Genomic DNA, 72,089 nt, shown 5'->3' with positions numbered 1-72,089 from the left:
AGTTTCACAAGTGATAGGCCCTGTGTGAGCGGGGTACCTGTATTTCGGGGGTGCGCAGTGAGTTACACATGCGATAGGCCCTCTGCGAGCGGGGTACGTGTATTTGAGGGGTACGCAGGGAGTTTCACATGTGATTTGGCATTGTGGGATCTCCCGGGTGTGCGGTTTCCCCCCTCCCCATGCCCTGCAGGCAGCCCACACCACAGGGGACTACCCTACAACCCTCGCCATGCCCTGCAGACAGCCCACATGGCACCATGCACTTGTGAGCACACTTGTGAGCCCCGACTCATGGCCCCCACCCATCCACCCATCCCAGTGACGGGCACCTGCCAGCAGGCCCCAAATCATGTCCCCCACCCATTCACCGACCCAGCAGTGACGGGCACCTGCCAGTAGGCCCGACTCATGTCCCAACAAACAACATGTCCTAACAAAACAGAGCCATGTCCCTAAAGCTAACCCTAATCCCCGTTGCCCCCCAGTCCAAGCATGCAACCATCCACGGAACCCACTCCCAAATTACCCATGCCATGATAGACTAAATGAACCACCTGCCATGATAGTCTAAATGAACCACCGTGCCCATGCAGGAATGCACAACGGAGCCACACAGTGGCAACACATGACTGAGGAAATGTTCAATGAGGCATGCACAAAACCAATGACAGAACACAACACCAATTTAGAAGTTAGAAAAAATGTATTGAAAACATAATGAACTGACTTGGAGGAATAGTAAAATGATAATCAATGTACAATGCCAGATTTAGAAACAAAATATTGTAAATCCAATGAAGTAAAATAAAGAAAAATCATGTACAATAAAAAAGTGGTCCACTGCCAATGTCCATAATAAAATAATAATCAAAATTAAAAAAAAAACATTGATCCATGGGAATATAGAAAAAGACAACATGTACAAGTCTGCAACTATATACAATGGAAGTCCAAATGGTCCATGATCCACAAACAAAAGGAAACCTACAAAAAAGTCCTATGAAGAAAAAACGATATACACAAAGTGGAGCAATGTCCATTAACTCCAAAATAAAAGAAAAACAAAGGAAACTTAAGACTAATGAACTATATACAATGGCGGCGGGCAAGTCCTACGGCTCACTCAGTGATGTTCCCGGCCAGGGCATCATCGAACTCCATGTCGATGTCCCGGAGGCAGGCCTCTTCCCTGTCCTCGAGGTCTTGCAGGGATGCAGTCATGGCCTGTTCCAACTCCCTGCGAGTTGCCTCAAGGCACTCAGCCCGCCTCAATGCCCTGCGCATGGAGTTCTCCGCCCTGACCATAGTGAGCCGTGCCTCCTCCGCCTGCCGCCGCTCCAAATCTATCCGCTGGCCCAACCCCTGCCACACGGAAGACACTCCCATTCCGGGGTCTTCCTGCCCTCCGGCCGATGCCTGCCCCTGTGATGTTGATGGCCCCGAGCCATGATGCCTCCCACGCTGAGCCTGCCGCTGCCTCTGACGCAACTGCCTCTGCCAGCACGATGGCATCTGGGCTGATGGAATCCACCGGCGCCGTCATGCACGTGCCCTGCCCGATGATGCCGGCACATCCTTCATCTGCTGGGGTCCAGTTGCTGGGGTGTACACCCCTGCTGGACCTCCGACTCCTGACTTTGGCAGGGATGAGATCTCCACTGAGCTGGCTGCGTTGGCCAGGGCAGGTCCACAGGGGGCCCTGGTGGCATCTGGGCCGGAAGACGGCATGGAGAACGACTGGCGCATAGTCTGCACAGAGGAGGAGAGGGCCGCCAGAGTGCCCGACACATGTAGGAAACCCCCAACCATGGCCCCTCCCAACTGGGCCACGTTGGCACGCAGCTCTTCGTGATGACGTGTGTGGTCCCCCCAGGAAGCACGCACGTCATCACGAATGTCACGCGTGAGCAACGCGACACCAATCAGGACGGACTCCATACGGTTACGGGTCTCCTCGTCTGCAGGTAGAGGAGTGTCAGATGACGTGGACCTCCCCCCTACCTGCAGACAGGCCTGGGATGGGGCTTCCCTGCTGGTGCATGGTGGTGCAGTCACAGTGTCAGGCGACCTGTGCTGCCTCCTTCCCCTGGATTGCACCACTTGCACCAGTGGTAACACCCCCACCAGGACCCATGTGCGGCTCAGTAGCAGTCTCCTCCTCCTCTGTGCACACCACCAACCTGGATGGCTCAACACCGTCTTCCGCCATCGCAAGCCTCTGTGGGGGCTCACCCGCCCCTTCCGCTGCAGCCGTAGTGGCAGATGTGGCACCAGTCCCCTCACTCCCGGATGATGGTAATTCCTGGGAGGGTGACTGGGCCTTGCGTCGCCGACCAGTGGAGGCATCCCCGCCGCTTTGCTCCACAGCGCCGGCTCCACCCTATTCTTCAATCGCCGCTGTGTAGAGGGAGACATTGAACACCGCATCAGGGTACTGTACAATAGTCCCCTAGACAGGAAGCAATAGCATATGAGTGGCACTGTCAAACATCACTTCCATCATGTCTCCCAACAACATATGGGTCAGTGCAGGCAACACCCATGCAGGAACCGGCATGGCACATGCAACAAAAACTTGCATCCATGTCCACGGCACCGTACATACATCCAGTGGTGGGCTGAAACTCACATGCATCATGGGACATACTGATCACATGCACATGCATCACTGGAGGATCACGCATCACTGGAGGATCATGCATCTGGCCCTGTATGCCCACAGACACAGTGGATACAAGAATGAGTAGGCTGTATCAGTGATTCAACACATCGTCACGGACATGTGTCATGCATCCATGGCACACACTCTGGCACACGGACATGTACATCATGCATGTCCATGACAGCAGCACACATCTATCACACCACAAACATGTCAAGGTAGAGACACAGACATGCATACATGTGTGCATTCCGCATGCTGCTCAGCATGATGCATTGTAACACATACACCATCCATGTGGGTCACGCCTGACTAGACTCACATGCAGCACCGTCATTTCCCTGCACACAAACATCCATACATGACCCATGTCACACATGCAGCGGAGTAGCTAACTACCACCACGCTTCAACATGCACTGTTTCAAACGTGAATGCATGGCCACTTATTGCTCGAATCCAGACGGGCCTGCATCCTGAGGATCTGGTGGTGAAGCACTGGGCGAATGCGCTCCAGGAGCCTCATCTGCTGGGTGGTAAAATGGGCCTGGTGCCCCACTGCATCCGCTGCCTCCAAGAGACACCGGGCCTTCTTGAGGGTCCTGGATTTGTAGTCCTCCCAGCACTTCCGGACGTGTTTGATGTCGTGGGGTGCACCCCCTCTGCGTTGATGGCACCCACTATGTCCTCCCAGATCCTCTCCCGTCCTTCCTTGTCGGCGCGCAATGGTGTGAAGAGGGCATTATAATGCCCCCGAACTTGCTCCACCAGGATACCAACTTCCTTGTCACTGAAGCTGGTAGCCTTCTGCCTCTCTGGCTGGGGGTCGCCAGTGGTCTCTGATGGTGTTTGCCCCGACATAGCGACCCCCGAGGCAGATGTGGGTGGGCAACTGGGTCCTGGGGCTGGGCTGTGGAGTGATGGAACACCAGTCGGGAGTCTTCTGTTCCAGCAGGGGTGGTCACAGCATCTGGATCCCAGCAGATGGCAAATGTGTAGGCACCAAATGGCAGGGCATGGTGGCAGCAGGCAGGCAGGCAGCAGCAGTGGCTCGTGGGAGGCTGCTCGGGGCCCTGGGGAGCAGTAAATCATTTTTCTGGGCAGGAGCGTGGTCTTCCATGTGTTGTTGCGTGGCCAGCTTGATACAGAGTGATTTGGCACGTGAAAAAACTGCACGTCAGCGTGTAATTCGAGGAAAGGCCCTTAGCGCGTATGTGACATAACACGCGTAGGCGTTTCTCTGCAATGGGTTGAGGGTCCCACGTGGGTTTCCATCGCTCTGTACGTGCTTTTCGTGGAAAGCAGTGCGTGTGTTTTCCAGGCGTTGGGGTTCACACGCGATTACTTCACAGCGGGTGGGTGTTCTTCTTCTACACGCAAGGCAGATGGTGAGTCGCACACACTATTTTTCGAACTGCGTGTGTCCCTGTTTGTAGCATACACCTTTTTTCTGCCCATACTAGCCTGCGTGTTGAGTATGTTGATGTAACGCTCACCTGATTCCCACGGAGGCGCTGGTCTAGGCAGGAAGGAGTCTGTGGCTCGAAAAGTGATGTGCAGGACTCGATTGGCTTCTGGGGCTGAGCCTCTTCGCACTGTGTGTCGAACTCGAAGGGTGAGATTTCTGCAGATGAAAGAATATATGGGGTTAAAGATCTGGGCAATTGAGTGTCCTTCTCTCTCTCTCTCTCTCTCTCTCTCTCTCTCTCTCTCTCTCTCGTCTAAGCTTCTCCGTAGAACCCCCAGGTCAACGTGCTCACCTTAGATAGGTGAATGCTGGGCTCTCCATCTGCGTCTGGTGCAGGGTGCCGTTGCCAGTTCCTTCACTGGGTGAAACGTAGGCCTCTTAACATCAGAGGATCGCAACCGCCGTTAACAGCACGAGCGGTGAGTTTCCGGACACCTTTTAGTCCATATAGTCTTTTGGTGCGTGGACACGTAAGTATTGAACAGGGCTCGGAATAATGCTTTCTTCTATTTGTTCTGCGGGGCTCTAGCGTTAGAAGATGGAATGAAGAGAGCCAAAGCTGGAGCCAGAGCCTTGGAAAGAAGCGCTTGGAAATGCGTGAGTAAATGCAAGCGCTTTAACTGTCTCTTTCCTTCACAGCTGTGAGTTCGTGCTAAAGAGGTGCTGGAAAACGCCGGAGTAGTTGCAGGCGCTCTATTGTGGAGAGCGCGAAGGGCGTAAGTAAATACCTGTCTAATGTCTCTTCTTTCGTCTTTCAGATGCTGGGTTGCAGTGTTGAAAACATCCGGAATTTGCGGATTGCCGGTAAGTAATAACTATGCTTTTGTCTCCCCAGGCGGAGGTGCAGCGTGAAGAAATGGTCGCTGCCGATGGACCAGGTAAGGAATGCGTTGCATGTGAAGTCGTCGTGCTAACCTGTTGTTTCTTGTCTTTTACAGGCGCTGCTGAAGACTGGATACTGGAATGGTAAGTATTGTTCTTGCAGGTACAGGATCGGAAGAAGAAAAGCTGGAACAGACTCGGTGAGCATTCTGCTGCAGATGCAGAATAACGCGAAGCACGCTTCATCAATCGGGTGTGGTTTAAATAGCCTAGGAGTGATGAGGCGTCTTCCTCCACGGCCCCGCCTAGGTAAGAAAAGAGTTCCTGTTCCAGAAGAGTTCCAGTGTTGTATCCAGGGCGTGGAGCTTGCCCCACCCAGGTAAGAAAATAGTTCCGGCTTACAGAGGATTCCTATGTAGCTGGTAAGTAAGCAGCATGGTCTGCTGCAGGTAAGTCCACCCAAGCATCTTCACACATATTATGAGCCCGGCGCTTCCAGTGCCGGGACCGATGGCTTTGATGAGCCTGGTGCCACCGGCGCCAGGACAAGGTCCAAAAGGTCCCAGTAGGGACCGGCTGGTGCCTAGGCTTAGGATTAGGGGCCTGCTTCCAAGGACGTTGGGCTGGTCCTGGCTCCTTGGAAGCAGTGATCATGACAGCACCCCCCCTCAAGGCCCCTCCTAAGCGTGTCTTCTCCGGGGTTTTTGGCTTGTCGGGGTGATTCAGATGGAATTTCTTGACCAGACGAGGTGCGTGGACATATTCTGAGGGTTCCCAAGATCTTTCCTGGGGGCCGTATCCTTTCCAATCAATCAGGTAATATAATTTAGATTTGGCGATTTTGGAGTCTAGGATGTTCTTTACTTCGAATTCAAGTTCTCCTTCTACCAAAACAGGTTCTGGGAGTTTAGTCAATCGGGTTTCTGGTTGTACTGGTTTTAATAAGGAGACATGAAAGACTGGATGTATTTTCATATGCGCAGGTAATTCCAATTTGACAGCCACCGGATTAACTATGGCAGAGATGAGATAGGGTCCGAGGTATCTTGGGATGAAGGTGCGGGGTCCTTTTAGAGGCAGGTGCTTAGTGGATAACTAGACCTGGTCTCCTACTGCATAGTGAGGGGCCTCTTTACGGTGTCGATCTGCTCCTTTTTTGAATTGAGCTTTAGCTCTTTGCAGATGGGCAGTGGCTTCCTTAAATGCACGAGTGATCTCTGAGTGCAAGTAATCCACAGCAGGTGTTTCGAATTCTTGGGGAGGATCCAGGTTAGAGGTTCTAGGATGGTGTCCATATAATAGGAAGAAGGGAGTCTTCCCGGTTCCAGAATGAGTCGAATTGTTGTAAGCGTATTCCGCGATCCAAAGAATATCCTTCCAAGGGTTTTCAGTTTGTTGGAGCATGCAACATAGATATTTCTCTAAAGTCTGATTTGTCCTCTCGGTTTGTCCGTCAGTTTGGGGATGGTGACTGGTTGAAAGTCTTACATCAATCTGGGCTAGACGACAGCAACTTCGCCAAAAATGGGAGATGAATTGACTTCCCCTATCGGAGACCAAAACCGAGGAAAAACCGTGTAACCGAACGATGTTTTCTAAGAATTCTCGGGCCAATACTGAAGCTGAAGGTAGGCCCTTCAGGGGAATGAAGTGAGCCATCTTGGAGAATAGATCCACGACTACTAAAATGGTATTATACCCTGAGCATGGAGGTAAGTCCGTGATGAAATCCATGGACAGGGTATGCCATGGACAGGGAGGGATGTCTAATGGGTGTAATAGGCCGGTTGGTTTCTCCTTCTGACTTTTATTCTGGGCACACACACCGCAGGAGATTACAAAGTCTCTAATATCCTTCTTCCATGATGGCCACCAGAAATGTCTTTTGATCTTTTCCATGGTTTTGGTAATGCCAGGGTGACCCTCCATTAGAGAGTTGTGATAACAGGAGATTACTTGTTTTTGTATTTTCTCACAGGGCAAGTACAATCGTCCTCGGAAATATGGTAGGTCTTGATCCACTGAGAATTCTTTTCCCTTTAATTGCCAGTCCTGCAAATCGGCCGGATTTAGGAGTGATTTGACTGTAGTCTTGATGTCTTCAAAGGATTGAGCGCTGACCAAACCCAAAATCCTTTGTTCTGGGATTATGGGTATTGGTTCTGGATTGGTCAAATGTTCTTCTACTCCCATCCGGGAGAGAGCATCTGCCTTTCCGTTTTTACTGCCTGGTCGATAAGTAATTATAAAGTCAAACTCAGCCAGAAACAGAGCCCAGCGAAGCTGTCTGGAAGACTGAGCTTTGGCTGTCTTCAGATATTGTAAATTGCGGTGATCAGTCATTACGGTGACTGTGTGTCTGGCTCCCAAAAGATAATGCCGCCAGGCTTTAAAGGCCGATCTGATGGCTAAAAGTTCCTTGTCTGTAATTGAATAGTTGATCTCGGGAGCCGAGAATTTGCGGGACCAAAAGGCTACAGGATGTAATTGGTGTGTGACCGGATCTCTTTGTGATAAAACTGCCCCCACAGCAAGACTAGAAGCATCCGTTTCCACGATGTAGGGGAGTTCTGGGCGAGGATGTTTTAGAACAGGTGCAGAAATGAATTTAGCTTTTAAGTCCTGAAAAGCTTGTTCTGCTTCAGTAGACCACTCAAAACGTTTGTTCTTCTTTAACAGAGCGGTGATGGGCTGGACTGTCCGAGAGAATTCAGGAATGAATCTGCGGTAAAAGTTAGCGAAGCCTAACATGCTTTGAACTCCTTTTACAGAGGTTGGTGATGGCCACTTAATGATTGCATCGACTTTCTTTGAATCCATATGGACTCCGTCAGGTGACGATATGAATCCCAGGAACTCAACTTCAGTTACGTTGAAAACGCATTTTTCAAGCTTAGCAAAAAGGTTATGTTGACGCAATCTCTCGAGAACCTCTTTGACGTGTCTCTGGTGTTCCTCTTCAGATGATGAATAGACGAGGATGTCATCAATGTAGAGAACAACAAACATATCTATGAGTTCTCTAAGGACATCGTTCATAAAATACTGGAAAGCGGCAGGAGCGTTACAAAGTCCAAAGGGCATCACTTGATATTCGAACAGCCCATACTTGGTGCGGAATGCCGTCTTCCATTCATCGCCCTCTTTTATTCGTACCAAGTGGTAGGCTCCTCTGAGATCCAACTTTGTATAAATACATGCGTCTTTGACTTGGTCCAGGAGTTCAGGGATCAAAGGTAACGGGTATCTGTTTTTAACAGTGATTTGATTCAGGGCGCGGTAATCTATGCAAGTCCTAAGGTCTCCTTCCTTTTTCGGGACGAAGAACAAAGCCGAGGAAGCTGGAGATTTTGAAGGACGGATAAACCCGTTAGATAGGTATTGGTCCAGATATTGTCTGAGGTGAAGATTCTCTGGCTCGATGAGGGCATAAATCCTACTGCAAGGAAGAGTTGTTCCGGGTATCAGGTCTATTTGACAGTCGTAGGACCTATGAGGAGGCAGGGTGTTAGCTTGGTCCTTCCGAAAGACGTCTTGGAATTCCTGGTATTCGGGAGGTAATTTGGGAACCTCGGAAGAGATCGCTGCCAGTGAAACATCAGGCCGAGGATAACAAGTGGTAAAACATTCTGGAAACTGAACCGTCTTTGCTCGCCAATCGATCTGAGGATTGTGCTTCTCTAACCAAGGAATTCCCAGAATGGAACTGAGGGGCCTTGATCACATCGAATACGATTTTCTCCCGGTGTCCATCTTGGCTCACTAACGTCACTTCTTGGGTGGCATGCGTTACTGGTCCGGAGGCTATCTCCGTGCCATCCACTGTAGTAATGACGTCTTTTACTGCCTTAGGGACAAGAGGTAGATTCATCCTTGATACCATTTCACGGTCCACATAATTACCGATTGCTCCGCTGTCGATGTAAGCTTCAATTGCATGCAAACGAACCGGACTTTCTGGGCTAATGAGGACCATAGGCACCACGAAATGCGAGGTCACGGGACAGATTTTAACGCTCGGCAAGAGGACCTCTACACTTGTCGGGCTAGGTCGTTTCCCTGCTCAGAATTTTGGGTACAGGTATCTGCGGCTCCTACAGCTTTCTTAGCTGGTTTCACTGGGCAGTCTCGAAGAAAGTGCCCCGAGTTTCCGCAATAGAGGCATAATTGCAGCTGTCTTCTTCTTTCCCGCTCCTTTTGAGTTAAAGGTCCTTTCATGCCCCCTAGTTGCATGGGTTCCACGGTGTCGGCTCCCCTAGTAGAGGTCTGTGGTTTAGAAAATACTCGGGTATCAAATTTGGAACGATCAGCCTTCCTGTTCTGTAATCGGTGGTCTAATTGGACCACTAAGTCAATATAGTCTGAGCATTCTTGTGGAGGATTCACAATTTGAGCTAACACATCCTAGAGCTCACCACGCAGGCCTCTGTAGAAAAGCGTTATTCTTTTATCCTCCGGCCATTGAGTTTCCACTATAAGTCTATTGAATGAGGCAATATAAGTCAAGAGGTCTTGATTACCCTGTCATAACGAAAGGAGTTCATTGTCCAAGGCCTGCCCCTGGGCATGTCTTGCGAACAGTTTCTCCATGCTGGACTGGAAGGCCTGAAAATCGTGAAGGACCGGATCATCCTGAGTGACCAAAGGGATCGACCAATCTGCGGCACTGCCACTGAGATAAGAAAGCACGAAAGCCACCTTGGTCTGGTCTGTTGGAAAGGCAGCTGGGCGACATAAGAAGTGTAGGCGGCACTGGTTGATAAACACTGCAAATTTCTTTGGGTCACCAGAAAAGCGTTCGGGTGGAGCCAAAGGCACATTACTGGGTAGATTGATTTGCACTGGATTTGAGGATGCTGAAGGGTAACTTACTCCTGGAGCGGGCAAAGGAGTCTGTCCTGCCTGCGTTTGTAGTAATTGCCTAGCGAGGTCCTCCGTTCGCTCCTTGGATATTATCAGCTCTCTTCTCAAAGAGTTTGTTTCCTGACGAGCTGCATGTACCTCTGCTCTTAGTTCCCCAAGCAATCGGGCCAGTTGGTCTGTGTCCGAGGTTTCCATTGCGCCTGGGTAGGAGTTTTGTGGTGGGCTTCGCGTTCTGTAACGCTCACCTGATTCCCACGGAGGCGCTGGTCTAGGCAGGAAGGAGTCTGTGGCTCGAAAAGTGATGTGCAGGACTCGATTGGCTTCTGGGGCTGAGCCTCTTCGCACTGTGTGTCGAACTCGAAGGGTGAGATTTCTGCAGATGAAAGAATATATGGGGTTAAAGATCTGGGCAATTGAGTGTCCTTCTCTCTCTCTCTCTCTCTCTCTCTCTCTCTCGTCTAAGCTTCTCCATAGAGCCCCCAGGTCAACGTGCTCACCTTAGATAGGTGAATGCTGGGCTCTCCATCTGCGTCTGGTGCAGGGTGCCGTTGCCAGTTCCTTCACTGGGTGAAACGTAGGCCTCTTAACATCAGAGGATCGCAACCGCCGTTAACAGCACGAGCGGTGAGTTTCCGGACACCTTTTAGTCCATATAGTCTTTAGGTGCGTGGACACGTAAGTATTGAACAGGGCTCGGAATAATGCTTTCTTCTATTTGTTCTGCAGGGCTCTAGCGTTGGAAGATGGAATGAAGAGAGCCAAAGCTGGAGCCAGAGCCTTGGAAAGAAGCGCTTGGAAATGCGTGAGTAAATGCAAGCGCTTTAACTGTCTCTTTCCTTCACAGCTGTGAGTTCGTGCTGAAGAGGTGCTGGAAAACGCTGGAGTAGTTGCAGGCGCTCTATTGTGGAGAGCGCGAAGGGCGTAAGTAAATACCTGTCTAATGTCTCTTCTTTCGTCTTTCAGATGCTGGGTTGCAGTGTTGAAAACATCCGGAATTCGCGGATTGCCGGTAAGTAATAACTATGCTTTTGTCTCCCCAGGCGGAGGTGCAGTGTGAAGAAATGGTCGCTGCCGATGGACCAGGTAAGGAATGCGTTGCATGTGAAGTCGTCGTGCTAACCTGTTGTTTCTTGTCTTTTACAGGCGCTGCTGAAGACTGGATACTGGACTGGTAAGTATTGTTCTTGCAGGTACAGGATCGGAAGAAGAAAAGCTGGAACAGACTCGGTGAGCGTTCTGCTGCAGATGCAGAATAACGCGAAGCACGCTTCATCAATCGGGTGTGGTTTAAATAGCCTAGGAGTGATGAGGCGTCTTCCTCCACGGCCCCGCCTAGGTAAGAAAAGAGTTCCTGTTCCAGAAGAGTTCCAGTGTTGTATCCAGGGCGTGGAGCTTGCCCCACTCAGGTAAGAAAATAGTTCCGGCTTACAGAGGATTCCTATGTAGCTGGTAAGTAAGCAGCATGGTCTGCTGCAGGTAAGTCCACCCAAGCATCTTCACACATATTATGAGCCCGGCGCTTCCAGTGCCGGGACCGATGGCTTTGATGAGCCTGGTGCCACCGGCGCCAGGACAAGGTCCAAAAGGTCCCAGTAGGGACCGGCTGGTGCCTAGGCTTAGGATTAGGGGCCTGCTTCCAAGGACGTTGGGCTGGTCCTGGCTCCTTGGAAGCAGTGATCATGACAGTTGATCACATATGTATTTTTGGGGTTCCTGGCTGCCACGGTGTACTGTGTGTGTTTTTTAACATGCACGTAGGCTACAGGGGTCGCTTATCTTTTCTTTGCTTTTATGGGATGCCTGTGCGTTGCGTGACAAGTCATTTCTCCTAGGGGGCCACAGAATGGGACATTCATCGTAGCTGTATATACGTTTTTGTTGTTTGCGCACACTTTTGTTATGTGCAGGGACGCTATCGCCTGCCTTCGTGTGGCGGACGTGTTTAGGCCTGTGTGAGTATTTTTTGGCGCATGGATTTCCCCTGTTCGATTCCATGAATACGTGTTGTTAGCGCACCTGTGGGCGTTGCAAGCATTTACCTCCCGTACTTCCCCCGTAACGGCCCCATTTTCACGCGTTGTTCCCCATTCCATGTGTCACGCCCCGTGTTCCGCCTACTTTTCTTGTGTGCGCTACACGTTGTGCACTTTCCCTGTGCGCTGCGCACAGCGTTTGGTGACGTGTGCACCTACATGCGCCAACCTCGGATTTGGCACACATCCCAGAGTTTACACGCGCAGCGCATTCCATGAATCGACGAACGGCTGCGTGCACGGATTTAGCACGCGTGCACTGTGTTTTTCACACTTGCACTCCCCTTTTTGGTGCACATTTATTCCATGAATTATTACACGGTACCAAACAATGTTGCACAATGAACAGAAACACGAAGAAGAACTCAAGACACAACCAAATGTGGACACTCCTGACAGTAGTCAACCTTCTGTAACAGGAAGCCAAGAACCACTTGGACAGCCACTAATAGCAAATGAGGCAGAATTAGCCATGACAGAAGTAGAAAACACCATGTGTCAGTATGAGCAATCTACAGAAGACTTTTCTGTACTGAAATCACAACTAAACACTGATCAGAACTTCTTCAATTAACACCAGTGAAAGCAGAACCTATTTTTAAAACTTTAGGGCACTAACTGTGCCGTAAAACTCTTGGCAGCATAGGAAATGTCAACCTTTGGCAACATTTCCAATGCAGAGAATTAACTGAAAATATGCATCAGTCTGCAGACCTCTCATTTACGCCAACATTTGAAAAAGTATTAGATTTTGTGTACTATCTCAAGAAGCACAATCTATATTAAAAACCAGGCACATCCATGCACGCTATGGCCATATCTCATGTGCTACTGATGTCATGGAACAATTAGCACACAAAAATGTCAATTGTATGTCCTTGATGCCAACTCTTGCAAGCTGTTCAAATTTAATGAAACCATGTTAAAAAATGAAATGCGACCAATAGTTCAAATTGCCTCCACAGACAAACTGGACGTACATGGTATGACACTACCCATGCGTCAACAAGCCACAACAAGGCTAACACCTTGGAAAACTCTATCTCTAACACAGCTGGTTTGGAGAAAATATTAAAATGATCTTTAAACTGTAGAGTAATGCTTAAACGAAACCTTGATTTTGTCGTAAATCTCCCCCCGTCTCACCTGTGACCGGGATCTCCCTTGTTCGGCTGCAGGACTCTTCCTTTGGATCGTTCGGGTCTTGAATAGGCTTGCCCGAGCCTCGTCAGGTTGCAGGACGCGTTCAGAGTTCCGGGAAGTTCGAGGTTCCAGGGTATCCAGGATTAGCGATGAACGAGTAAGTAGGGGGGAAATCCAGTAACAGGATAAAAGGCAAGGAAGGAAGTAAGAGGATCAAAGGAAACCAATGTAGAGAGTAAGCTCACGTCGGGTCACTACCGATGATAGCGTTGAGACGCGTGGACCCGCAGGGGCGTGACCAATTTATAGTATGTGCCACGACGTGAAAGCTAGTGCGTAGCACGGAGCTTGGTACGGCCATGTTGGGAGGAACAAGGAGTACAAGCCCTTCGTGACAATGACCATGAGGTCCAGAAGGGGCAATTTCGCCGGGTCATGACTGCATGCCCCCTCCGAAGACTGGTTCCTCCAGGCTTGCCTGGTTGAATAAGATGGAATCTTCTGAGCAAACGAGGGGTCTTTAAATTAGAAACTGGTTCCCATGTTCTCTCGCTAGGGGGGTAGCCTTTCCACTCGACCAGATATTGTAGTCGACCCCTCCTATACCTGGAATCACATATCCTGGACACCTCATATTCCAACTGGTCGTCCACAACAACAGGTGTGAGTTTGAAGGGTTTTTGAGTAGAACTAACGTAGGGTTTCAACAGGGAAGTATGGAAGACTGGATGTATCTTCTTCCAGGAATCCGGGAGCTTAAGTCGAAAGGAGACAGGATTGATTATCTCCTTTATAGAAAATGGACCATAATAGCGAGGAGCTAATTTGTTTGGTCGTAGATGTCGAGGTAACATTTTTGAGGCTAACCAGACTTGATCGCCAACTGAATAGGAAGGTGATGGTCTTCTCCTAGAGTCTGCATATCTTTTGGTTTGAGTCTGGGCCTGTTCTAACTGATCCTTTGCCTCTCTTTGTAAGTCGATCAGCGTCTGAATCCAAGAGTCAAGGGTAGGTACCGGAGTAGATTCTGGAAGAACTGATGGTAAAACAGACAGGTGATAACCTTGACTGCAATAGAAAGGGCTGATCTTGAGAGCTGAATGATCTGAGTTATTGTAGGAGAATTCGGCTAAAGGTATAAGGAGAGACCAATCGTCTTGAACCTTGGTGGCAAAACAACGAAGATATTGTTCGAGGGTTTGATTTACTCGTTCCGTTGCCCCATTGGTTTGTGGATGATAGCCTGAAGAAAGGGCACGTTGGATTCCTAGAACACGACAGAGATGTTTCCAGAATTGTGAAATATACTGAGGTCCCCGATCCGAAATAATCTTGGAAGGAAGGCCATGAAGATGAAAAAAATATGTTCCAGGAAAATTCCAGCAAGTTCTGAGGAAGATGGTAGTTTATACAATGGTGTAAAATGAGCTAGATGAGTGAACAAGTCAATGGTTACCATGATGGTTGTATATCCTCGGGAAGGTGGTAATTCAACAATGAAGTCAGTGGCAATAACTTCCCAGGGTCTGGTTGGCAACGTAGGTTGTAGAAGCAGACCCGCCGGCCTCTGATTATTGTATTTGTTTTGACTACAAATAGCACAGGTCTTGATGTATTGAACTACACTGGACTTCAACCCTGGCCACCAGAACTGTCTTTGTATAAGACGGAAGGTGTTGGTTACTCCTCGATGGCCGGAGTGAAGAGTATCATGGCATAGATTCATTACCTTCTGTTGAAGTTCTTTTGTCGGAATGACCAGTGAATTGTTCTTGAATAAATATCCTTCCTTGATTGTCAGACACCAGGGATTTTTCTTCGATATGTCCTTCCAGAGTTCAGATAATTGAGTCTGTGCTCTGATTTCTTCCAGGAGATTGATCGCTTGAGCTACAAAGATTGTGGGTGGAAACATTTTAGGATAGATCTTATCCTCCAAGGGAACGTAGTCAGGACGCCGAGAAAGGGCATCGGCAATCAAGTTTTGCGATCCAGGAACATGTGAAATTTGAAATTGTTATTGAGCAAAGAAGTAGGCCCATCGAGCTTGTCTACTGTTCCTGCACTCCATGGATTGTAGGACCTGAAGATTTCGATGATCAGTACGGACTTGAACTGGATATTTAGCACCCAGGAGTAAATGTCTCCATTCAGTGAAGGCATGACGAATAGCCAATAACTCCTTCTCCAGAACTGAGTAGTGAGTCTCGCTGGTGGTCAGGGTCTGTGAGAGATAAGCAATGGGATGTTCCAACTTATCATTGGATTCTTGTTTTAAAACTGCTCCAATGGCGTAATTGGAGGCATCAGTTTCCACTGGAAAGGACGATTTATGTCAGGTTGGGCCAGGATGGGGGCCTGAGTGAATTCTTCTTTCAAGCGTTGGAATGCCTTGTCTTGTGGTATAGACCAGTTAAATGGAACGCATTTCTTCAGGAGATTAACAATGGGTTGAACAATCTCGGAAAAGGTGGGAATGAATTTCCGGTAGAAATCGGCAAGCCCCAGGAAGGATTGTATTTGCTTAACAGATGTTGGGGCGGGCCAAGCCAGTATGGCCTTCACCTTTGAAGGGTCCATACTAATTCCTTCTGAACCAAGGACAAATCCCAGATAGTGAACTGATGTAACATGAAACAAACATTTTTCTGGTTTGGCTAAGAGTTGATTTTCACGGAGACGTTGAAGTACTGCTTTTACATGTTCTTCATGTTTCAAGGAGTCCTTGGAGAAGATCAATATGTCATCCAAGTAGACGATAACATTGAGAAATAACATGTCAGAGAACACCCTATCCATAAAACTGTTACGCTCACCTGGTTCCCACGGGGGCGTCGACCGGAACTGGGCCGCTGGTATTTCCACCAGCGTGACGTGTAGCGCCGAGATGACTGACTGGACTGGCCCGCTCAGCCTAGTTTGTCTGGCTCGCAAGAATATTCTTCTGCAAAGGAGAAGAGGAATTAACCACCCGTGGAATTGAGTGTCAACCCACCTTCCCCACTCCCGTTGTCTTCCCACTGATCACTCTTGATGTCCCCTCTTTAGTCTCACCTGATGGTTTGGAAGGATGAGCTCTCCGTCCTGCGTCGACCGCAGGGGCGTGTTGATGACCAGTTACTTCACTGGCATAGAGGAATTGGTGAGTTCCAGTATTGACTCTAAAGTCCAATTGTTCATAAGAGTTCAAATGTCTGCTCTTCACTCTGTCCGATTCTTTGCAGGTTGCCGATTAATCCACTCGAAGATTTCCAAATGGCACTCTGTAAGATTCAGGTAAGTCTATTGTGGTTTTCCCCTTAGGGGCCAGGGTACGGCGATGAAGCAGAGTGGACTGTGCCGACCCGAGATGAGGTGAGACCCCCGCGGTAAATCAGGTAAGTTTTGTGGGGGGGGTAACTGGTATTGTCCTTGCTTTCTCCCCTTAGGGGCCGGGGTACGGCGATGAAGCAGAGTTGACTGCGCCGACCCGAAATGAGGTGAGTACCTCCCGTGGTAAATCAGGTAAGTCCTTGGGGGTAGCTTGTATGGCCTTAGAGAGTCCCCTTGCTCACCTTGCTGTCTTTGTCTCCTTAGGTGTCGGAGGGCGGCCGCGAGATGGAGAGAGCGTGATGGAATGCTGAAGTACCACCAAGCAGGTGAGTTCAGCGCGGCGCTGTAGGAATGCGAAGCGATGCTTCAAAGACTTCTGTCTTTCAGTTCTGTGGCGAAATGGATCAGGAATCAGGTAAGGATTAAAGTTAAAACTCCTGTTCTAACCTTTATCCTTTTTGTCTTCTTGTTTCAGGAGTCCCAGGACTGAAGCGGGCATGGCTGAAGACTGGAGCTGCTGAAAACACGGTGTGCGTTACGCTGCAGTAAGCAGAATAACGCGAAGCATGTGTTGCTGTCCGGGCGTGGTTTAAATAGCCTTGGAAGAAGATCCAGGTAAGTATTCTTCCACAGCCCCACCCAAGTAACAAAATAGTCCCTTCAGTAAAATAGTCCCTGCTAAGCCTCATTTGGCTTGAGTCTTCATGCAGCATGGTCTGCCTCAGGTGAGTATGCAGCATGGTCTGCTTCAGGTAAGTTATCAATAATGAGCCTGGTGCCCATGGCGCCAGGACTGACTTTATCTTTATGAGCCTGGCGCCTTAGGCGCCAGGACTGTACCCAAACAGCCCCTAACTGGGGCTTTTGGGCATGCTCCAAGTGGCATGATGCCTGCTTCCGGGGCAGCTGGGCCTGGTCTGGTCTTCCGGGGGCAGGCATCATGACAAAAACGCTGGAAGACTGCGGGAGCATTAGTCAGACCAAAGGGCATGACTAGGTATTCAAAGTAACCAAAGGGTGTTCTAAAGGCTGTTTTCCATTTGTCTCCTTCCCAGATACGGATCAAATGGGAAGCACCTTGGAGATCCAGTTTCGTAAATATCACTGCACCTCTCACAGCTTCAAGGATATCCGAGATCAGGGGTAGTGGGTATCTGTCTTTCAGGGTGTATTGATTTAGGTCCCTATAGTCCAGGCAAGGTCTGAGCTCTTTGGTATCCTTTTTTGGAACGAAGAACAATGAAGCACCAGCTGGTGATTTGAAGGTCTTATGGTGCCGTTCTCAAGATTAGTGTCTAGGTATTCCCGGAGGGCTCTCTTTTCGGGTTCTGAAAGGATAAACATCCTGCCAAAGGGAATCACTGCTGAGGGTTCAGTATCTATGGCACAGTCTTCGGGTCTATGTGGAGGTAAGGCTTGAACGATGGCAGTAGAGAATACATCAGCATACCCTTGATAGATCTCTGGAACTTGTACAATATTGGAAACCATGAGTGGTGTCTCTGGACACCTTGGTAGACTTATAGGAGCTGTGACTGAGGTATCCAGGTTTAAACAATGGTTCATACAGAACTCCGAGCCCAGGAATAAGGATCCGGCCGTCCAGTTAATATATGGATTATGCCTTTGTAACCAGGGCATGCCCAGAACCAAGGGATAATGGGCTGATTTTATAATGTGAAACACAATCCTTTCTTGATGATGATTTATGGAAAGATGGATCTCCCTTGTTTGCAGACTTATGGGTCCTGAGGAAAGAGGTCTCCCGTCAATTGCTTCCACTGGCTGTGAAAAACTTCTTGCTTCATATGGAATGTTATGACTTCTGACCCAATCTTGATCAATGAAGACTCCCATTGCTCCGCAATCCAACAAGGCCAGTATGGGGTAGACCTTGTCCTTGGATGGCGATAAAAAGGCCTGTAATATCACTAATTTGTTTTGTCCAGGAGAGTTCAAGGATGGAATTGATGTGGAGCAAACATCGCTCTCCCAAAACCTTGCTCCATTTAGGATCGGGAGCTGGCGTTTCCCGAGCGTCGGGGAGGAGGCAGAGGACAATCTTTAACTAGATGTTTATCTGAGGCACAATACATGCATAAGCCTGTGTGTATCCTTCTTACCCTTTCCTGCAGGGAAATTGGTCCACAAAAGGCTCCAAGTTGCATGGGTTCAGAATCAGTGCCCGGATTCTTGGCAGATTCTGTCCTTGTAGTATTCTCTGGGGAGTTTCTTTGAATTGAGACTTTATTCTTTTTCTTTTCAGCCTTTCTTTCTTGGATTCTGAAGTCTATTTGCATAGACAAGTCCAGGAGGGCCTGGAATGAACTAGGACGTGCCACTCTGGCTAATTCGTCCTTAATCTCTTCATTTAGACCTCTGCGAAACAAGGTAAAACTGGCTTCCAGGGGCCAGTCCGCCTCTTTGGCTAGCTGTTTGAATCTGGTAACATAGGTCAACATGTCTTGGGATCCTTGTTGGAAGTCAAGTAACTTCTCTTGAGCACCGTGGACCAGCTCTGGACGTTCGAACATGGTCTTGAGTTCCGCGATGAACCCTTCATAATCATCCAGGAGAGCATCCCCTGAATTGTGTAAAGGAGTGGCCCATGTAAGGGCATTACCGGAAAGATGCGATATTATGAAGCCCACCTTAGCCCTAGGAGTTGAGAAATAGTAGGGCTTGAAGGTAAAATGTACCAAACAAGAATCCAGGAATCCACGTAAGGTCTTTGTTGAACCGTCGTATTTATCAACCACTTCTCCCAATAATACGCTGTCCTTGTTTGCGGAGTCACGTGACAAGACAAGCTGTCTTAGCGCCGCATTCTCGGCTTTTAAATTCTGCATCTCTGTGGAAAGTTCTTCCATTCCGCGCATCAGGCCCTGAGTAGCATTCTCCATGGTAGAATTTGTATTGATCGTTTAGCGTCTCAAACTGTCGTAAATCTCCCCCGTCTCACCTGTGATCGGGATCTCCCTTGTTCGGCTGCAGGACTCGTCCTGTGGATCGTTCAGGTCTTGAATAGGCTCACCCGAGCCTCGTCAGGGTGCAGGACGCGTTCAGAGTTCCGGGAAGTTCGAGGTTCCAGGGTATCCAGGATTAGCGATGAACGAGTAAGTAGGGGGGGAAATCCAGGAACAGGATAAAAGGCAAGGAAGGAAGTAAGAGGATCAAAGGAAACCAATGTAGAGAGTAAGCTCACATCGGGTCACTACCGATGATAGCGTTGAGACGCGCGGACCCGCAGGGGCGTGACCAATTTATAGTACATGCCACGACGTGAAAGCTAGTGCGTAGCACGGAGCTTGGTAAGGCCATGTTGGGAGGAACAAGGAGTACAAGCCCTTTGTGACAATGACCATGAGGTCCAGAAGGAGCAATTTCACCGGGTCATGACAGATGTGGAACAAGGACTAGTTAATGGAGTACTTGCTACAGTTGTTGGCTTTCAAACATACTGACGTGACAACAACATTCAGTTTGTCAATATTCTCTTTGACAAACTATGTGAAGTTAAAAGGATGGGACGCTCAACAGCCTGCTTCCTTCTTTTAAAGACATGTATGTACGCAGAGAACAATTTTCTCTAACTCTAGTATGCGCAGCCACCGTTCACAAATCACAAGGTCTTACCCTAGATAAAGCATTGATAGATATTGGTAGCACACTCTTTAAAGAAGGCATGAGCTATGTAGCACTTTCACGCTTACGTACACTTGACAGACTATTTCTAATCAACTTTGATGCAAGTAAAGTAAATGCTGATATTTCTTGCATTCTAGAATACAATAGACTGCGTTCCCTCTACACCCCATCTAAAAACCTATTCTGTTCCTCAAAAAGCAAAACGTTGCAAATGAAAACTACTTCAGACTCAATCTATGCAGCATTTCACAGCAATTCCTCCAAAGAAAGTAAAAGAAGCTAATACTTCTTCAAGGACCACAACCAAAGAAGAATCTACTGCTCAAAGTAACTCAACTACCTCTTCAAAGAAGCAACGCACACTCCCAACAAATGATTTGGACACAGAACTGTCAGGTCCATTCAAATTTTCAAATATGACTGGTGTAAATTGCTACGCAAATGTAACAAAAATATTCTATTCCAATTGCCACCAATTATTGACAACATTTACTTAAACGGTACAGACCAATTGTGTTTGCAAATGTTAGTCCTTCATAGAAATGCAACCAACAATCCTGACAAGAGTTACAGTGTTTCTGGAATAAGGCAGGAATTGGACTACTGTGCTGGAATGGTCAAATTCACTATAAACTCACAAGAAGATCCCCAAGAATTTCTGATGTACTTGCTACAAGTACTAGCAAACAAAAACATACCTATAAATGAAATCTTCCAGATTTCATACATGTGGAAACATACATGCACTCTTTGCAGGCATGTAGTACAAGAAGAAGTTCCTAATGAACGCTTCATGTATGTATCCATACCTAACTGTGAATCCATTCCATTTCAGCAACGTGTACAAATTGTAAACCATGGCAGATCATGTACTACCTGCAATTCCGATAATAGTTCCACCTTACAAATACAGACACATAGTAAATACGTAATAGTAACGCTTTTACATTATAATTGCAGATGGTACCAAAAACAACTTGAAGCTGACTGGATTCACACATGGTCAAGTATCACTTGTTAAGAAAACCTTCAGAACAATAGGTATAATCTACCACGCAGGAGCCACAACCAATGCAGGCTACTACACTGCATATGTAAAAAAGAATTGTGGATGGTTCGAATGTAATGATACTACCATTAATCTAAAACAGAGATTAGCAGTAAATCTTGTAAATGCTTACTTAATATTCTTAAAACCAAAATGTAATAACTAATCTGTGTATGAACATAAACAAAACTTGTACTTCAAAACTATGACCAGTTAGAATACGCCAACAGCTAACTTCCCCAAAAATCTGCAACAAGCAACCAAATGGAAGAATACCACTAAAATGGAAAATGAAATAAACAAATAGAATACACCAACTGTTATCTAATTGCAACAGCACGACCGCCACTTCCAAATCAAAAACCATACACCTATTCAATTCCTCCTATTGAAATCAATGAAAGAAATATATTGTACCCCAAGGTAGAACGTTTATTTTTTATCCACATGGATTTTTGTCCCACAGACCCCCAATGATTTAATGAACAAACACAGGAACTGAGCAAATTGCACAGTACACTGGTTTGAACTATAGTACTTCTAAAGTACTAACTATGAGGGTCGATAAAATACAGAAATGTCTACTATGCAATGCAATACTTATTATAAACTACCTACACTAACATGTGATTTTTTTTTCTTTTATCACAGTGATTGAAAAAGAATGTCTGCTCCAACTACCCATGTCATGAAAAAATTGCATACAACCACAAAAAGTCAACCAGTAAGTATATAACGATTGGACTCACAAACACCATAGTATAACACACCCATTCAAGCAAACACCTAACCATAAACCACATTCCAAAATATTTGCTTCCATGGGTATCTTATCTTGCACCGCTTGTTGCCAAACCCTACAATCTTGACTGCATGGCCTGCATGACCAAAACTCTTCATACAGCCTCAACAAAGGAAACAGTAAGTATACATAATAAATCTCACAAACACTGCAACATAATACATCCACCTCAAAACTGAACACCTCACCAATAAATACAACCCAAAATGCCTAGAGTCTTCAATACCAACAATCTGAACACAATCCAACAAACAAACACACATCATCTCACTATCCTATAAGCACTTTTACACTACTACCAATCAGTACTCATATTTTTGTAAACATATCCCCTAAGCAGCCCACATACCACAATCAAAATGTTTGTTTCTATCAGTGTGACATGCTGCGGTGGTTGTGGCCAGGGCCTAGAGTGTTGGGTGCATGGCCTACGGCCTACGGCCTTCGGCCATGCTCCCAAGACTATAGGCCCTGGCCACAACCACCGCAGCATGACACACCCATAGAAACAAACACCTACCAAATGACCACAACCCAAAAACATAATACATTAACCTCAAAACTATGCACTTCAATTAACATACTAAACAATTATTACAACCAACGTACAAACTCTTCAATACATACCCTCTTCACCCAATGCTCTTCTAACGACCCAAAACCAACATCATACTAAACTAAAATAGCCAGTAGTGCGCCCAGTCCTTTCCATGTCCGCGGACAACCGCAGTGACCGTGGACTCTGCAAACACATCATGGCCTTCTCCCACCTAAACAAATACAGTATTTGACCCATCTCTTACTCCCCCACCCAGTCCAAGCACTCATACACACCAACACACTCCCCAAAATTGGATTTGTGCTCACTTCCAGCGCATGTCCACGCATCCAATATGGCGGGGGCATCGAAACAATTTGACGCACCTGAGGCCTCATCCCAGCAAATCAGACAACACGTTGGGTGTCCGCGGACATGATGCAAGCCGATTATCCAATCAGTGTCCTGTCCGCGGAGCGAACAGGGAAGTGTGTCCGTGAAGCGGACATAGATACCACTAATTTTGTTGCCTTACGTTTTGTTCATTTAAAAAAGAACTACTGGACGGATTTACACCAAATTAACAAAAGCACACTTTCACGACCAAGCCGCCGCTCCTGCCGCAAATCTGGTGAACATCTGTCCAGCGGTTTGGGCTTTAGGCGCGACAGACCTTTTTTCCTATTACGTCTATGGGAAAAAAAGAAATTTTGGGACCCCCCTATAACTTTGCCCCCCATGACCAAACCTCACCAAACTTTGCAAAAGAATTCGGAGTGGGCCATATACTTCTTTTGCAAAGTTTGGTGAAGATTCGTCCAGGTGGAGCAAAGTTATAACCGGCCCAAAAAGTTCTCTTCACATGGGTTTAGCAACTTTAGCATAACTACACGGCCACTACCGTGGGCCGTATAACATATACTAGCCATACAAATGCACACACTCGTCTGTTAAATATATATTCAGGAGTAGGTCACATAGGCAGTGATCTCGCAGCTCTTCAGTCAGATCTGTCACAGGGTGCTTGTGTACAGTGCATTGCAGTGCCACTACAATCTGCACTGTTTGGGAGAGTTCAGGTCACACTGTGGATGAATCTGGTCCCTGACCCAGTGGTGTGCTTGATTTCCGCTTTCTTCCAGTTCCGAATGCAACGCTTTGTCATGGGTTGGCTAAGGAGCGTGTTGTGCCTGCGTATATGAAGCCAGACAGCGAGGCCATGCAAGGTAAATTGTCCCAATTCAGTGCGCAGGTGTGACACCTTGTCCACCACACACCACTGTCAGAGACAGTCTGCATACTTTTCATCACTTGATGACTCGTGCTTGCTGCCTGAGCATGGAGGTACTGTATGACTCTCCAGAGTTAGGCCCAGCGGGGGCAAGTAAGTTGAAACGTAATGTTTAAAGTCACAATTCACTCAAAGTTACAAAGAAAACACAATCGCACAAAAGCACAACAATACATTTAACCATGATGAGAGATTAGAAAGCTTGCAGCTGGCTCATTGTATTCATGTATTATCTATCCATACCCACCAAAAAAGAGGCCCCAGTTCAGATACTTTTAAAAAAAATAATTGTATATTGTTTATATAACACCACAAAGAACAGGAAACCAAATAACAACTCTCCAACATATTATAACACATTCACTCTGTTTTTTCTTGTCCTCCCTCCCCGATCCCCTCAACTCGAGCCTACTCTACCACTTCCACTGCTGTGGTGTCTTCCAGAGATTCCTTGTCTTCTGTATCGCTAGGGGAATTCTGTTCCTCTGGCCCATCATGGGTGGACCCTTGCAGCGTAGCTATCAGGAGTCTCCATGTCATTAGAGTTTCTGCTTTTTTAATTTTTTATTATTAATTTGTTACAGTTGGTGAACCAACTTTTCAAATGTAAAAAACTTCTAAGCACCATACAAAATTATAATACATTGCATACAATCACACAATCAATACAAATCATCACCAAATTATAAGCCGAAATCCATCATAGTATCCCTAATAATATTGAATAAAAAAGAAACAGACCCCTTCGAGTATCGTTTTTCGTCCTAACTCAGAGAACATTACTTCTACCTAGTCCTTTCAAATTTCAGGTAGTACTATATCTAAAAATTGCACAATTTCACTATGGACAGTTAATCTCAAATTTGAGAACAGCATGTTACATATTTGATCATTTTTTACATGATTCTCTACAATAAGCTTCTTCCCAAAACATTTCACTTTAGTATTGTCCAATGCAGTGCACTCAATTAAAAGATGCTGTAAAGTTTCTCTCTGTTACCTATTCAGGCAGAAGCGACCACTTTTTTTTTGTTCTCTTGATATTAACCGCCTTCTGCACAAAATATCTTTTGTTTCATATTGATTCAGTCTGAATTTTAGTAATTTTCGCCGGTGTGCATGAGATGGGAATTTTAATAAGTAGGCAGCAGTCACACCTTACCTTTTAAGGCCAAGTGCATCTGAGTTAAAGTCCTTAAGTTTAGAGCACAGAGCTATGCTACTAACCCAATCATATTCGTAGATTTTTCTTTTCGCACGATCTGGGTTAGTTAACCAGAGCTCAGTTGTGACTGCAGCATCAGCTAATGCATTTAATGTGTATCGCCGCCACTTTCTTGATAAACCATCATTGGAAGAGAACAAATTTTGAGCTAACATTAAAAAAAAGATGGCTTCTCCAACCCATCCAATAATTTTTGCATAAGGGCACATTGTTTCCATAAAGCTTGAGAATACAACGATGTTAAACCCAATTCAAATCTCAGTAATGCCAAGGGAGTTCCGGGCGATAATACTAGAACTGCTTTCCAATATTTTCCTTCCCAACCGTACCAAAACCGACGATCTTGCGGAGCCGAGGCCTCAACCCCATACAATAAAATCGGGACTACCTTTGACTTATAGAAGGATATTAAATGCTTTAATGAAAATTTCCCAAATTTTCTTAGTAATATTTTTTTGACTGTGATATTAAGGGTCCTAACTTAGATTTGATTTCACACAACTGAGTTTGTAGGGCTTTTTGGTGTTCGATGTTGACTCCTAGATATTTATATCTTGAAACTACTGAAAGTTTGCATTGTTGAAGAAACCACCTTAATCTCTGTTTTTTGGATTTCTTGTTGCAAATTAACATTTTTCATTTGGTAGTAATTAGATTATTTGCTGTTACATAAATCTCTAATTGTTTCAGCATATTTTGCAATCCAATAGGTGTTTGGGAAAGTAAGACCAAATCATCTGCATGTAATAAGTATGCTATTTTTTGATGGCCAATGGGATGTGCATCAGTAATGCAGTTCATCAATGTAGGGCCTAAGTCCAAGATAAAAAAGTTAATAAGAAATGACACAAGAGCATAGACCTGCTTTACTCCTCTGTAAGTTAAGATCGAAGGCGACAACTTGCCTTCCAGGTTTAATTTCACTCTCATTGAGGTGTTCGAATGTAATAGTATTACCAGATTCATTAGAGAAGGAGGGCAATGATGTTTCTTAAGTTTCTCTACAAGGAATCAAATGCTGATTTGAAATCAATAAAACCCAAATATAATGGACCACCACTGTCAGCTTACTTTGATTGTATTATTGAAAGTGGCATGATGTTGGGGATTGTACCCATTCCTTTAACAAATCCAGCTTGAAATGGATCTTTTAAGTGACCATCAGACACCCATTTGTTAAGCTCCTTCAGAATGATTCTGCAAAATATTTTGCTAGGGGCATCTAACAGTGAAATTGGACGATAGCTCACCAGAGATTGACAATCACCTTTTTTATAAATCGGTATTGTAATTGCCTCAGTCCAGGATTTCGGCAGCTTTTGGTATTGATTAATAGCTGAACATATTTCGAAGAGAATTGATCCCCAATTTCTAAATGTTTTTTCATTATATAATTAGAAATTCCATCGGGGCCCACGGCTCGAGAGTTACTAGATGTCGTAATTAATTGTTTTATTTCAACCAAATCTAGTTGTAGCCAAAACTTCTATTTCCCAGGGGAGTGGTTAAAGGCTGAGAGTTGGAGGGTAAGGCATATAACTGCTCAAAGTGGTTCACCCACTGATGTACATCTACTAATGAAGTTTGCATGTCCATTTGGTGGTAATTTGTAGCCTGATTTAATAATGCCCACATTTTAGATATATTTTTCTGTGGTAACACAGTTAACATGTGCGTGCCATCACTTTGGTATAGAGTTGCTCGTTGCTCCTTGTGCCAATTGTTGTATGTTGAGCTAGCTCTTTTGGTAAGAATCACTCGAACAGACGGAGGAAGCTTTGATAGTCTTCTTAGTTCTGCACGATGTGCAGTCTTCCTAATTTGAAGGGACCTGTCAAACATGTGTAAGTGGACCTTCCTTTTCAAATTGCAAGATTTAGATTGACTAAAGGCCTGCATTACATTTCTATAAAGGAGGTCCATATTAGTTGTTTGCGAGATATTATTTTTATTGGAATCAAGAAGAATTTGATTGAAGTGAATCAAGGCATTCTCCGTCCATCATAGGCGGTTCCCACTACAATTAACCACCAAACAACCATTTATCAAAGCCTTCGGCTTATCGACCTCAGACCTTCGCTTGAGTTGCCAGCTGGCGCACAGCAAACCATGGTCACTCACCGTGGATAGAGACACCCGAAACTCTTGCATCATAGACCGTAGTTCAAAATTCACATATACATAATCAATGGTAGATGAGGAGCTACTTCTATGCCAGGTTGGTTCTGAGGTTACATCTGGATGAATGGCCCCATTCAGCATGTATAAATTTCTAAGTCTGTCTAAAGCATTCCATCGCACTAACCTCTCACATTGTCGCTTATCTATTGCAAAGCAATTCAAATTCAAATGTCTAGCCAAAATGAGATGGGTAATACTTTTATCTTCATCCACCATATCAAACCACACATAAAAGTCCCTAAAAAACAGATCTGTGGAAATGGCTGCAGGATTCCAATAAATACTGAAAATTGCATAAACACCACCACTAATAACCGCCCTGACAAGTAGCATATAAGGGTTTGGCGCTGCCCAAAATTTAGAAGATTCAACCGGGCCCTCTTTCAACCCTACTGCTAGGCCTGCAGACGGCCTGCCTACTACGGACTTTAAAGCAGGAATGTAATGGACCTGATGTTCTGCCCAAATTAGGGGTGACGTTAACCAAGTTTCTTGAAGAAGGGTTATATCGAACTTGCTTAACCCACTCTCATCATTATTCAGGCGGTGCTTATGCCCTCGAGTGTTCCAGCTGACTAATGACAAGGAATGCTGACTTGTAGTATTGCTTAGTTAATGCTGATTTAAATTACAGTTGCAAGTACCAGGAACCCCACTTTGCGACAGTTGTTTAAGGTTTGTATTCAATGGGGGGGAAATTTTAGATTTCGTTACGTTGCCTTTATCACTTGTTGCTAGTGTGTGCGCCGTACTGTCTGTTTCTACACTAAAAACAAAACCCAAATCAAACAGAAGGCTCTTTGCTTGCCAAATCAAATTTTGAATCACTCTAGATTGTATCCAGATCCGAACAGCATTTAAGTTCTGTTAGGACACAAATTCCACCAGAGTTAAATCAGCTGATGTAATATCTTCTAATGGTTGGACATCAGAAAAGATTGCTAAAATGGCTCTTCGTTTTAAGTCGTACTGGGTACACGGAGCCGGCCTGCATTTGAGGACCAAGGAACATAAAGCTGGTCGAGTTATACTTTTTGGGGCTTTCTTAATTTCTTGTTCCCCCTTTGATGAATCCGGGGGAGTCAAATTCTTGCCTTTCATGTTTATGCCCAAGTCACCTAGTGCTTTCTTAATCAGTGATATCAATGTGTTTGATAAATCACTTGGAGTATTCACATGACAAGGCACAATTGGCTTTATACTGCTCATGGGATTACCTAACAATGGGTGCATGTTGTCACTACTAACCAAGGTTGTACTCCAAGTGGGCGCATTCAAATCAAACACTTTGTCACTACATGCATTATTAGTGATTGTGGATTGCTTCATTGTGCTCGTAGGTTTATTAGACTCTTTATTAAACAAACACTGTGAGGTGTCAGAAGCTCCCAATATCAAAGGCGGAAATTGGTGACACTGCATATAATCGTCTACTGCCTGCCTTATTTGCGCTCTATGTCGCATTGCCTCCTGTGTGCTGGATGAAGTGCTGACCTTACTTACACTGATATGCCTGCTTCCAGTAGTAAGTACTGGTTTAGTTGGCTCAACCTGTGACTTTAGTTGTGCAATCTAATTTAACAGGGCATCTAAAGGGGATGCTCTTCTCTCATTCTACCATTAGATGCTTTGGTAATCCCTTTTGATTAAGCCTGATTTAACAGCATATATTTATTTTTGATTCCATTAGAGGCATTCACACTTAGAGTTTTATTTATCACAGATGGAGCCGAAATTGCTTTCACAAAGCGTTTGGCAGTACCTCTACCTATACTTTTAGGTGTTGGTTGATTTTTTGATAGTTTCATCTTGGCCTTCCTTTCATCTTTGTTACTGTGTGCCTGGTTTTTCGGTACGTCAGCCACCTTTCTCAATTTAGTCACTTTATTATTAACACAATTAAAAATAGAATACACGTTTTGAGTGGATGTTGGATTCAATGGTTGACCACACTCGGGTAAAAATTAACATGCCCCCTGTGCATTCGATTGTCTAGGCTCAGATGCGGCCACCACCTCACATATGACCAAGTCAATGTAAGGTAGAATGCTCGTACATATTCCTGATTTCGAAGGCTGCTTACAGGTGAGCATGACAATATTGGCAGGCAACTTCTAGAATTGTTTGTGAGGCCACGGAGCGCCTGTGTAATCGCCCCCCCCATTCCAATTATTCTCCAAATTCTTAATCGCATTTTCCTGAGTCTTGACTTTCCGGTCTAAAATGCATACTAAATCTCTTAATGAGAGAACAGCCACATTTAACGCTTGTAACATAGTGTTAGACTGAAGGCTGGGCTGCACATTTAGGTCCGTATAAGTGTTAGTACTATGCGAGCGCATCACAGGGCAAGGAGAAGTATTTGTGCCCAAGGTGGCCACACATGGACCAGCACTTGCCCATTCAATCGAGGCAGTTGAAACTTCATCGAAGCTTTGGGAGGAATCTGTGAACATTATGGGTGTACTAGACAAATTCTCTGACATACATTTGTCTGAAAATGCGATTCACTCATATCTAGATCAATGACTGCAGCATCCCCCACCACTTTTGCCAGACTCATTGTAGTAATGGGGGGTATCGCATCTGAGATTAATGTGCCTAACAGTGCCGTGTCAGAGATGGATAAATCAATGAGATGGGAATTGTGGCATGTAAGAGTAGACAATTGACCCAACACTGTGACCGGTATGGGGTGGGCAGTGCCTGGAGTAGGGCTTGTCCTTGTGAAGTCCACACTACCAGCGCCACCAGTCATTTGTGACTGATTCATGCTCATTGACCTCTTTGCTCTATGAGCTGACAATGAGCCACTAAAGAACATTCGGATGACCCCATTCACCATCGACCCTTTTTTAGCCATACACCTGACCGGAGTTAAACTTGCTTGCTGCGCTGTCAAATCCGTGCCATTGTGTTTGGCTATGTACGGCGGAGATGGAATTTTGGGAGGCCCGCCTGTTTTCAAGGATCTAGTTAACATGGCGCCTCGTTCAGTTCGTTGTTCTTTGAACACGGAGGACAAACAGAGTTTATCCACTTCCTCCTCTCCTCTGCACACTTTATCGCGTTGTGAGCGCGCCAACATTTATGAATGTATCCTTGAATCCGTATAGCATTACCTTGATTAATCACTGTCGCACTTCATATCTGCGAACGTGGGGCGACGGGATCAAAGGGCCTGGCCCCACAGTCTCCCGCCGCTCACAGCTGATGAGTCACGCAAGATACAAACCACACAAAGGGTGTCTCAGACTGGCACTGCCTAAAGGGCACGCCAGTACGGGGCCGGGATCAAAGGGTCTATCCCCGCAGTTTCCTGGCCCTCGCTGTTGTCATACACACAAGCAAGGCTGGATGGTACATTAACTGATTTTCAAATACCGTCTTCACTGTTGACTCGGATGTATCTGGTAAAACAAAAAGCCTCAGCTCACGAAGATCACCATAGATCACTGCTCACTTCTCCTCACTTTTAGAGTTTCTGCTTCCTCCTCCCCCCTCTATTGGTTGCTTCATGCCATACGACTGTTTCCGCCTCTGCCCATTTCAATAGGTCCCGCCAAGACACACTTCTAATCAAGGTCTTTGGCTCGCCTTCCATCGCATGGCGATTCTACGCTTGGCCAGTATGTAGGCCAGGTCCTTAAGTTTGCTTACATGCTTCAGGTTGCAAGGTCTCGTAAAGCCCCCCATCCTACATGCCCACACTGATTCCACGTCCAGCCGGATTCCTTTCTCAGCTAATCTTAGGTTAATTTCACCCCAGAATTTCCCAATCCCCGGGCGTGCCCAGAACATGTGCACTACCCCAGCATTCTCTTCCCCACATTTAGGGCAAGCTTGTGTTCCTGAGTTTTGAAATCTTGCTACTCTTTGGGGTGTCATGTATGCTCTGTGGGTTACATATAATTGGATCTGCTGCAACCTCGCATTCCTGAACACTTTTTTGTGATATGTTTGGGCTCTCTCCCACATCCCATCCTGCATGGGTATCCCTACTTCCTCCTCCAAGTCCCTCTTCAATTGGGTACGAATGCATTTCATCGCGGGATGTTTTTTCGCAGTGTTTTTTACCGCAGATTTTTTTTCCCAAAAACTCATCGATTTTTTTGGGGGGGAGGGGTTAAAAAAAATTATATAAATTGGGTGTGGGTGTACAGGAATATAAAAAAAATTAAACGTGATGGAGGATTTGGGGGGTAGCATCCTGCGATGAAATGACATGGAACCTTCAATTGTACTACCTCCTTCCCCACCCTGGACATCAGGAGTTTGTAGATTCGGGAGACCTCATGTCCTCCCTCCGATATATCGTATACTGTTTCAACAGACACATCAGGTTGCTCTTCCAGCACCAATGCAGGCCACGTTTCCCGCACCAGACGAACCACCCTGGCATAAGTAATGTATTGACCAGGGTGTACTCTGGTTCTCTCTTTTAGTTAATTAAATTCTATGACCCTATCCTCTTGCAATAGGTCTCCCACTGTAGCCATGCCCACCGTTCCCAGTGATTCCTCATCGTCTTATGCAATCGTTCGTCTACTCCCTTCAGTGCCATTAACGGCACCTGGGGGAGCACGTTGTCAGGTTTTCCAGTGCCCGGTAGGCCCTGCGCCACATGCTCCATCCCAACCCCAGCAGCCATGCTTGCACATTTCAATTCTATGTTGGGCAACCAAATCATTTCTTTCAGGAAGAACGGGGTGCATTCAGACCGAAACAAGTTGGACTCAGCTGTGGGGTCTTCCCTTAGCCATCTGGCCACGTTCTGTAATTGGCTAGCCAGGTAGTACATCTCAAAATTGGGTAGTTTGATCCCACCCTTGTCGTATGGGTTTTGCAACTTCCATAGGGCTATCCGGTTTCTGGTATTGTGCCATATGAAGCCCCGACATACGCTTTGTAGTTTGCCAAAAAATCGCTATCATGTAGGGGATATTAACAAAGAAGTGTAATAGCCTGGGGAGCGCCACCATTTTCAACAATGCTACCCTCCCAATCATAGCCAGGGGTAGCCTTGCCCAGAATTTCATACTCTTCTCCAAGTTTTCTACTGCCCTTACCATGTTATGTTCATGCTCGTCCTCCACCCTGTGGTATATGTCCACACCCAGATATCTGGAGGTGCTGGTCTCCCAGGGTATCTGTAATACTGGTATGTCTTCACTCGGGGTCCCTATATATTTGCATAGGGGAAACAGTCTGAATTTCAGGGGGTTAACCACTATCCCAGAGAGCGGCGCAAACCTCTGCATCACTTCCAGGACATATTGCAGGTTTTCCTCTGGGTATCTTAAATATAGTAAAATATCATCTGTATACAACGATACGAGGTGCGGTCCCCCCCTTGTGTGTATTCCCACAGGTTCATATTGCTGTCTCAAATATATTGCCAAGGCTTCTAGTGCGAGGATATATAGCATCAGGGACCAAGGGCAGCCCTGGCTGGTGCCCCTACTGAGCTGCCCCTATTATCACCCCGTCTTGACTCTGGCCAGTGGGGAGCTGTACAGCAATTTCGCCCATCGTAGGTACCCTGGCCCTATGCCGTATTCTTTCAAGGCTGCCAGCAGCCAAGGCCATCTGACCGAGTCAAAGGCCTTCACTGCATCCAGTGAGGCTATATCCATTTCCCGAGTGTCCCCTTCCATTCGTTCTATAACGTGGTGTAGCCTCCTCAAGTTATCAGCTATGCGTCTGTGTGGTAGGTAACTGGTTTGATCTGGGTGTATGAGCTTGCCTATGACTTGTTACAATCTAGTTGCCAGTACAGCCATAAGAATCTTACTATCTTGATTCAACATAGAGAGCGGTCGATATGACCCGCAGTCTTCGCTAGGTTTGTCCAGTTTAAGGAGTGGGATGATAATTGCCTCTCTAAGGGATTCTGGCAATCTCCCCTCGTCCAGCCTCTTCGTTCAACATGTCTAGCATCGGGGGAAGTACCTCCGACACTTTACATTTTATAAAATTCACTCGGCAGTCCATCTATCCCCGGAGTCTTACTGGTGGGCAGCTGCTTAACCACTGCTTCTAGCTCCTCTAGCGTTATCGGGGCATCCAAGCTCTCTCTTTCTTCCGTACTTATTTTTGGTAGGCTTATATCCTGCAGTATTTCTGTGATCTCGCTCTCCTCCCCTTTTCCCCTGTCTTGGTACAGTTGTTGGTAAAATTTGTCGAACCCCTCGTTCACTCCCTCTTGGGTTTCTAGCGTCTGGCCATTTTCCCCTTTTATTGCTCTGATAGCTGCTCTGGGCGTTTCCTTCTTGTACAGCCATGCCAACAACCTTCCCGGCTTATCTCCCCCAGCGTGCTGTCTCTCTATATATTTCTTGTAATTTAGGTTACATAGGCCCTCATTCCGAGTTTGGAGGTAATCATGGCGCTATTTGCGCCATGACTACCTCCAATACCGGTACCGAGTCCGTCCTGGTTCAATGGGGAATTACCGGTCTATTCCGGCCTTTGCGGGACCGTTAAATCCCCATTGAAAAAGCCACTCCCCATTCCCATTTCAGGCCCCATAGGGCTCAATGGGAAGGCGCTAATAACGGTACCGCAAATTGCGGTACCGTTATTAGCTCTGAAGTCCCTTAACGGGCCCCGTCCACAGGCGTTAAGGAAGGGACCCGCTAAGGGACCTCGGAATAGGGCGCAAAGGGATTACCGGCACCAATGTTCTTAACGGTGCCCGCTATCCCTTTGCGCCCAACTTGGAATGAGGGCCATAGTCTCTCCCAGAGTCCCTCGCATTCTTGCTGCAGTTTACTTATAGTGTTCGCGTCCCCTAGGGGGCCTTCCCCCTTTCTCATAACTGTTTCAAGTTTCTCCTCAGTCTTGCGTAGGTTCCGAATTATATCCCCTTGGAGCCCTTTGGATTTTGATATGGCAGAACCCCTCACCACCACCTTAAAAGTCTCCCACAGGGGGCCCCCTGATCGTACGCTTCTGGTGTTTTTCTCACAGTATTCCCTGATGTCCTCCCTTAGATCCTCCCTAAACACTGTATCTTTCAATGCCTCTGTTCTGAGCCGCCATGTGGGGATCCTTGGTCTGGGGGGGCAGATATTGCCATATTATCATCAGTGGCGAGTGGTCCGAAAGGACCCTCGCTTTGTATTCTGCCTGCACTATTTCCCCAGTCACGCCCAAAGAGACGAACACATAATACAGCCGGGTGTGTAGCTTTTGTGGGGCTGCATATTGCGAGTACTGTCTATCCTGTAGGTGGCGTATCCTCCATATGTCTTCTAATTGTGGTTCCCTAAGCAAGGTCTTCAAGGTTCTAGCAGCAGGGGTAGGCTTGCTTTGCTTCTCATCCGATCTATCCACATCTGGGTTCAACGTACAGTTAAAATCTCCTCCCCATATCTTTACCCCTCCTAGGTACGAGCTAATTTGACCATATAGAGTCTTAAAATATGCTACAGTGTCCTGGTTGGGTGCGTATGAGTTGATGATGCACACCTCCTTGCTTTCAATTAGACCCCTCATCGCTACCAGCCTCCCATCCGTGTCCACTGAAGACTGTATTAATTGGAAGGGTACGTGTGGTGCTATCCAGGTTGTCACCCCCCTGGCGTAAGTTGGTAGCAGAGTTGATGGTTGGCTGCGCCAGCCCGGCGCGAAACAGACTCCTCCGTCGGAGAACCTGAGAGGCTGCAGGACCCTCGCATATTTTGAGAAAGACGGGGAATGCATACCTGTAGAAAGGTTGTCAGGAGACAGCTTGGAAATATCCTGCCTGAGGTCAGTGAGGCGTCCAGAAGACCAGGACAGGGAAGTGGCAGCTTTGGGGGAGGAGGCACAGCAAATGAGCTGCACCAGCAAACCACAGAGTGTAATTATTGACCCAGCCACTCGGCAACTTGGGTTTGAGGGGGGTATTGAGTATTGTTAAGTATTGTTGAATAGTGTTCAGCATTGTCGAGCATTGTAAAAGTATTGTTTAGCATTTTTAAACTTAGTAGGGGCAGTAGCGGAGGTAGACATCATTGTATGTGGATAGGGCACATTCGAGCTCAGAGGTAAGCGGTTCCGGTGAACAACCTAGACTATTGACTCGAAGGTACGGATGACAGAAGCATGTAAATAGTGGTTTCCTGTGGGTTGGGTGTTTTAGCTCGGGTCATAGATGATGGTATCCCTGTAAGGTTTAGCAAGGGAGCTGACCTAGATTGCGGAAGGTGATTCAACTGGGTAAGTCTCGAGGTGGTGTATTATTTGCTAGTAGACGCAGTAGATACAGACCGAACACAAGAGAATATTGGTATAATATGCTAGGAGGCAGGAGGACAGCTCTGGGGTTTGTGTATTTCTGGTGTAACAAGGTCTAGTTGTGTGCACACTGTGATTGACTTCTTAGCACTACCTTGTCTATTAAATTGGTGACGTCACCCGTAGGTTTGTACATAGGACATGGGGAGCACAAGATGGTGCAGAACTAGCATTGGAAGAATTGCGATTGTCAGACAAGGTGGACCAGTGCCGGTGCGCAGAAGGCACATGCGCAAGTGTGTGGGTGTACCTGAGGAAGCAGCGATTGTGAGGGAGGGTCGTGCGTGAAGCACGTCTGACAAGTTCTGGAGCTAGAGAGGCTTGTAGTAAATTAAAAGCATTGTGATTATATTGTCTTCCATCCTTAACAGCGGAGTGTCGAAACCCTCAATTCGAGGTCAGGTAAACACAAGAGCATTGTATCAAGGGAGGTGAGGGGGGTGATACGCCCCTACAGAATCTGTGTAACACCCTCCAACCCTATAAGGATAAGGTAGTATGGAATGGTCTAAAGAAACTGAGGGGAATTTATCTAAACCATGGCCACCTTGCGGATGTTCCTCCAAAGATATGCAGTAATCATTATTGACACACATACTGGGTACCTATAAGGGAAAGAAGCTAGTAAGTTGCATGGCTATATTCGAGCTCTAGAGGATGTTCCAAGAGGGAGAGGGGAACGCAGTGAGGCGTCAGTGGATGCTGAGTCATCAGGAGGCACAGTGGCCCACGGACCCATGCTCTGCTCCCCCACATGCCCCTCTGAGCGTGGTCTCTGATGACACAGACGATGAGCAGGAGATGTACCCAGTATGGGAACTAAGAGCAGCAGAGGGGTATTCAAATCCGACATATAAACCACCACCATATACCAGGGAAGAGGATCTGAAAGGCGCAGGGCAGCTGACCACTGGACGATGAGCAAGCGACGAGGTGCAGAAGGACACAAATGAGGGGCTTGGGAGCACAGCCACAAACGAGTGGATATGGGGACAAATCCTCCTGAAACTGGAAGGGAAGACATCTGGGGAAACAGAGGGGTTAACAAAGTCAATGGAAGGCTTGAGGTGAAGCAGCGAAGCTACGGATTGGGCTGAGATAATGGAGGAAAACGGACAGGAAGGAGAAGGAAAGAGAAGAGAGGTTAGAGAGAGAAGATAGGTAGAGGAGAAGAGAGGAAGAGAAGCAGCAGGTGCAGAAAGAAAGGGAAGAGAGGATTAAAAGGTAGCCCTTCGAGAGGAAGAGAGAGGAGCGAGAACAGCGGGATAGAAGGAGAAGGGAACTAGAAGAAATCAAGAGGTGAAGGGAGGCATATGAGCAGGAAAAACGCAAGTTGATAGAGAGGGAGCAGAGAAAGTTGCAGGTAGAGAGAATGGAGAGGAAGTACGCGCACGCACAGGCAGGAGGATGAGTGTGCGATCAGGAACATAAAGACACAGTGGACATTGAATCAGAGAAATGACAGAGCTGGAGGGGGTGGACGGGCAGAGCCAGACAGCACAACCAGACAGAGTAGGACTACCACGGTGTCAGAGGGTGCGGGCCTACGAGCCTGGGGGAAGGTAGTAGGTACAACTTGCAGGACATTGACATTACCATGAAAAACCAACACAGATTCAATTACTAGGAGACTGAGCTTCTTAGATGACTTTTGCTGTAACATGGGCTCGGGATCTGACAATGAGGGATAAAACAGTGGGGACGAGAAGGGGGACCCTTCGTAGGTCTTACTTCACAGGGACAGGTGCAAACAAACGGGTGACATGGGAGAAAGGGACTGGTGCAGCGGGAGTAAAAGGCAGCAAAGACAAGAGGACATCACTGTCAATGGACTAGTTATGTAACATTGATGACTTAATACCATACGTAGAGAGGCTTAGAGACCTCCCAGGATGAAGGAAGGGGAAGACAATCTAAAGTATCCTCTAGGCGGGGGCATGACCAACTAGAGAGCAATGAGGACATGAGTCATTTGGAGCTCCCGTGGCTACCAGCATTATCCTGTCCAAACATCCTACATATGGGGCAGAATTATAGAAAGAAGACATCCGCAAGACAGTGTCGATATGAGGCATCAGAGGATGAAACATTGGCTGGCAGAAATGAAGCTTTGATGCAAGAAATCGATTTGAAATGGAACAACCCACTGGTGCGTACAACCTCGAACAAGATGGCCGCCAGGACCGAGCTGGGTTGTGGAAGAGCGCCTCCAGTCATCGGAAGCACACAGCGTCAGAACTGATCAAGCTGGGTCCGCGACCACTGCAGCACACAAGTGCAAGTCCCGCCAACCCAACTGACGCCCAACTGTGATTGGCTTCACCCCGGGGAAAGACCAAGACCATGGCGGAGACCAGTCGTACCCCGGTCTGATATTGGGAAGAAAGCCAGGCGCATGTCATAGTCTCCCCCACATGCCCCTCTGATACATGCCCCTCTGATACATGTCATCAAGTATCATATACAGTATTATGGAACATCCACTGTCTCCCCGTTCCCTCCTCGCCTTAACTCGAACCTACTCCTCTTCACCCTCCGCAGTTGTTCCTTCTCGGGGTTCTTCCCCCTCTGTATTCTGGGAGGAGTCTTGTTCGCCTAGGCTGTTCTGAGTGGGCCCAGACAATGTGGCCACTAAGTGTCTCCAGGCCTTCAGAGTTCCCGCCCCCCCCCCCATTATTGGCCGCTTCGTTCCATACCACCGTTTCTGCCTCTGCCCATTTCTGAAGATCATGCCACCAGACCTCCGCCCTTAGCCTGTTGTTTGCTTTCCAACCCATAACAATTCTGCGCTTGGCAAGTATGTAGGCCAAGTCCTTGAATTTACTCACGTGTTTCAATTTACGCGGTCTAGAAAAGCCTCCCACCATACATGCCCATACGGATTTCATATCTAGGGTGATCCCCTTCTCAGTTAAGCAGTGGGCTATTTCTCATCAGAATTTCCTGATTTCCGGGCATGCCCAGAACATATGTATCATTCCTGCATTCACTTCCCTACATTTAGGACATGTTTGTACTTGAATCGAGCAATCCTCTGGGGGGTCATGTATGCTCTGTGGGTGACATATAGCTGGATCTGTTGCAACCTCGCATTCCTAGACACTTTTTTATGATATCGTTGGACCCTTTCCCACAACCTTTCGTTCATGGGTTCCCCAGCTTCCTCTTCCCAGTTCAGTCTCAGCTGGGTCACTTCTTTTCCCACCCTGGACATCAGCAGTTCATAGATTCGGAGACCTCATGCCCGCCCTCTAAGATATCATAGATTGTATCTATGGCCGTGTCAGGTTGGTCTTCCAGCACTATTTCGGACCATGTCTCTTTCACCCACCGTACCAATCTGGAGTAGGTCATATATTGCCCTGAGTGTAGACCCGTTTCTTCTACCAGTACATTAATTTCCATTATCTTCCCTTCCTGCCATACATCTCCCAGCGCCACAATGCCCACTGGTTCCCAATGCATACGAATCGTCTTCCTCAGTTGCTCGTCCCCTCCAGTTAATGCCACCAGCGGCACCTGCGGAGAGCACGGGGTCGGTTTCTCCATGACCTGGCAAGCCTTACGCCACATCTTATCACATATGTCTTCTCGGTCCTCGTGACTCTATCTCTGCCTCTCTCTCTCTCAACTCAGCTGTCTTCCCTTCCTCTCACAAATGAAATTTCAATTCCTCTGTCTTGTCTACAAATCTCTCCATGACCTCGCCCCCCTCTATCTCTCTTCCCTCCTCTCATTTTATCATCCCTCCCGTTCTCTCCGGTCCGCTGATCTCTACCTTCTCACAGTACCCCCTGCCCCTTGCGCCGCCTCGCGCTTCCGCTCCTTCCAACTCCTGGCCCCCCTCCACTGGAATTCTCTACCTCTCTCCATCCGCTCCTCCTCCACCTACTCATCCTTCCGCTCCTCCCTATAATCCCTTCTTCTCTACTCCCCTCCCTGACCCTCTCCTTACCCCCCTCTCCCCTCCCCAAACCCCTACCCCCCTCCACTCACCCCCCCCTCCTCCCACTGACCTCACTGGACACTGCCACCTAGAGGGCAAGAGGCCACCTGGGACTCGCCCCCTGCTCCCCCCGTCCCCCACCCTGCTAGCATCGATCCTGATTCTCAAACCCTCTACCTTCCCCCTCCCCCCTCTCCCCCCTTCTCCCCCCTCCTTCCCACCCCTTGAGTAAATTGTTCCATATACTGTACTTCTGGTTTGTTTCACGTTTGTAATAAGCTTCTCAAAATGTTGTATCATGTTGTTTATCTGTAAAGTGCTTTGGCGTAAAGCGCTATGTAAATTCAATAAACATAACATAACATAACATCTTCCATCCCAGTTCTAACATCCTTGTGCACCCTTTTAGCTCTGGTTTTGGCAGCCATATCAACTCCTTCAAGAAGAACGGGGCACATTCAGACCTCAACAATCTGGACTCCGATGTTGAGGCTTCCGTTAACCACTTAGCCACATTTTGTAATTGGCTAGCCAGGTAATAAACCTTGAAATTGGGCACTTTTATGCCTCCTTTGTCATACATATTTTGCAGTTTTCACAGGGATATTCTATTCCTGGTGTTGTGCCATATAAACCCTTTACATATGCTCTGAAGTTTAACAAATAATCGCTTGGGTATCATGTATGGTATATTCCCAAAAAAATGTAACAACCTCGGCAATAATACCATCTTCAACAGTGCCATCCTCCCTACCATGGCTAGACGGAGCTTAGTCCAGAATCTCATGCTGTACTCAATATTTGCCACTGCCTTCACTGTATTATGTTTAAGTTCAGCCTTCTCCGTATGATATTCATCAATCCCCAGATATCTAAAGGTTCTGGTCTCCCAAGGTATTTGTAATACTGGTAAATTGTCCAGCGATATCCCTCTACATCTCCCCAAGGGGAATATACACAACTTCTTCGGGTTGGCTGTAATGCCCAAGAGCAACACATATAGCTCCATTACTTCTAAGAGATATTGTAGGTTTTCCTCCGGATATTTCAAGTATAATAGCATGTTATCAGCGTACATCGATATTAAGTGTGACCCTCCTTTCGTGTATATTCCTACCTTCCCGTATTGTTGCCTCAGATATATCGCCAAAGGTTCTAATGTGAGGATAAACAGCATCGGAGACCAAGGGCAACACTGTCTGGTGCCCCTACTGAGCTGCCACCTCTTCGAAATGATTGCTCCCATCTTAACCCTGGCTAGTGGCGTGCTGTCCAGTAGTTTCACCCACTTCAAATATCCGGGTCCTATTCCGTATCCTTTTAGGGCTGCCATCAGCCAAGGCCATTTAACCAAGTCGAAAGCTTTTACCGCATCCAATGAGACAATTGCCATTTGATGCGAGACCCTTCTGTTTGCTTTATGACGCGGTGGAGCCTCCTGAGATTATCAGATATGCTTCTGTGCAGAACATATCCGGTTTGGTCAGGGTATATAAGTTTGTTAATTACCTGTCTCAGTCTGCTTGCCAACACAGCCGTGAGTATCTTGCTATCCTGATTGAGCATGGACAGTGGTCTGTATGAGCCGCAGTCCATGCTTGGTTTATTAGGTTTGAGTAGTGTGATGATAGTTGCCTCTATCAGGTATTCTGGAAGTGTCCCTGTCTCAAACGCTTCATTCAACATTGCCAGTAGCTGGGGGAGCACTTCCGTCCTGTATGTTTTGTAGAACTAACTGGAGAGTCTGTCCTTCCCGGGGCCTTGCTAGTAGGTAATAGCTTAATTACTGCCTCAAGTTCCTCTGCTGTAATTAGGGCCTCTAGGTTCTCCTCTATCTTCAGCACTCAGTTTAGGTAAGCCTATATCCTCTAATGTCTCCATCATCTCACTCCATTCACCCCCCTCAACATGTCCATACAGTTGTTGGTAAAACTCAATGAACCTCCTGTTCACGCCCTCCTGGGTGTCCAGTATCTCACCAGTTTCCCCTTTTATTGCTCTAATCGTTGATCTGGGTGTCTCATTTTTATATAGCCATGCCAGCAATCTCCCTGGTTTGTCCCCGCCAGCTTGTCACCTCTCTATATATTTCTTATAATTTAAGTTGCATAATCTCTCCTAGTGCCCTACACACTCCTGCTGCAATTGACTTATGCTTTCGGTATCCTCAAGGGAGTTATCCCTTCTCTGCATAATTGCCTCTAGTTTGGCCTCTGCCCTTTGCAACTCTTGTGTTACGCCTCCTTGCAACCCTATCGATTTGGATATAGCCACTCCACTCACCACCACCTTAAATGCCTCCCACAAAGTGCCTGCCGAATCAACGCTACCAGTGTTATTTTTGAAGTATTCTACAATTTCCTTTCTCAGGTCCTCCCTGAACATTGTGTCTTTCAACGCTTCGGCCCTAAACTGCCACATTGGGATTCTAGCCCTGGGAGGCAAGTATTGCCATGTCAAGATCAATGGCGAGTTGTCTGAGAGGACCCTCGCTTTGTATTCCAACCGCACTAGCTCCCCCGTCAGCTCTGGGGTGGCAAACATATAATCTAGTCGTGTGTACAAGTTTTGTGGAGCTGCGTAATGCGAGTAGTGTCTTTCATGTGGGTGATGTTGCCTCCATGCATCCTCCAGATGAAAGTCTCCCAACAGGGCCCTCAGGGTTTTGGCTGCAGGGGTGGGTTTGTCTAGCTTCCCGTCTGATCTATCCATCACGGGGTCCAGTGTGCAATTAAAGTCACCTCCCCAAACCACCGCCCCCCCAGGTACAGACTCACTTTACTATATAAGGTCTTGAAATAGGCCATAGTGTCCTGGTTCAGGGCATATGTATTGCTGATACACAGCTCTCTATTATATATCAGTCCCTGTATCTCCACCATCCTCCCATCCGATTCCACAGTGGACTGTAATAACTGAAAGGGGACATGTGGTGCTATCCAAGTAATCACTCCCCGGGCATATGCAGAATACGTTGCCTGTATGGTAGTCGCCCTCCATTTCTTCTTGATCACTTCCTGTTTTTCTTTTGTGAGATGCGTTTCTTGTAATAGTGCAATGTCTATCCTCTGCCTCCTTAGGTACATCATGATCTTATTCCTCTTTAAATAACCATTGAGCCCCCGGACATTCCAGGTTGCTATCTTAAAGGCCCCCATCTCTTATCCATACCCCGTACCACCTCTGTCTTCCCTTGTCTTCCGCCCCATGCACAGTAGCGCGTGAATGTAAGCTCGTTACCCGTCCCAAACCTCCCCTCGTCCCCCCACACTACCCACAAAACACCCCCACTCCTCCCTCCCTAACCCCAACTGTTGCCCTGCGCCCGCCCCCATCCAACTTCCCTTAACTGTTGCCCAGCTCCCAACTAAACTACTTCACTTCTGGGGGGATTGGTAGTGTATCTCCTGGTGTTGCCTCCTTCTATATGCTGACAATTTGTCGTAGAGTGAGCTCCGCGCTCTACGCCAACAATTCTATGTGCAATTGCTATAATCTAGTCCCAGTATCGGCATATCTGCTGTACCTATCACTGTGTATAGTCATCTGGTGTCTTCTATGGTGTCTACAAGGTTCCGGGTCATATCTCTGTCACACTCTCCTTCTGATCTGTCGTTCCCGTCAGACAATTCCTCAAGTCCAGCCATGTCGTCACTTCCTCTGGTGAGTCAAAGAACAGAGCTTTGTTCTTCAGGAGCACCTTAATTTTTGCTGGGTATAGAAGCATGTATCTGTATCCTGCCTCACGCATCCTCCTCTTCACTGCCATATAGTTTAGGCGTTGTCTTTGTACCATGAGTGTGTAGTCTGGGTATGCGGTCACCGTCGCTGATGCTCTATTGATTGTTCCTCCCTTACGGAAGTGTTCCAGGACCTTCTTACTGTCTTATAGTTCAGGATCTTAGTGAGAATTGGCCGAGGATTTTAGTGAGAATTGGCCCACTCCCCCCCCCCCTTATTGGCCGCTTCGTTCCATACCCCGTCAGCAGGGGCCCCGTCAGCAGTTTCCTTGATAGGGCTCTATGTGCTCTTTCTACTGCAACCCCTTGGCTTAATGTTCCGCCTGTTATTTCCTGCAGCAACATGTTCTCGATGTAGTTTGTCGGGTCCAATCCCTCCTCTCACTCCGGGAGCCCCACAATGCACACGTTGTTTCTGCAGGCCCGTCCTTCTGCTTCTTCTGATCTACTTTCAAGATTTCTGAACTGCTGTTGCAACACGTGGATGTCTGTTGTATTGGCCTTACTTGAGCTTGTGACATCTTTGATTTTCTTTTCCAGGGTACCTGTGCGTTCGGCCAACACACGTACATCTAGCCACAGTAGATTCACATTGATACTCACAGTGTCAATTTTAGATTCCAGCACAGTCCTGAGGTCCGAAATGGCTGTGTCCATCCTACTTCCCATTGATGTCTTTAGTTCCGCTATGGCATCTAGTATCCGTTGGTTGTTGAGCACCATTTTATCACCTTCTGTAGTGCTTTGTCCTTTCCCACTGGCCCCCTCCACTGTCTGCGATGATTTAGCATACTCCTCTATGGTAGATTGTTTCCCCTTGCTTTTGGGCAATTTGGATGCCATTCTCCTTTTGTGTGCGGGCTGCAGGCGGGAACTGCCTTTGGCCTTATCGAACTCCGGTGTCTAGGGCCTTTCCTGCTCACTCCAGGGCCGCCTCCCTCCAATTTTTGCCTCTTATGTCGCTGAAGTGTCCCTGGTTCCCTTCAACACTGGGGTAAGTGCGCCACAAGGGTCCACCTAGTCTCAAGTGTTCTTCAGGTCCAATTCCACTGTTTTGGTTGGTGTGCGTACCCCTGAATCATACATTTGGGTAACTGTGTCCAGTAGTACGTCTAGCTTGGCCCATGGACTTCTTTGTGGGGACTTGATCTTATGCCAATTCGGCCGCACTCTGCTCTGGTCAATTTGGACTGTTATTTGGGCATAATATGTTCTTTTGGGTGGGCCGCGGTGGGGACTAGCACTTGGTGGCCTTATTACTCAATCTATGCCCATTCAGTCCTTGGCACCGCTGCCACGCCGGCAATCCTTACTGGGGGCCATCACTTTGTGCCATTCAGTGCTTCTCGGCGGCCCTCCCAGTTTGGGAGCGCACCACCAGGTTGCAGTGGAGGCTGCTACTGCAGCTATTCTGTCCGGGTATGTGTGGCGCTGTTTCGTGTAAGCAGACTCCAGTGCGAAGCTCTCTGACTTAACGGGTACAGGGCGTGAATCCAGCCTGTGACTCTGTGTTTGATCACTATGAGGGCCTCAGCAGGGTCGTTAATGTGTTCTTCACCAGTCTCCCAATGGTAAACTCAACTGCAACCACTAATTCAGGGACCTCCAGCAGCCCTGTGTACCAGCTACTGTCTCTCAGAGCAGACAGCTTCCATGCACTGAGTCCTCCCGTGCCTTCCCTTGACTCCTGTATGCAGGCACTATATGGTGTCCTTGGACTGGTCATTGCCCCGCACTGGGCAGTACCCCAATTCCACCAGCGCTTACAGGTCACGATATATGGGCCTCATGCACCAGTCATGAGCAGGGCATTTGGTTGGTTAATGCAGGCACCTTACTTCCACTGTGTCCAGTTTTACACTCTCATAGCCCGTTCCTGATTGTTAGCACCATAGAGATCAGGCACTTTCCCTCGTACACCGCTGCGGATTAGCTGCTGCAGCTCCGCGCAGGGTCAGGATCACCAGCTCCAAAGTATCTTGCTGCTAGAGGCCTTGAGTCAATTTTAAGACTCTGCACCGTAGCCCGCTCACGGGAGCAGAGCAACTTTGTATCTACTGTAGGGATCGGCTTCGGTCTGCTCCAGAGCCCGCTTCAGTCTTGCCGCAGCTGCTGCAGCCAGTCTCCCTCACCGGCGGACTGCCTTTAACGTTCCCGTCATGATGTCGAATGCAGTCCCATTACAGCACTGCCCTCGGCCGACGCCATATTCTTTCCTGGGCACCTTCTGTGCGGGATGCAACGCGGTGGTGTCGTTGGCACTCGGTGCGCTCCAGCTCTTTGTCCCCCTTTGTTCAAGAGGCGGTGGCCATCTTGCTCCTGCAGCCTCCGAGTCCCCGAAAACTCCCGTAGCTTCTAATATTGCAGCTTCTCCTCCGTCCAACGCCACAATGCATCACCATGTGCCCCGGGGCCTCACATGCATGGTCCTCTATTTATAAGGCAATTGCAACAGTAATCACACGGATTTCAGATGGATGCTATGCGGTTCAGCAGGAGCTCCGGTGAAGATATGTCTTCTACATGGCTCTTTAGCCACGCCCCCATTCAAGCATTTAACCTTTCTTTCATAGATATGTTTGTCAAATATCTGTCATCATTCTTATTTTGGCAAAATGATTATTGATTTGATGTTAATGTTAATGGTAAAGGCTATTTATACCGTGCACTATCACCACCGGAGTAGTCCCCTGGTGCTTTGGCTGCTCTAAAAAAGTAAGAGGGTGGGGTGGGTTACTAGGGCATACCGGGACAGGAGAGTTGAGGTTTTACGATTGGTTAGTGAGGCTTTTATTACCTTGTTGCTTTGGACATCGTCACTCACTGAGTCTCTCGTCGTGTCCTGCACATAGTGGTATCATGTCTCTGTAACTGTTTAGTGGTATATGGGTGGGAAGGTGGTGCGGGCTCCTCCTCTTCTCCCCCTCCCCTTGGGTCGAGAAGTTATGGTACTAGGTTTGCTCTTAGGTCGCCAAAGGGGTTGCCTGCCATCGCCTCCCTGATTTCTTTCGGTGAGTTCCCTCTCTCCAATTTTTCGGTGCTTCCTGTCTCACTAGACGTCTGTAATTTGTTAGTGCTTCCTCGCTTGTAGCTAGGCTGTCTGTCCTTATGTGATGCCTAGAGTAGGTGTTGGGCTGGGACGGGGTATATCATGGTTTCCCTCCAGGGTCAGACTGGGAACAGAAATAGACCTGGGCACGTTAAAAAAAAATGGCCCGCCCCTTACCTTAAAAAAGGGGCCCATCCCTCACCTCAAAAAAAGTGGCTCTCAAACCCTCATCAGAGAATCGCGTCAATTTACGGCTTTACAGAAAATGCTACATATGGAGGGTTTATGATGTTTGCTGCATGTAATGTTTTGTGTAAATGCTTGAGAAAACCAGTGATAACATTCCTTTCGTTCTTCTTTTAAAAAGACATCATCATCATCACATAGCTAAATCCTTTTGCAGACCCAGAATCAAGGCATGTCTATTGGTTGCCACCAGTAATGCAAATGGATTTGCATTCATTAAGTAATACAGCCAAATGATGACACCGGAAAGTACCTTTGCCAGTTGTATTTATTCTCAAACTTTACATTACAACAGAACTCATACAATGAAATAACTGCATACTCAAGAAGAAACACATCCTAGGTGCTCTCTCTTTCTCCTGAGCCAGTTATAGAATTGGCTCAGGCCAGCCATTCAAGCACTGTCAGTTTCCCAAGTCACAGCTAGGCAGACACACTCATACACATAGCGTCTGTGGCTCTGAAAGTGGTTAAGGGGCCCAGGTTGCAAGCATTTATCAGTGGCAGAGCCTTTCATATGGATGATGGAACAATTCCAACTCAAAGAGCTCACAGAGCACTGCAAATCTGTGATAGTTAAAGTGAGCAACACAAAGCACCCATGTAAAGATTTGTGATGTCTACTATCTTGACATGCAAAACAATAAAGCTGCTTTAAGTCACTAATCAAATGTTTTGAACATCATGAATAACAACGAGCTGGAACTTTGCGACAAAGAATCAGAATATCTATCTTTGTTTATTACACACACAACTTCTTGTATTACATGTCTTAAAGCACTGAAAGTACAGTGGTGTTAACAAGATTTTTCAGGTCGGCATTGTCTTGTATTCATGGACTTATAATTTACCATTGAAGATGTAAACTTTAAATCCACAATGATATTCTTTTGGTTTAACATGTTGCTATAAGGATTTACATCTTGTCATGTGGCTTTATTAGGCAATTTGTGTTTTTTGTAAGTAAACTCTATAAGACATTACTGTGTAGACCTTGAAATCCAACAAGTTGAGCTAAAGTTTGTAATCCTGGTCACCACTACACCCTCCCCCACACCCCCAATCTGTCCGCCCATCCCACTATCTCTTTTTTGGATGCAGCTAGAGTACCACTAGTTCCTTTTTTCCACTTCCACCACTGCCCACAATGAACATGCTCAAAGGAGAAAATAGAAAACGTTCAGTTTCCGTGTACTCTCACCCGCTGCACCAGTAGATCCTGCTAGCGACCCAAGGGCCAACACAGACAGTTACAGAAGGGCAGGGGTTTTGCCAGGTCTGGAAAGGATAAGCGGTCTCCTTGTACTTAAAACCCACACTCCAACTTTAAACCTGTTGAATATACACAATCCAACTTTTATCTGTTTCGGTACTCACGTGAATTGAATTAACTCTTAGTAGCTCAGGGTTATACAAATTGTGCATGGAGGAGGCGCCAGGTATTCACTATGTCTCTATATTCACTCTATCTATAGATGGATAGATGTAATGAAAAACTAGCGCCTCCTGCAAGCAGAATTCGTGTAACCCTTAGCTATATATTTCGGTAAATATTATGCTCTATCCATATGTTGTTTTGACAAAGAAGAAACATAAAACTTAACGCAATTTTAAAAATGTTTCCTTTAGTGCCCTTCGCAATAACCCATCCTTGTATGATTTTGGTGTCTAAATGTAACTGCCTCTGTAATACTCCACCCAGTCCACTCCCCTGTCGCACGCATACTTACCCTCATACCCCCGGCCCCATTCTAACCCTTGTGACGGAAGGCTTGCATTCTTCTAGCCCGTCCCTAACGGGCACAGAGTCCGTAGTAAACATTTGTCCCAACTCGTGCAGACTGGCAGATTTTAATTGAACACACCTGTACCCGATGCTGACAACAATAGAAATAATTGCATACACGTTTCCGTTCCCCAATCTCCAAGCAATGGGGTAGAGACGTGTAGAGATTATGTTTGCTCGTGAGCACATTGTCACACAAATCATCTTCTCCTTGTTATTGTTCCAAGGAGCGAGGTTCGCGTGACGACAGTGACAGTTTGAGGACGGAGGCAGAGGGAGAGACTTTATCGGTGGGCTCGCCGTAATAAAACTTAAAAGTGATTACAACACTCACCGTGTCTGCCAATCTTTACAATGGTGACGAGGTGATCCCCGAGCGGGCCCTCAACGGAAGGGAGCTGCATGGCAGACAAACGCGTCTCTGTATTTCGTGCGAACGGCCACCGGTGTGCTCCAGAGTCTCCCGTCCTCCCGGGCTCAGCGGTAGAGGAAGCGCAGTGAGGTGCGCTGCCTAAAGCCACAGCGGACCGCCCGTCCCAGCGGACTAAAGTGTAGGAAGCTGCGACGGATTAGAGCCACTCACCCACTCTTCATCAAAGCAACAGAGGTGAAGAGGGGCGGAGGGAGAGCTGAGGAGTGTGCATATGAAGATTCAAGGGGGGGCAGTCCACTCAAGTGTGTCGGTGGGAGTGTCCTTAACTCCTTGTCAGGCTGATACCTCGCATCCCATTGGTACAGCCATAAGACAGGGAAAACAAGCCCAACTGCCAACCGGCCCGGGAGGTTAAAAAAACGGCACTAAGGGAGTGTCATACAAGAACTGTCTCCAGTCACAAGCAATCGGAGAAAAAGGGGCACACAAACACAAATGGTGTAGGAGTGCAAATAGAAATTCTGGCAATATCTCAAGTTGTGCATACTGGATTATCACTCATAGCATTGGCACTTGTGATTTAGCAACTTAATAATGGCTGCAGCTAGCATGGCCCCGCCTCCACCTTTCCTTTCTGAGCCAGGGGCTCCACCTATAAGGTGGGACAGATGGAACAAAATCTTTGATACTTACCTAGTGGCAATTGGTGGGGACAAATTTGCTGCAGCAAGAAAAGAAGCAATACTCTTGTACAATATAGGCACTGAAGGTCGTAGTGTCTATAACGGATTGCCTCAACCTCCACAAGAGGGGCAAGGAGAGATAGACCAATATACTCTGGCTGAAAGGAAGTTAGAAATTCACTTTGAGGCAAAGAAAAACATTACATTTGAAAGACACAAGTTTTTTCAGAGGGTACAGGATTCCCATGAGCCTGTGGAAAACTTTATTGCAGCCTTAAGATCTCTGAGTCATACATGTGAGTTCGGCCCATTAACTGATTCGCTTATACGTGACCAGTTAGTACGTTGTACCAATAACATGATGTTACAGGAAAGATTGCTGACTAAAGATGTATCTCTGGAAGTGGCAGTGGAGACTGCCAGAGTCATGGAGCAGACTCACACGTGTCCACCATGAAGGGTGATAGACACGAAGGTGAAGTGGCAACAGTGAGAGGATTCAAGAAAATTAATGTGAACAAAGAGGTTAAATGCTATAAGTGTGGTAGCAATCGCCCTATTTCCACGAGTGTATTTTGTCCTGCAAAGAACATTTTTTGTTTGAAATGCAAGAAGAAGGGACATTTTGCAAGAGTCTGTAGAGAATCTGGCCAAGTAAAAAGTAATGAGTCAGGAGCAAGAATTCCAGAACAAGAAGAGAGCTCAGTAATTGTCCAAGGACCTCAGACCAAACATGTGCTGGAAATATCAGAGATATCCAACAAGGGAAGTGCGCCAACCGATGTGTTTTTGATGAATGGTAGGATTGTGACATTGAAGGTAGATAGCTGTTCGCCCTGGATTCTGATGCCAAGAAGAACATATGAAGGCTGTTTGCATGGCAAACTCGACGAATTAAAGGAGCACACGATAGAACCGTATGCTTATGGCAATGTAAAGATCAAGATATTAGGGACATTTCAAGCTGCTATCAAATACAAAGGTAGGAGTTGTGATTCAGAGGTATATGTGACACAAGAAGGCTCATCCCTTTTGGGGTGGGGAGAACAACGCAAACTAGGAATTAGAATACAGGCAAGTGCGGAGGAACTAGTCTCAGTTGCAGAGATTAAAGACAAATGGGAGAAAGAATTTCCGATGGTGTTTTAAGGAGACTTGGGGATGCTTAAGGAGTTTAAACATGAGATTCGTTTGAAAACAAGGGCAATTCCAAAGATGCATAAATTGAGACCAATACCTCATGACTTGAGGGGAAAGCTAAAAACAGAAATTGAAACATTGTTGCAGAAAGGGATCATAGAAGAGAGTGAAAGCTCCGAATGGTTGTCACCAGTGGTGGTGGCAGCAAAACCGAATGGGGAAATAAGGCTTTGTGTAGACATGAGGGACATCAATAGGAACATTCTCGTAGACAGACATCCTTTGCCAATAATTGGTGACAAGTTGTCGACTCTCAAGGGTGCCAAGGTGTTCTCCGTGATTGACCTTTCTCAAGCCTATCACTAGCTTCCTTTGAAGGAGGATTGCCAACATCTCACTGCATTTATAACGTCTTTTGGTACTTTTAAGTATTGTAGAATGGCGTTCGGCCTTACCTCAGCGGCAGCTGTTTTCCAAAGGGTGATGGACACTGTTGTGGAGAGAGTAAAGAATATTGTGGTATTCCAAGATGACATGCTTATCTATGCAAGTTCTATAACTGAACATGATGTGATTTTGACCCAAGTGTTGAGCAGATTGTTGGAGGCTGGGTTGATGGTGAGAAGAGATAAATGTAAGATTGCGGTTGGACGAGTGGAGTATCTGGGACATGAGAATGATGAGTTTGGTGTGTGAGACCGAAGAAATGGTTAGTGGAGGCAGTAAAAGATTCACCAATACTGACAGACAAAGACCAAGTGAGGTCTTTCTTGTGCCTTGCCAAATACTACCATATATTTGTAAAATACTTTGCTATGGTGTCCACTCCTATAAGAATGATACTCAAAAAAGGGTCCAAGTTTGATTGGAGTGTGGTGTGGCTTTTGAAAATATTAAAGAAGCAATCAGTAAAGCGCCCTCCATTGGAAGGTTTGATCCAATGGATACAACAGTTTTGGTGGTGGATGCTAGCATGTTGGGACTGGGAGCAGCCTTAGTGCAATATGACAAGGAGAACAAGGAAAGAGTTATTGCATTTGCATCGAGGGCTTTGAGAGGGGCGGAATCTAAGTACTCAGTCATTGAGAGGGAGACGGTAGCCATGTTCTGGGCCAGAATACACTTTAAATATTTTTTGTGGGGTAGGCGTTTTGTTGTTCGCTCAGATCATAAACCACTAGTGCAGTTGTTTGAGAGTGGGAGATGGGCCTTGGGATCACCTAGTATAAGTCGATGGGGCTTAGGTCCCCAAGGATATCATTTTGATTTGAGTTTTCTGCCTGGGAAAAATAATGTAGTGGCAGATTGTCTTTCTAGGATGCCAATCAGTGAAACAGCGAACATTAAGGGTATTGAAGTGGATGAATCGGTAGTAGCAGAAGTGGAAGATGCTGTGAGTCAGGAGAAGTGGTTGCAAGAAGAAGGTTTGGATGAAGAACTTAAGTTAATTAAAGAGTGGACGGTGAAGGGATGGCCCCAAAGGAAGAATTTGGATAGAAAGTTTGATATATGGTGGGAGGTCAAGGAGGAGTTAAATATATACAAGGACAGACTGAGGAGGAGGCGGTGTGTGATTCCTCCAGAGTCAATCAGACCGTGTCTGATTGAACTGGCCCATAAGGGACACCCAGGGGAAGGGGCAATGAAGAGATAGCTCCGTCAGAGCTATTGGTGACCACGCATTGACAAGATGGCTGAGGGATGGGTGAAAGACTGCATGGTTTGTCAAACCAGTGACAAAACGAAAGTGGTATGAGAGACCCCCTTTAGTTCCCAATGCAGATCCAGATCAACCTTGGTCCAAAGTTGCAGTGGACATCATGGGTCCCATTATGGGTTTGGGAGGTGGTTTGAGATTTCTGTTTGTGCTGGTTGATTTCCATTCAAAATGGATCGAATGGGAAGCGGTCAAGGAAGTCACAGCTAGGGAACTAATTGCATTTTTGGAAAAAATATTCCTTAGAGAGCGCGTGCCCACTGAGCTTGTCTCAGATAATGGGGTTCAATTTGTTTCGGAAGCAATGAGGAAGTTCCTTAGCAGTTATGGTATAAGACATATCAAAACTGCGTTGTACCACCCTAAGGCCAATGGCCTTGTGGAGAGGGTCAACCGATGGTTGAAAGAGGGTTTGCAATTGGCTATGAGAGTGAAACAGCCATGGAGGGATATATTAAACATGTTGACCTGGAATTACGTAACTACCCCGCATTCGGTGACTAAAGTCTCGCCGTTCACATCCCTGAAGGGAAGGGAGCCAGGGACTAGATTGTGTCCGGGATTAGGGATGGCCAAGGTGGTTCAAGTAGATAGAGATCAGATCATGAAACTTATCAGCGTGAGCCAGGAGAAACATAAGGACTGGTTCGATGCTCGGGAAAAGGTAGAGGAACGTGAATGGAAAGTTGGAGAAATGGTGTATGTAAAGAATCCCAGGTTAGTGAACAAGTGTTTGGAAAGTAAGTATATGGGGCCAAAAAGGATAAGCGCAGTAAGGAAGAGTGTGGTGATCTTGAAAGGAGGAGAAGTGTGGTCAAAAGGGAGAATTGCTAAGGTGTCTGGTGTGAGTGAAAGAGTGGAGAAGGAAGGAGAGTTAAATAAAAGCGGAGGTGGGGGTGAGAATATGTATGGTGGTGATAGATTCAGTTGTCTCCAAAGGACAAGGTCCAAGCTTATCTGGATGAAGGACTATGTGGCTTAAGATTTCAAATCTTCATGTGTGTAATACTCATGTGTGGGGGTTTTATGAAATACTGTTTCTATACATGTAGTACTTTCTATTGTGTTATCAGAATTTTTTCAGAATTGTTAATGTGTTATCAATAATTCTCTTCAGATTTGTTAAATTTTCATTTCTTAAATTTGTTTCTATTTCATATATACTAAATTGAGAGTCTTATGTGTTGTATTGGTTCTCCTAAGGGGGAAGATATGTAGAGATTATGTTGTCACGCAAACCATCTTCTCCTTGTTATTGTTCCAAGGAGCGAGGTTCACGTGACGGCAGTGACAGTTTGAGGACGGAGGCAGAGGGAGAGACTTTATCCGCGGGCTCGCCGTAATAAAACTTAAAAGTGATTACAACACTCACCGTGTCTGCCAATCTTTACAAGACTCATAACACAATGTAAACAGAAAGTACACGCATCATACATCTGTAACAGGCACCCAACCTTCAAAACATGATGCCTGTCATTCTTACTGATGTATCCCTCCTTTCACTTGACCCCCCTTTTCTTACTCCTCATGATGAGACACCATCTTCATTTCTCACTCCCTGCATCTGTTTATCCCTTGTATTTTCTCTTCGCTCTTATTCCTGGCGATTCGAGTTCGCTTTCTGCTTTTGGCATTATTTTTACTAACACGTGAGTCAGTCATTGTCACTTCTGACTGTTTCTGGAGCATGAACCACACCCTGGTTGCTGGAGCGGAGAGACTCGCACGGTGCAGGGGTGTTTCTCAGCAGCCAGTGTCGCCCAGTTAGGGGAGTCTGTGTAGGAGGTTGCCCGGTTGGGGTGCGGTACAGAAGAAGGCTGCACGTGGTGTACTACAGTGCTGTGCAGTGCGCAATGCTACCATATGCGAAGCTTGCTGCCATATTAAGTTCTGTTATTCTATGCTCTTCCGTGTAGTCTTATATAGTGCATGTTTTGGTATATTGCGCATTTTGGTTTTGTATGCCGCTGTTTGCTGTATTTTGTGTTGTTGTGGGTTGACTGGTATGCCATGCCATGCTTTGAAGGATTTATAATTTGGCAACACAGTGTGGAGAGGAGAGATGCCTTCAGGGTGCAATGAGAGATGCAGTCAGACGGAATGCGCCTGCTTTGGTCATTGCTTTTGAAGAAGGATGTCTGTGAAGAATGAAAGATAATGGAAGTTATAATGATCTGAGTTTCATTAGCATAATTGTCATTGTAATATTCATTATTGAGGCTGAACAGCTGACTGTATTGGACTGCGGGTAATTATGAGTGCGCTCGATCATTAGGGATATCGCTCCATTTGTGCGACTGCAGATGGCGGAGAGAAATCACTGTGCCGGGTCCAAGGAAATGTACTGACTCTGCTACCATTTGGGATGGGGAACAATAGCTTTACTTTGGTATGCCGTATAGTGCTACATGCTGTTTTTTGGAGATCCTCCAAGCACTTTGGGAAAGATCGATTCAGAGTTGATCATTTAAACCCAGATGATAAGAGCAAACCCTTCAGCCCCCACCACTGTAGGGGTGCCCTATCCCTATGCAACAAATGATGCAAGGTTGAGCAAAGGATTCTCAGTCAGGGAGACCTTTTTCATGATTTTGCAGGTGTGTAGGTGGACGATGGACAGGCGCAGATGTCAGAGATGTCAGAGAGCACACACATGCAACCTAAATAAATACAGAAGGTCTGACATTTATTAAATAAAATTGTATCCTTTTTTACACAGGACAATGTCACACAAATGATTTAGTATAATGATTGATGATAAAACCCCACTGAACGGAAAAGCTACATCAAATTCTGCAGCAACCCTAGAAACAATAGGTTTGGGATAGGAAGTACCAGGAATCTTGCTCCCCCATGCCACCCAAGGGACCGTCTTCCCCCGATTACCATAAGCCAGGGGTCTGCAACCTGTGGCTTTCGATATGTGTACAACTTCCACAATCTCTCACCATTAAATAAGATGGCTGTGGCTGATGGGAGTTGTACTCCAAGGCATCTGGGGAGACAAATGTTGCAGATCCCGGCCATAGGCAGTAGTATCTCTTAAACCAGTCTATCTGGCGACTAGGAATATTTATGCCATTCCAGGTTCAGGAGTGTCCGACTTCCTATTTTACTACATATACTGGTGCTCAACATCCAGAATCTTATGGACTATGCAGCATGGCAGTCAAAGGACAATTCCCTTTGTGGAGTCTCGTCTCAAGGCCTTTGCAGCAGGTTGCAGACAGTGGTAGAACTAGCACTACTTACTGTGTGTCGGCCTGTGTAGTCTAGTCCTCCTCTCTTGAGCTGGGCCTGGGTCAGGTGCAAGCTGCTGCTGCCACTGCCGGTGCCTAGTTTTGGAGCACTGCTGCAGCAGCGAGACAGCTCCAGTCGGGGGGCGGTTCAAGTTGGGACGGGGGCCCCTCGTTGCTAAGCGATTGGATGCAACTAGCAGGCAGCACCGCCGGCAAGCACCTGCTTTTTCCTTTGGCAATGGGCAACCAGAAGAGAGCAACGATCTGATCCACCTGCTCTGCTCTCTGAGAGTCCTGCTGTGTTTCCTGTGCTGCCTCGTGTGGGGTGTGTGGGAATGACTGACATGACATGGCCAGTGGCCACACCCAGCCAGGCTCACACCACCATGTGCATGCCCCCCTCTGGCCAGCCACGAAGATCCCACCTGAAACTTTCAGCAAACTTGATTGACAAAGGAAGTCAACACAAGAGGCACCAGCACAAGCTCACCCTCAGGCCCTCAGCTCACAAACGTCACGATCGGCCCACCCACCCGGGCCCGAGAACAATTTGTTGCACTTGCAACAAGCAACTTACAAATACAATGTGAGTATGTAATTAACAATTCACGGGCCAGCGACCTCCTGGTGCCACGCCTTCACCGGTGGATCGGCTTGGCTCAGGGGCACTGCCAGCCCAGCATGCCTACTCTCTATTGGGATGCATTCATCAAAGAAAGCTAACACTTGCCTGTTACTTTCTTTGATGAATGCATCCGCTGTGCTTGCCGCGACCAGGCATGAGCTGGCTGTTGAGCGGGCTGCAGGCAAGCCGAGCAAAGTAACTTATGTTACTTAAAGTAATGTAAGTTGCAAAAATATTGTAACCTGGATCAACACCGGCCCACTTATGAGACCGGCCCCCAGGGCCTCCAAGTCATTCGGCCTATGGCCGAATGACAGATAGCCCCAGTCTGACCCTGGTTCCCTCCCTCGTTTTCTACTCAATTCCGTCTGATTGTGAGCTAAATAGCCAGGTTTTAAGTGAATTTCTTAATTTTAGGTGATCCTTCGTATTACGTATTTCATCTGGAAGGGTGTTCCATGTTTCGGCTGCCCGGTGGGAGAATGAGGATCCGCCAAGTTTTTTTCTTATGTATGGTTTTGATTGTAGGCTGATGTCATTGCTTGATCTAAGGATTCTTGTCGGTAGGTAGATGGTTATTTTCTTTTGTAGGAATTCTGCTCCTTTGCCGTGAATTGCTCTGTGCGTTATGCACATTGTTTTGAACGTAATTCGCTGTTTCATTGGCAGCAAGTGTAACATTTTTAGCGCTGGGCTGATATGATCCCTTCATGATAATTTGAGGAGGAGTCTGGCCTATGCATTTTGGATACATTGCAATTTCATCAGCAGTTGTTCTGGCATGCCAAGGAAAATGCTGTTAGCGTAGTCTATTCAGGACATGATGAGTGAGATGATAGTTAGTGTCTTATGAGTGAAGGAGAGGAATGGTAGGATTATTTTAATCGTATGTAGGAGGAAGAAGCATTTCTTGATTATTGCGTTTACTTGTGGTTCTTGTGTAAGTGCGTTGTCCATCAGGACTCCAAGGTTTTTGACTATGTTCAATGGTGTGAGTGTTGTTCCTTTTTCTTTGGGCCTATGGATATAATAGTTATTTTCGTGGTTTTTGGAGATAGCCATGATTTCTGTCTTGCCTGGGTTGAGGCTGTTGGTGTTCATCCATTCATAGCGTTCTTTTAGACAGCCTTCCAGCATTGTGTTCTTTTCTTGTGGGCCTTTTATTTTATAGATGATTTGTGTGTCATCAGCGTAGTTGTAGCAGGTAAGGCTGTGTCTTTTGATGAGCTTGATTAATGGAGTCAGGTAGATATTATAATAATAAATATATTGAAGAACAGTGGTGATAGGGATGATCTTTGTGGTACTCCACAGTCAGTGTGGAGTGGAGTGGATTTGAAGGGATTTATCCAGACAGTTTCCGTTCTATCAGTTAGGAATGACTTAATCCAGAGTAGGGCTGGATTGGTTATTCCTATTTCTTCAAGTCCTTTGATGAGGATATCATGGCTGACTGTGTCGAATTCTGCGGACAGGTTGAGTACTATCGGGGCAAAGTTGTGTCTGAGTCTGCGTTTGTCTTTTGTCTGGTCATCCCAGATGGATAGCAGTGCCGTCTCTGTCCCTCTCGTAGGTCTAAAAGCCAACTTGTCCAGCAGCTTATATTTTTCTGCGAGTCCTGTGTTAGTTTGTAGACGTTGGTTTCTAGCAGTTTTGCTGGGCTGGGAATATTTGAGGTAGGTCAGTAGTTAGAGAGGTCTTCCACATCGCCTGCCGTGTATTTGAGGAGTGGTTTAAGGCAAAGTTGGCTGCAACCCTCACTGGTATGATTCACCCCTTCCCATTTCTCAAAGGGGGATTTCCAAACAGAATAGGAGTGTACAAAACTCCCCATCTTGATAATCTACTATCCGATAATTTGTAAGGGTTTTCTAGGTTTTGATAATGCGATTTTCTCTTTGACGTGTGACATTTTTATTAAGACTAAAAAATATATAATAATTGATTATTAGAAATGAACATAGGAAAGTTTTAAAAGGAGGCAGTTTATAATGTGTGTGTAATTGCTGTCTCCCCTCTATCCCCCTTGTTGAGCAGCTTTCAGCAATGGCTGCGGTGGCTTTAGCAGACACACCCACCTGACAATGCAACTTTCACCCACATGGAAAGTGATGGAGTGTCATGCCTGCCAATGGCTTCTCCTCGACGTCTTGTCATTCAGCCCAGCGAACGGCTAGACCGTTCTACACTCGCTGGCGGCTGTTTAATAAACTACCCGGCAAAAGAATACGTTGACATTATTCGCAAACATTTGGTTATGAATTGTACTTTGTTTACTTAACTTCCTTCTATTCCACCTTCATGTGCGTAGTGCCTCTTTAAGGACTTTCCGGCATACGCGATAGCCAGTTGACAATGCGTTGGTCATGTGTTACGCGCTAATCAGCTGACACATACTTAAACCCGGAAGTTCCGGTATTCGGCGCTTCTGATCGTCGTTAGTTCTACGTTCTACGTTCCGGAGCCGTTGCTCTTGCTTCTTTCCTTGCTCCTCCACGGAATACGCTTGGCTACTCGATCTCCTATTGAGTCGCCGTCCTGGCTGCATTACACTGTGACAGTCACCTGAATATTCCGAATCCTGCAACCTCCCGAAGCGGCACCTGCAGTCTTTCCCGCGGGGCCATTATCCGGTATTGGCTGCCCCCGCTGTCCTGGCCGCATTACCCTGCGACTGCCACCTGAATATTCCGAACATTCTGCAGCCTCCTATTGTTGTACCTGCAGCTCTTTCCGAGGGGCTGCGCTCTGGATTCACCATTCCTCTCCATTGTCTCCAACCAGCTATATTCACGGAGCGAACATTCTTACTCCTTCAAAGGTGAGAGAGGTTTCCTCTACTCTCTTCTGTTGTACAACCTCTGAGGGAAATTCCTGCAAAGGACTTACCAGCTTGTATTTCGGTTCTTCTCGCGAACTTCCATTTTTACTCCAATCCTGTCTCTGTTCTTCACCTCCATACATCAAGTGCACTGAGACTTTATGGACGCTATCCTGCGTGCACCATCCCGAATCTAGTGTGGCCCTCGTTTCGTGCGGGTTAGTTTTTCCCTACTAACCTTCCTTTCCCTGTCGTTGGTTAGGAGTCTTCTATTGTGGAGATTACTAAAGACACAACAGTAGCAGGTTGATCGTTCCTACATACTTCTCGTCTTTAATAGAAAACAGGTCAGTGGCTTTTCGAACCGAAACATACTGTCTTATATTGTCTCAATCAGCTCCTAATATCTTCTTTACCCTTCTCCTAACATGCTGGTGGTTCCTATATACTTACTCGCCCTTTCCACTGATTCCTCCCTTGGGCTGTTTCCTTAACAGTCAAAGAGTGCCGTCAGTTGGAAGGTCGCTATTCAACAGATACTAGGTACATCGAGTCATCTCTGGAAGACTCTACGTGTATCCTTTTGGTAAAATCTACCCTACATGTATCCTTTTATGCTGGTATTCTGTACAATTGTTGGTTTATTGAAGTTACCAAATCCATTTCTCATGGATTTATAACAGGATTTCTAACATGGAGGCATGGAGTGAGACAAGAGCAAGAGAGCTTAGAGACGGAGAGAGACTATGTGCCGTATCAGCATATGATAGTCTGGCTACAGCTAGTGTTAGAAGTATTTAATCAACCAGTGACACCTAACAGCTCACATCATAGTGAATTGACAGTGGGCCTATAAGCATGAATACTCTTTGAGGTAGGCCTATTCGTTATGGGACAAACAGAAATTGGTGCCTATTTATGCAAACATCACTAAATAACTGCGCACTCAAAAACGATTGGCTTTGAATAGCATTGACTGATCTAAATCACTTTTGAGGCCTCGTAGTTTGGGAAGGTACGGCATAGCAAGATAAATGAGTTGCCAATATCTGCAACATGGTGTAAGTACTTGGCCATAAGGCATACATACCTGGCAGATAGTGGGCCTTTCAAGCAAACTGTGTGAGTGCCAGATTAATACCTGTCAGTGATTTGAATACCTGAGCATAAACATGGTATAAGCTGCTGTTACCTGCAGTATTATGTGAGTACCTGAGTATTTTATGGCGAAACGTGGCAAATGATGGAAGACATTGCCATTTGATCGCAACACCTGCTATAAAATGGCAATATTTTTTGTCTGTGTGCCTGTGCACCAGTATTGGTGTTGCCTGTGTCCGCTTGCATGAATGAGATTAGCGATTGTCACTATAAAAGAGGCAAATTGTTTGGGCAATATTTTGTTTTATTGCATACTATATAAAGCGCTGATCTGCTAAAGTGACTAATTCGCCACGGCACACCCTACTCTCTGCTTGCCCTCACCTCCGCTCATATACCTACAAAAAGTAAACACTGTAGGCTTTATGAGGGAATGTTTAAATGTTTTGAGTTGTGTACTAATGACTGAATGGTTAGAATGGATCCCACCCCATAGGAGGACCGTGGTGGGTCGGGTGAAGGGGGATTGTTCCCTTACTATATGCAGTCAGGTTCTTGATATTTTTTATAATTTGGAACAGTCTAGATGGAGAAGAGTGGTGCCTTTACTTTACACAAACATTGCAAGATATGCTTATCTGGCAGGGGCATGCCAAGATCTGAAGCAACAATTCAGTAATCTGATGGAAAGGATCTAATCAACAACAGCAGAGCGTCTTGCGAAAGGTTCAGCGGGAATTTGTGGTTTAAGTGTCAGAGATGGCGAGCAAAGAATTTCTCAGACCGCAGTAATTAGAATGACAGAAATGTCATCGTTTTTTGAGTGCTTAATTTATACATTTTATCACATTTTATCCAACAGTAACAAGAGGGGAACCAAATAGTTTTAAAATGCATACACCAGGTATTGCACTAATGAAGATATAAATAGTAGACAAAATAACGAAAAGGAACCACTGAGTATCAACTTTCCCGGCACTGCATGTGTAGGCAAATTCAATACAAGAGCATACATTATCTGAGATTCTTCCTATATGACATGCATTGTTAGAATGTGCAATACACATGTTATGGGTACAATTCTGTCTCAAACAACGGAAAACTCATCGGTAAAGGTGGCTTCAAGAAGTAGGCTCTCATTACGACCTTGGCGGCATGGCTGCCGCCAAAATCGCATCCGGGTCCACAGAATGAGGAATTACCAGGCCATTCCGAGTTCGGAAGGCCCGGTAATTCCTCCCTCCAAGGACCCGGACCCGGTCCTTCCCCATTCCCATTTCAGCCCCCATAGGGCTGAATGGGAATGGGAGAGGGAGCAAACAACGGCCCATTACGAGTTGGCCCGTTGTTTGCGCCCTCTTCCCCTCGCAGGACCTGGTAAGCACGCCTGGTTGTACCAGGCGTGCTTACCGGTAAGCACGCATAACCAGGCGTGCTTACCGTGTGCCGCGAGGGGACCTCGTAATGTGGCGGAACGGGTTTAACGGGTCTGCATCCTTTTGCGGCACCCGTTAACCCGTTCCGCCAGGGTCGTAATGAGGCCCATAGGATTCTCTATCCTTCACATAGTCAGCGTAAGGAGACCAAAGGTCAAGACATTTTTAAATCTGTTTGTGGCTAGGGTTCTCTGTCATTTTATCGACATGACTGATTTCGAAAAATACATTTTTTCGTAGAATTTATTTTTAAAAAACTCCCAAAAAATGTATATTTGGGTGGTCCCTCCAACCCCCTTTCTTATATTATGACCCCTACTACAACCCCTCACCACTCATTTTAACCCCTTAACCCCCTCTATATTTCAATGAGTTTGTTATATGTCTTTTTTTCGTTAAACATTACATCGAAAAAGCAAATGGGGATGAAACAATGTGATACTGTGGGTACGGATGACATTTTTTCCATTACTAGTACCTCCCAAATGTTATCCACCATTTCATGATGGGTGGCGCCGCAGCCGCCATCCACTGCTGCGCTACACTGAGTCTTGCCGCCTGCATTAGGTGGGTCAGTAGTAATGCATTCAATCCTGAAATTGGGTATACATTCTCGGGTCTCCAATTCTCAATATTACTACTAAGGCATCAAGTGGGAGTGTCCAATGTGTAACTGATTTTATGTGCGATAGAACCTCTGACCAAAATATTTGGATCACCGGACACTCCAATCACATATGGTCCTAAGTCCCCTTTTGCCCCACAGCCTCTCCATCCTCTCCAGCTCTTCTTTTAACTTAGATATCCTTTTTGTAATGGAATCCTTGTTCATTGTAAGCTCTATTTCAATTTTTCATTTTTTGTTTCCAGAATCGTATAATATCAAGTGGCTGAATAGGGAAAATCAGGGAGGAGGTGGCCTTGCTATTATAGCTAAAGCCACCTTAGAGTTGCTGAGTCAAAATATTCTGAACTGGGACTCAACCTATCAGTGTTTAGAATACACTCTATGTTTCTCTCCAAATCAATCCTGCCAACTGATTCTCTGTTATAGGCCCCATGGGTCTGAAAAACTGTTCCTGAATGCTTTTGATTCTTATTTGGGCACAGAGGCTCTTGGCAGTTTTTTAATAGCTGGTGCAATGATGTGGAGGACACAGATTATTTGAATCTTAAAGACAGTCTTCATCTGCAGGATCTTTATCTCTATCTGACTCAGTGACTCACACTTTAGACATTGGTCTATTTAGAGGTATTGCGCTATGCCACTCAGAGAATATTCCTGTTAGCTGGTCAGTCCATTTTCTGGTGTTCTTTAATCTATTGGTAGTTCCCTTTCCTCATGATGCAACTTTACATACTGTGAACTAGCCTTTCTGCCGCAAAAAATACCTTGATTCTATTTCTAGAAAAATGCTACTAGGTAATTTAATTCCTATGCATGCTGATACCAAATTCTCAGAATTATATGGAATTTATATAGGCCATCTGTAAGCTAACTGTAACATGTTTGCACTGTTTAAAACCTCTAAAAAACCTTGTGGAGAAATGCTAATCTATGGTATCACGAGTCTCTGAAAACACTGAAGAGAACTTATTGTAAAAGGGAAAAAAGATGGCGGAAGACTAGGAATTTGAATTACCTCTTTGAATCTAAATTAGCACTAAAGATTTATAAAAATGGAAATCTCTGCATCAAAAGCCCACTGTTTGCAAAGGCAAATCAATCAGGCTACTAATCAATCTAAAGCATTATTTATGGTGATTAGTAGTTTTACTAATCCCACTTGCACTACCTCAAAACTACCTACATCTCTGAAAATGGCCAATGATTTTAATGCTTATTTCAATGAGAAAATTAAATCGATAAGAACCAATATCGATTCCCACCAGATGATTTCCCAACCTATGCTAGGTACTGAGAGAGTGAATTTTCCTTTGTTAGATTCTAAATATGTCTTTTCCCCTGTCGATCCCCAATTGGTCATTAGTTTGCTAAAGGAATTGAAACCCACTAATTTTACCTATGCTCCCATCCCAGCGTATCTGGCCAAATTGCACACTGATGCACTCAGAGAGGATGTTCAGTCATTTATAAACACGTCTTTAGCTCAAGGCTCTTTAAAACTAAAACAACCCTATTTGACTCCTTTACTAAAAAACCTACCTTGGACTATGATATCCTGTCCAATTATCGCCCAATTGCCAGCCTTCCATGGCCAACAAAGATTTTGGAACAAATTGTGACCATTCAGCTTCAGAACTTTGTGGAGGATAATGGTATCCTCGATACCTATCAATCAGGCTTCAGACCATCCCACGGGACTGAGACATTGCTTTTAGCTGTCTGGGATGATTTATTAGGTGTTACTGATGAGGGTGATATTAGTATGTTGATCACGGTTGACTTGTCTGCACTGCAGCTTTCAACATGGAGGAGTTTGACATTCTCATTTCCAGACTGTCATTGCTAGCACAGGTGTTGGATGCTGCATTAAAATGGTTTGTGTCTTTCCTCTCAGAGCACTCCCAACAAGTTAAGTTAGGCCCATATTTGTCCAATCCATTGTCAGTTAGCTGTGGAGTATCTCAGGGTTCTTCACTGTCACCACTGCTTTTTAATATATACCAACTGAAACTGCTTAAACCCCTACTGCCTTTTATTTCCACTATTGACAGTTCAACCGTTGTTGGCTCGCTTGTTCACTCAAGGTTAGATTACTGTAACGCCCTTCTTGTCGGCATTCCAAACTACCAATTGCAACGACTACAGATTGCTCAGAACGCAGCGGTAGAATTGTTTTTTTCGCTGCCTAGAAGATTGTCTGCCTCTCAGCACCGTAGGTCCTTACACTGGCTCCCGGTTCAACAGAGGTTTATGTCTAAGACCCTCTGTTTAGTTTTTAAATGTATTGATGGATTGGCACCACTTTATCTTTCTGCAAAAATAAAATCATATTGTCCTAATAGATCTCTTCGCTCTACCGGACAGGGCTTCCTGCCAGTCCCTTCATCAAGGTTTTCCACATGGGGAGACAGACGTTTTATTTGTACTTGGCCCTCGCTTCTGGAAGTCTCTCCCATTAGAACTGTGGAAAATTGATTGCCTTGCGCTTTTTAGAAGAACAATTGAAAACTCACCTGTTTATGTAATGTCGGCTGTTTCCATTTCTATATCGGCTGGCTGTATGCTGGTGTCGTATACAGGTGTTTAAACTCATCAATAGAGAGTCTTATCTGCACCCAGATGCATTTTTTTTCTGCTCAGTTCCTATGTAGGATATGCGCGATACAAATGTCAATTCAATAGTGGAGAGTAATCAGGTTTACTTTTGTTTATTCTGTGGGGAGTCAGATACCACCTGGACCAAATGTTGACTGCATTTTCTTTAATTGAAGTGCTTGCAGGGGATTTATTTGTGCTCTTTCCCATATATGTCACCAGTTCTCCTGAAGGGTAGGGACCCCCAGCTTTCCTGCTCATTTCATTATGGAAATGAGGGAATCGCCAGAAGAATCCTTTTATAGGAATTGATAATCCATGGTAATTCTTTTTTTATTTGGACCCTTGTTTGAAGTGAGCTGCAGTCCTTTAGGTGGTTGGGTTCCACCTCTAGGTACTTGCATGTGTTAAACCCAGTGCCTTAACTGTGTGTATCTAAACATCTCAGTTTGTTGCTATCCCAACCTCTTTTTACAGTCCTGTAATCCTATGGGTTTATTGTGAAGTGTATTATTGATTACGCACAAGAGGGCCTTTCTGTTCACATTGTAAAGGATGCCTTAGACATTCCTGTCGAGAAGGCAGGGTTTTGCATGGCTGGGGCTAGGGGGGCTTATACATGGAGCTACTCCTAGGAGTGTCAAGCCTCCATCCCAATCATGTAACATTATCTGTGAGGCTACTAAGAGGTCCGATGAAGAAATATAAGCTTTTCTGCTGAGGAACGGCAGGGAGCAAAGGGTGAGAGGGATTGCAAATTGTTCCATATCATGCCAGAGCTTCTGTCCTCTGTCTAAACTCCAGTCAAGTAGATTCTCTAGTTGGGCTGCTACAAAGTATATCTCATGTCTGGGGCCCCCAACATCCCCAAGTTACAGTTTCTCAACATCACCTTACGCTGAATCCGCAGCAACCCCACAAATAAACTTGAACAGCTTGCCGATTTATCTTTGTTAATGGGTAAACTGTAGGCTAATTGAAAATACATTGTAGCTCATTCATCGCTGCCGGGAGGGGTGACTTAACACCACTCAGAATCAATGCTATATCAGAGTATAATGATATTTTATGTTGGCTGTTCCCACGTGCCACCCTAGAAATCAAATCATTACCCCTGATTGCCACCATGAGGTTCTCCACCCCGAGGGCAAAGATCAGTTTAAATAGGGGACATCCTTGTCTCGTGCCTCTTCTTAAAGGGGTAACAGCTGACAATCTGCCATTGACCCTGATTCTGGTGATTGGAGATTGATACTTTGCCAGGACTACTTTAATAAACTTTGTACCAAATCCAAATGATTGTAAGTAAGTCTCTGAAAATTCCAATAATTCGTTTGGAATCCAAGGCCACAATGACAAATTCCCCCAATCAATGATGTTTATTAGCCATGTCACATTATCATGAGTGCCTCGGTTTAGTATGAACCCTGTTTAGCCTGGGCTTATATTTCTAGGTAGGGTCAGGAATAACCAATCTGTGAGGATTTTTATACTGATTTTGTTATCTCCATTGTGGAGTTAGATGGGGTGATAAGCCCCCTGTCTTTAGGATTTTGTGTTGGTTTTAATATTAGTCTGGTCAAAGACACAGTCATCGATTTGGTTATTTCACCTGAGGGGAGGAAGGAGTTAAAGAGCTTGGTCAGCGGCAATATTAGGTGCTTTTGGAAGACATTTGCAGTAAATATTGTTAAATCCATCACATCCCCATGATGTGTTCAGGAGTAAGGCTTTAATCACCTGAGCAACCTCCTCTTTTGTTATCGGGTTTTCAGTTCCATTATTTCCTGTTCAGTAATTTGAGGCCAACAGAGGGAAGCCAAGTATCTGGTCTGAATGTCCTCTTCACTAGAGACATTTTGGAAAGTGTCAGGATAGCAGTCCTCAATTAGTTTGTTTTTCCTCCCCATACTGATCTAACGCTTGGTTATCCTTGAGGCAAGCTATAACGTTATGGGATCTGAGTTTCCTCAATTTAGCAGCAGGGAATGTGTTTGCCTTATTATTCATTGTCTAATATGTATGTTTGGCCTTTAGGAGCTCTAGCGCTGACCTATCAGCATACAGGCTAGCAAGCAGTTCTTGGACTATTTTCAGGTCTCTGGTTACTTTGTTTGACTGGGTATGTTTGTGTGTGTAGTTTCATGGTTTGATATCCGTTTTTTTAGGGACAACGTATAGGATACATGGGTTTTGACAAAGCCAGCTGATATGTTTATTCTTACTCCCCTACCCACTGCTACCTTTGCCTCCCATAAACATTTATTTATTTTCACTAACAAAAACATTGTTAAAGGGACGCTATGGTTAAGTTGCAGTAGAAAAAAACCTATGAAATTCTATGGAGAAACGTTGTTACGTGGACATTATGGTTACAGGTAAAACCGAAACCCCCCCGAAATTCACCAGTTATGGTAAGATAAGCAACCATAACTCGTGCCACCAATGTGCATTGCAAGGACTTACACCCATAACATCAAAGATGCCATCACAAATCGCATTGATGACATCACTGATGACATCACATGTGTGGCTGCCCCTTTTTTGTTCACTGACATAAGTTGGCCAGGTGCTTTTCTTCACTACCAGTCAGGAAGTAACTATTCAAAAGGTGCTATCTTTGTGTACGGCACCCTTCTCATATGTTCGTGCACTACTTTCCTCAGGGTTCACTCACATCATATGAAACATATACATATAGGGGAAGAAGAAAGCATAAAACACAGCAATAATTTCTGTGCATGAAGGTAATCTGTTATGTTATGTTTATGAACACTTTCTGGTAATACTGCTCCTTGTTTGCCTACTGTAATTTTCCTGTATAGGCTCATATCATATTTTTATGCATTGTGGTGTCTTTATGTTTTCTGTGCAGTAGTGCAATTATTTAGTTATTAAGGCAATGATAGCTTCCTCTTACATGTTTCACAGTACCCGAAACTCTAAAACAAAAGCATTCATGATTTCTCTATGTAACATGGGAAGATTTTTAAGATTACACTTCTATGGGGCATGGTGCAGACAATGGCAATGTGTCCACATGAATTGGTCCATGTACTGCAAGGAAGTATGTAATACAATGGTGTGTATAGCAATGCATTGCTCAATTAACTACTTATCTTATGACAGTTCATCCAATGATCTTTGATAGTTTTCTGCCACCATTAAAATAACAATCTCTTGTGGAGGCTTTCCATGAAAACTAAATGCACATGTGATGTCCTCAGTGAGGTCATCAATGCGATTTGTGATGGCATCTTTGATGTCATGGGTGTTAGTCCTTGCAGTGCACACTGGTGGCGCGAGTTATCGTTGCTTAGCTCACCATAACTGGAACATTTTTGTTTTCGGTTTTACCAGTAACCATAACATCCCTGTAACAATGTTTTTCCATAGAATTTCATAGGTTTTTGCTAGTGTAACTTAACCATAACGTCCCTTTAACAATGTTTTTGTTAGTGAATTTCCTAGGTTTTTAGTAGGGCACTGTAACCACAACGTTGCTTTAGCATAGTGTTTTCTGTAAAGATGATAGCTGTTTGGAACTGCAGCAGAACCATAATGTCCCGTTAACAGCGGTTTGTTACTGATTCCTTGGCTGCCCTCATGATTGACGTGTGAAAGGCCAAATTGTCTGCTTATGCATCCATTTGCGCTACCCCTTCCTTTTCCGAATAGTGTTGGTGTATTTTAGCAATTACAGATGTACATGGTAAATGTTGGTGAGTGTTAGAGTAGTTTTTCTTTTTGTGTTGAAACTGCATGGTGAATCTGTGCCTTACAGTATTGGCTGAGATGAGTAAAGATGAGAAATATGGACGTTTCCTAGGGAGACTTCACCTGGTTGGCGTATGTGCAATCATACTGCAAGTATCATTAAGACTCTATTAGTGGCTGCATGTCAGCATCTTCTAATACACTTTTTTAAGTATTTGTGGAAGCGCACGTGTATCCATTCCACACCTATACCCATGCATAGGTCATGCACTGTGTGCTGGTAACACCGCCCCTTTCGCCAGTCCTATGGATTCATACTGTAGGCTACTGCATTTCAAGTACTTCTGCCGACTAGGTGGGTGGTGCTGCAAGTCTACCAATTCATGGCTAAAGCACGCCTGACTGTTAAATGTTGCATTAATTTGATTGATGGTCTGCTTGCCTTTCCATGACCGGTGAAACAGACACATCGTGACTGCACTGAGCAGTGTGACGGGAAGTGTCAAGAGGTCGCCTGCAGGTCGTACAGTTGAAGAAAACCTGTAACTGCAGGTGGGACAGTTTGTAGTGAGGCTGCAAAATGACAAACCTGCCGAGACTTGGTCACGCACATGCCAGTGCATGTAAAGGCAAGTAGGCAAACAGTACAATATGTAGAGCGCAAACAATCTCAGTGGTGGTTAGAAAAGTACTGTAGCTGCATGGTCTACACAGAATAAATGGTTTCCTGCTCCATGTAATAAAGCTGTGTTTTGCGTTGTTGTAAACATTCTTGTATTCCACAATGTATGCATCTCCGGGAATGCTAACCCTAAGACTAATGGCATAGCATGAAGTGTTTGTACTGCATGTAACAACTGAAATTAAAGCACAAGAGACCAGTGGGCAGTTTATCGCCCTTCCAACAATTACATAGGGTAATTTCATGTACAGCATTTGCCACATCTGCTACGGGCAACAAGAGGGGCACTCCTGTAGGGCAGCAGAGCTCTAAAACATCCTTGCCGACCATATGCCACGCTACAGACCCTTACACGGCAAAGTGCAGTGTATTGTGCTTGTACTGCAACCCGCTACTCTACAGAGGGAAGGTACTTGGAAGTGCGTGGGAACGGTCCTTCCTGGAGCATGACAATGACTGGCGCGTATGTAGGTGAGGGCCACCCATTAATTCCTTCTCTCAGCACATCCCCTATGATATCCATGCAAGTGCTGCTCCTTCCGTACTGGGCCTTTCCTGTCGTTCCTTCTGTGGCGTGTGTCAGAAGACCATAGTAAATGGAAATTAACTGGGAAAGGAAAAAAGGGAAATAAGGAAAGCACCTTTTTATAGATGTACAATCGAATTTCCAGTGAACGGATGCAGGGCGGGAGGTGTGGCACTGTGCAAAACACTGTAGTTCAATCGGTTAGAAAGGGGGTTGCTGTATAAAGAGGTTTCTTTACATGTTGCAGAGCATTTTCAAGAGTGTCCGTGCGCAACACTTACTACAAAAATGTTTCACTACTTTCAAGAAGGGCACCAAGGCAATTTGGATGGGGTGTGCAGAAATCGGTATGGCAGGCATAGTAAAATGAACGGTATAGCTGGGGAAAACTGTTCGTGCTGTGAAACATCATATTCCCATGTGTGAAGTACGCCATTGGCACATGTTGTACAAAGGCACAAATACACTTCTTCGCAGTGTACTGTGCTTTCTCCATTTGCGGACCAAATAGAAAATGACATAGCCACATCAGTGTCTGCATAATGCGATAGAAAGTTATGCAAGAGATTGGAAACAAACGCATGATCCAGGGAAGTGCTTCCTTCATTGCAACTGGCACTGAAACTCGTGTAAAATGCTGTACAATTTTCCCTCCACAATGAACAACAATAATATCTGCATGATTGCATGTCACTAAAGTGTCACACAGACAAACTGAAATCAGTCACTTCATTGTAGGGACTGCAAAGCACTACACATCCACATGATAGATTCCAAAATGAGCATCCACTGCAGATTGTTTTCCATTCACTTTCAGCCAATGTATTTTGAACTCCCCATAAACCTGCACGCTGTGGCTCATGAATACCACAGTCTGTGCGTACACACCACACCCACAAACCTTATTGACCAATCCCATAGCCTCTACAGGCCCATTGTATGGGCGTCATCTGCAAAAGGGGCATACCTAACACAGGCCACCCTGCAACTATAGCGATATTTGCTGACTTTTCATGCTGTGCGTGTGCAGGAGTGTGGGAATAACTTTCAACCAGGGTAGGGGATGTTGTTAGTTGTGGCGGCTCTTAAAAGAGCCTTTGTTTGTTTTTTTTTTGTTTTTTTAAGGTGCTTTCATAGAAATACCTTTATTTGTGTTTTTTAGAAGTAATATGGTCTTCACTGCAGCCCGTAGATTGTGAAAGAAAATGTTATTGCCACTGGTTGACAAAGACATGCCATTTCCTTTGAAAAGGTGTATTTATCGATAACATATGTCATTCTCACAGGAGAACATCCCAGCAGCACTCAAGAAGTCACACATGCTTCTGTTGATGAGACCCCTTCCGACTTCTGGCTGGTGAAAGGAATCATTGGAATAGTTCCACACTATTCTCTGGGGTATAATGCGCTGAACTACTTTCATCATCTTCTTCAGTTGACGGTACACACAGGAACAAGGCATGGAACCCCAAAAGAAGGCTCCAAAGTGCATGACCACAACATATACAGGTCCGGAAGTGGCCATGTGTTGACAATCTACAAGCACTCTGCCAAAACAGCACGCGTCTACACTGCGCCACACAGCCTCCACTCCCTCCAAACTGAAATTGCCAAAAAAGCCTTCTTGGAGGGCATACACGACCAGATCTTCCACAAAGGCATCACCTACGATGAAAACTGTGCAACCTACCATGTTTGCCAGCCGCACTACACAAAGTAAAGGAATAAACGATTGCCACCCTTTCCTGTGACGTACACCCTGAGTACCTGATAGGACAATCCCTACAGTCCCATTTCCATAGGCCAGCATGGTGAAAGGTGCCAAATGTGGCATGTGCGGTTCCTCTAGTACGGCGTGGGCTGGGCCAGAGTAAAGCAGGAGTCCTTCTTCCTATTGCCGCACATCGTAAGCACCTGATTGGACAATCTCCACAGTCCCATTTCCCTGACCACCACCTGCAAAATCCCTGGATGTGGCTTTCGTGCTGCGTGGGGGAATAACTTGCAACCAGGGTAGGGGGAGATTGTGGTAAGGGGTGGCTCTTAGAAGAGCCTTTATTTTTTTAGGTGCTTCTACAGAAGCAACTTTTCTCAGTTTTTCTTTGCTTTTGTGTTGAACCTTGTACGTGAGTATAAACTGTCCGTTGGCCGAATGTTTGGGTTGAGTAAAGAGACCTTGTCCCATGCCTGACTTGTAGACAGAGGATTGTCTGTGCCAACAAGTCTGATCTGTGGACATACATCGACAACAATGTTATACAAATACTGAACGTGGACACTAGCTGAACTGCATTGTAAAGGAAAGGACATGTGTTAAGGCTTATTGTTAAATCCGAGAATACACTGTTGCTATTGTGACTTGTTTGTATGTGAATTAAGGATGATCCATGAGTATATTGTCGGACAAGCCAGAAGTGAACTTGGCACAAACTCTAGACCATAGATTATTAACCTGTAGAGGGGCTAGACATTATGATTGGAAATGTATAACCTCAAAGGGGACAGAAGGTGGACCAAAACTATCCCTAGGAGTCGATGTGCCCTTTCCCACATTATGCTGCAAACAAATCATACACCCTTGGACAAAGCGTTCGGCTACCTTAGAGATTTTATCATTCACCCACACATTTTGCAACATTTGGGTAACTTTTCGTGCACAAATATGGGTGGGACCATGAGCCATAGCGACCATCATCGTAATGTATGCATCAGGCAGTAACC

The sequence above is a fragment of the Ambystoma mexicanum genome, chromosome 10 (assembly GCF_040938575.1).
Source record: "Ambystoma mexicanum isolate Mex_15411 chromosome 10, UKY_AmexF1_1, whole genome shotgun sequence".
Taxonomy (NCBI): Eukaryota; Metazoa; Chordata; class Amphibia; order Caudata; family Ambystomatidae; genus Ambystoma; species Ambystoma mexicanum.
This window is presented reverse-complemented; position numbering follows the sequence as displayed.